This window comes from Primulina tabacum, chromosome 11 (assembly GCF_025594145.1).
Source record: "Primulina tabacum isolate GXHZ01 chromosome 11, ASM2559414v2, whole genome shotgun sequence".
Taxonomy (NCBI): Eukaryota; Viridiplantae; Streptophyta; class Magnoliopsida; order Lamiales; family Gesneriaceae; genus Primulina; species Primulina tabacum.
The window spans coordinates 9,519,613-9,591,701 of record NC_134560.1 but is presented as its reverse complement, the minus strand read 5'-3'; the positions used below and the strand labels follow the sequence as shown (position 1 = coordinate 9,591,701).

At 37.4% G+C, this 72,089-nt stretch overlaps 3 protein-coding genes, 1 long non-coding RNA gene and 1 other non-coding gene across 6 annotated transcripts; 2 read left to right on the top strand and 3 right to left on the bottom strand.

Annotated features, from left to right (window-relative positions):
• Window positions 1-11,965: 11,965 nt before the first annotated feature.
• Window positions 11,966-15,247, top strand: LOC142518391 (large ribosomal subunit protein uL3). 2 transcript variants are annotated; one of them, XM_075621177.1, is made up of 6 exons: window positions 11,966-12,031; window positions 12,404-12,505; window positions 12,722-12,832; window positions 13,326-13,630; window positions 14,037-14,446; window positions 14,795-15,247. In XM_075621177.1, exons 2-6 carry the CDS (start codon window positions 12,421-12,423, stop codon window positions 15,051-15,053), a joined length of 1,170 nt encoding a protein of 389 aa, XP_075477292.1. In that variant the 5' UTR covers window positions 11,966-12,031; window positions 12,404-12,420; the 3' UTR covers window positions 15,054-15,247. The 2 variants fall into 2 exon arrangements, with proteins under 2 accessions (XP_075477292.1, XP_075477293.1); XM_075621178.1 differs by having other exon boundaries at window positions 12,010-12,054.
• A 5,747-nt stretch (window positions 15,248-20,994) lies between these two features.
• LOC142519311 (uncharacterized) lies at window positions 20,995-23,054 on the bottom strand. Its single transcript, XM_075622282.1, has 2 exons — window positions 22,275-23,054; window positions 20,995-21,661 (listed from the first exon to the last, which is right to left on the bottom strand). The coding sequence occupies exons 1-2, from the start codon at window positions 22,857-22,859 to the stop codon at window positions 21,575-21,577; spliced, it is 672 nt and encodes a 223-aa protein (XP_075478397.1). The 5' UTR covers window positions 22,860-23,054; the 3' UTR covers window positions 20,995-21,574.
• An 8,976-nt stretch (window positions 23,055-32,030) lies between these two features.
• LOC142518914 (uncharacterized) lies at window positions 32,031-39,844 on the bottom strand. The gene is made up of 2 exons (XM_075621773.1): window positions 39,359-39,844; window positions 32,031-32,609 (listed from the first exon to the last, which is right to left on the bottom strand). The coding sequence occupies exons 1-2, from the start codon at window positions 39,832-39,834 to the stop codon at window positions 32,603-32,605; spliced, it is 483 nt and encodes a 160-aa protein (XP_075477888.1). The 5' UTR covers window positions 39,835-39,844; the 3' UTR covers window positions 32,031-32,602.
• Window positions 39,368-39,474, top strand: LOC142519945 (small nucleolar RNA R71). The gene has a single exon (XR_012813830.1). It is a non-coding gene; the product is annotated as a small nucleolar RNA R71 (small nucleolar RNA).
• A 12,919-nt stretch (window positions 39,845-52,763) lies between the features above and the next one.
• Window positions 52,764-54,422, bottom strand: LOC142518796 (uncharacterized). The gene is made up of 2 exons (XR_012813652.1): window positions 53,779-54,422; window positions 52,764-53,748 (listed from the first exon to the last, which is right to left on the bottom strand). It is a non-coding gene; the product is annotated as an uncharacterized LOC142518796 (long non-coding RNA).
• Between the last annotated feature and the right edge of the window lie 17,667 nt (window positions 54,423-72,089).

Genomic DNA, 72,089 nt, shown 5'->3' with positions numbered 1-72,089 from the left:
GTCGTTTTTGGGTCCGAGAAAGAGGTTTTGGGAACTTTGGATATTCTACCCGCTTCCATACGCCGTCCGGGGTTACTCTAGGAGGGACAACAAAACGGGGTTTCTTTTCGTATTTCCTATCAGGGTATAGAGGTGCTGGCCTCTGTATTATCTTCTAGAATACATGCGGGTCAATTTTTCTCTCGCCGTTTGCCAACCCAGAAAACGAGCTCTTTCTGAGGTACTAGTTCTCTGGCCTTTTGGCCATAGTCTCCCTATCATACCCCATATTCCTTCCACCATAATGCACACCAACCCCACTGTAATAGCGGTCTTTTTCATGAAAAATTTTTGTTTTCTTCTCCTTTACCTCAAATATCATTTTCTGAGGCACCCAACATTTTTTTAAAGTAAATCCCGGCTTACTGGACCTATCCTCACCTCCACTCCTTCTTCTTTCATTGATTAAGAAACACAAGTCAGTACTGCTCACATTCATATTGGCTACTAGGGGAAAATGATCTTCATCCACTATCATTGTTTCTTTTTTCTGGGGAAATTTTAGGACTCCCTTTTTGATTCTTTCATGCAAGACATTTTTGAAAGCCCAACAAACATTAGTACTATGGTTGAAGGAATTGTGATACTTATAGTAATATCTTCCTTTCATCTCCTCTCTGATGGGCATCTTATGATCTCGGGGGAACGTTATAAATTTTTCCTTCACCAAGTGATCAAATATTTCTTATGTCTTTGACGCATCGAAAGTATATGGTGTTTGCACTTGAGGAACATTTTTCTTGGAAAGTTCTTCGCTCTTGCGTCTCAAGAACCGGACGATGCGTGATCCGAAATTTGCCACTTCCGCCAAAGCGACTTCCTCAACTTCTTGGAAGTAAGAGCCCACTGTAGATTTTCTTTTATGACTATCCTCCCTCAGTAATTCTTCATATTCTGATACTTTGGCTGCAAGCTCATAAAAATCACGGAATTTCATCCCTTAGAACTACTTTCTAAGTTCAAAATCAAGCCCTCGTTGTGCCATCTTCACATACTCTGATTCAGGAACGAACACTCGGCATCTACTTCTCACTTTCTTGAATTTTCAAATGAAATCATTAGCGGATTCCCCCGGTTTTTGGAACACCCTCGACAATTCCACTATACTAATCTCAGGTACTGTTCGGAATAATTGTGTATGGAATTGATGTTCCATATCATGCCAAGTCATAATAGAATTTCGAGGCAGCGTCGCATACCACGTGAAAGCAGTGCTAGTCAAAGAATTGGGGAACAATCGTAACTTGTAATTAGAAAAAATTTTCAGATTTGTTAACTCCCCACATTGGATTGTAAATCTTGCCAAATATTCCACGCTAGATTGACCATCTTCCCAAGAGTATAAAGTGAAGTCTGGAATGCGGTATCCTCGTGGATAATGGTTGTCACGATCAACAATGTCGGGATATGGTTTGTGAAACTCTGGTAAGTTGATTGGCCTCACTCCTGGGCCATACAACTCTTGAATAACATCTCATACCGTGTCAAAATCCAACACTGGAGTTTCTCGTAACTGGTGTGGGGAATAGATTGCCCCCGGATGTTATTCCCCGAATTTGGTACTCCATACCCGCGCATTCCCCCATCACCATACATCCCTGGATGCAAGTTATGGGACGTCACAGAGAATATATTACCGATCACTTGTTTATTGTTACTGCAATTTTGGTATTTCAACATTAATTCCTCATCTCTTTTGTGCGGAGGAGTGTACCTTCCTTCCCCGGCAGATTCAGGAATCGGTGCTTCTCCCAAGCGACAATTTTCACCTGCTTGAGAAATCCCCGATCCTTGGCCTTGATATTTAAACAGTTTAGTGTCAGTTTATCATTTTCTAGTGTAATAATATCGCCTTTTCCAGACTTTCTCAATTCCTTTACTTGTGCCACAAATTCCATCATGACAGTAGTGAGAGCTTTGGTAATTTCTTTAAGATCACTGCGGATATTTCTCTCCATGGTCAACATGAAATTTGTTGAAGCCCCATCACCACCAGAAACTGCAACTCCTTCCTTCACAGCCTCTTCTTCGAACTGGTGTACGAGTCTTTCAACAGTTCTTCCATCTACATCAGTTTCTTCTTCCTTTGAGCGATGACATTTCCCCCGTGATGGAGGAATTCCTTCATTCTTCTCAGTAAGCTTTGGAGGCATTTTGTCCCACTGGGCGTGCCAATTTGTTTCTCACAAAAATTACGGGGCGTGTCAGGCACGTGATCGTACCAAAGTTGTGAAATGATCTGACTCCTTTAACCAAACGTTGTATGTCTCGATTCGGTCGTGCGTTCTAACTCCTTCGAAATGACTCAAAAACGCAAACACAAAATGAGGAATATGACAAAATTACAAGAGGAATCCATTAACAATATCAAATATAATTATGTTGTTATGAACTTGATCAACATTTTTACAAGAAACTTGAATGAATATGTAAAAAATTCAAATCCTTGACTGCTGGAAATTGAAATAAACATACATAAAATTGAGAAAATGCTGCAGAGCTTTGCTGTAGCTTTTGTTGGATGTGTTTCTTGTTTTCTTTTTCTGATTCTTCCTTCCTGTTTTTGTTCAACTCCACTGAGCAGTTTGACCATTTTCCACGTTTATTCATCGTGGATCGACTCATTCCATCGTGGTCCTTAACCGATCCTTTCATGGGCTTGTCTATTGGGTTCTTCATGTTTTTTAGGGTTTTCATTGTTAGTGGATTTCAAATGATTTGGTCTTTGCAAAATATGGGATCAACACTTAGTTATCAACCATGCACTCATTGTCAGGGATATAGGTGACAATACAAATTAACTAAGGTTTATTTCAAATGAAAGGATTTGAAATTCATGCATTTCGATTATATTTTTATCTTTAACAATGAAATAATAAACGATATCTTCAATCCATACTTTATTTGTTTACACATTAGTTACACAAAGCAAAATAAATTTCAAATGTCTCTATTTTTAGGTGAACTTGAAATCCATCATAATTAACATGGAACACTATATAAACATAGAATGTGTAAATTTGAAGTTTATGTTTGTGTTTATCTAAAACTATAAAAATATATTCAAATATATTTGAAATCTGAATTTTGAAGATGAGATTTTAGTAAAAACAAACAAACAAATAAGACGATAATCATTCGATTAAGATGATGCAGAATATAATGTATTAAATGATTGATAAAAGAAGAATGACATATAATACATAATAATTGTAAAATAATTAAAATGACTTAATAACTTATGACCTCTGAAGAAAATTGATCAATGTCACTACCAAGAAATAGAAGGGGTTGAATGCAAATAAAGAACACTTGAAGGTTCAATCTGCAGTTTTACCGCATGACACATCATGACTTGAGAAGAAATAAAATTTAAATATCAACTTCTTTTATTTATTTTTATATGTACGGAATATCAAATAAATCTTACTCCAAATCCTCACCCCGCCCGCGAGAAACAAAGCAGCGAAAACCCAGATGGAAACCGCCCTCAAGGAGCCCGAAGTGGATGCGGCCTTGCTGCTGATACAACTCAGCTGCGGATCGGATGAGAGCGGCGGAGATGCGGCCAAGGCAGTGGAGCAAAGCCGTGAAGCCGAAAGCATAGGGGATTCCAATGAAATATCCTCCGCCGGCATGCTTTCCATGATGAAAGAACTGCCGCACCGCCGGAAAAAGAAGTTCCGATCGATCGTTGATCTCTACCGTGTCACCAAATCAATTATCAAGAATCAAGATAAGAACTATGTTTAAGTTCTGCCTTAGAGTTTTGTGTATGAACTTAATTGTAAAAATTAATCAACAGGCTAGAAAACCCTATTTCACCTTGTTGATTTCAGAACTGTACTAGATACTTTTATTATTTATGCCCCTTTTTCGTTAATTTGCTTGACTCATGAATTTTTACTTCAGAATCTACGTAGTTATATGCTACATACATATATATATATATATATACTCGTATGTATGTATAATTTTGAGATTTTGAACACTGATCACTTGTATATTTATACGAGCACAAATTCAGTGATACTCATCTGTTAGATATAAAAAATTTTATGTTTCGTCACTTTCAATAGGTGACTCATTAGTACTCACGTAAGTGCACATATCAAAACTATATATATATATATATATATATATAAATCACGTGTAAATTGGCTGAAAAAAGATGAACAAGTTTAATGTAGCTATACATGTAGTTAATATATATATATATATATATATATATATATATAAATGATGCAAGATGTTTATAAACCTTAATAATTGTTTTTGTGATTATATTTAATATATATTCTTCTCGTCTAAACGTAGCGAACGACATGAAATTATGTATTTTATCCTGTAGTACTGCTAGTTAACATAAGAATAATTGAGTTAAAATTTGTGAGTTAGCTTCTAATAATTTCTAGCTTTTATAGAAAGAAATTAGCAATATAACGTTCCTTCCAAAAAAAGATATGTTAGGAAGGTACGGAAAAGGTTTGGTCGATTTACGACTAAACAAAATAAAATTAAAAAAAAAACTATAAATAAATGAGCATGCATGCTGCATTAACTGTGTCCACTTCAGACTACACAAATGTACTCATCTAGTGATGTACATGCATATATAGTTTGAAACGAGGGTAAGTCTCTTGTGATACGATCTCACGAATCTTTTTCTGTGAGTCGAGTTAACTTTATCGATATTCAAAATAAAAGTAATAATTTTTTATGGATGACCCAAATAAGAGATTTGTCTCACAAAATTCGTCTCACACAAGTTTTTGCCTTGAAGTGAATACAAAAGTTGACACGGTTGATATAAAACATATCAAAATTATATATATATATATATATATATAAACTGTCCATTTTACAAGCTATGTTATAGTTGAGATATACTTTGTTACTCACATAAAAAAGAGAGAGTCTATATATGCTCCTCTGCAGCTTTACCCCAATGTTTGGACCACTGATAGTGTATAATTTAAATAAATTTATTTTTTTAAAATTTTATACACGACATTCATCCAACACATGTAGTGTAAAGCTTGGGAAGGAACGTAGATTTAACTCGTTAAAAAAAAACATCATCAAAGTTTCTTTAACAAATTATTCTGTGTTGGTTAATTCCACAATAACGAGCATAATTTAAAATTAACTAAACATGTATATTGTTATATTAGCATTTGACAACCCAACTTACGTCTCTTTGAGATTATGATCATTTTTATAGTTAAATGTCAGTCTTATAATCTTATATCTTTCAATTTTGGTAGTTTTAGTCTTTTTTAATGAGAGTAATAATGTGATACTACACATGTTCGAGCTATATCAGCATCGAATCGATGCTTATCAGTGTCATGCTGAGAAAATGACTAAAATTGTAAAAATAAAAATAAAGATAGTGAACTACGATTGAAATTTGATAACACATTGTAATTAAATTGTATATATATATATATACCAAAAATATAATTTTCCCAAAATAATTTTTGAATGGTAAGTTGATGAAAAAGTATATCAATATTATATTTTATATTTTTTATATGTGGTATATATATACCGAAAAGTTGATGAAAAAGAATATCGATATTATATTTTATATGTGGTACTTTAAAAATGACTAACCTTGTATTTAATAATTAATGTGATATAACGCGTTATTTCTTCAAGAGAAATTCTCGTCTCCTTACTATTCCCTAAGAGATTCGGGAATATCGGGTCGGAGGGCAACAACAATAAGATCGTGAAGTCCCAAGTCTTCCTTCTCTTTTTACTTTATTTCACAGTTATTTTTCATAATTGAGTCTCGAATTCGAAATTTCGTTGATGTTTATTTTATTTTATACCATCTTTTGTGAAGCAAAACATTAATTTTATATGTTGGGTGTTTAAACCTACATGTTAAAAAAACTTTTTAGTGGCCCAATAATATTTTTATAACTAAATAATCGAAATACTTGTTACTGTTGAAAAATATATTTAAAATGTGTGTATTGAATATTTGAATGTTGAATATTTGAATGTTGAAAATAAGAGTTGTAAATATTGAAAATTAGTGTGTGATGATGTAGGTAATGATGTATTTTATTTTTGGATTATTTGTAAAGATTTCCTATAAATAGATCTCTCATTTGTGAAGAAAATCACAATTGAGTAGAGAGAAAAATATTATAAAGTGTGTAGTTTAGTAAATTTTGAGAGTTTGAGATTTTTACTTTTTACCATAAATTTTTACTTTTTCACAACACGTTATCAGCACGAAGCTCTAAAAGTCCTTCATATTTTTCCAAGCTCCAAACAGAAGAAAAAGGTAACAAAAGTAATAATATTTATTTTACTGTTATTTATTTATTGTGTATATATTTAATATATAATATAATATTATTATTAGAAATAATAAAAATAAATTTTTCAAAAACTTGTTATAAATCCTGGGAGGATGTTAAGACGACATCCCACACTCCCGGTAAGGGATACGACAAGTATAAAAGCCTATAAGGTTTTTAAACAAAATAACTTACGACACCTCATTATAATAATGTGATATGATATACATAATTATTTAAACATGATTAATATTATATTCACCATATTATTACCATAAAATTATACAAATACATACATTTATTTTTTTGTACACCAACGGTCATAAACGGTAACAAAACGGCTAGTTTTTACCCAATAAATATCATCTCACAAACACATTCAATCACTCCAACTTTCTCTTCTTCTCTAAAAATTATTCTTCATCAAATTTTTCGAAGAAAAAAGAAGATGACTTTCTCAAAGTTATTTTTAATTATTTTGGTTATCATACTCACGAGTCTTTTATTTATCGGAGAATATCCTCCTCGTGTGTTTTCTTTATTTTTACAAATACTTGTACTTGTTGTTTATCCATTACTTTGTATTGCAATATTCATTAACTAATAAAATGCATCGTAATTTTTTTTAGTACCACCATGTCAAACTTGGCAAAACTCGAATTCATTGCTCTTGATATCACGGAAAAAAATTATATGCCATGGACTCTCGATGTATAAATGCATCTTGAGTCATTGGGTCTAAATGAGACCATAAAAGAAAATGGCATATCGACATCCCAAGAAAAGACAAAAGCCATGATATTTTTGCGTTGGCATCCCATGGCTTTGTGGAAGGGATTAAAAGAAAGATTCGAACAAATGAATTTAGTGAGAAATCATCAGGCACGACCCACTGGTTCAACGGCATTTCCTGAAGTAAATGTCGTAAGCAAAAATGAATTTAAATCTGGAAACCAAAATCAAAGTTATAAACAAGATTTTGGTCGAGGACGAAATCGAGGTCGTGGTCGTGGATGTGGACGTGGAAGTGGTCGTGGTCGTGGTCGTGGACGCGGCCGTGGTTTTGAAAATAATCGAGATAGTTACTTTTATAACTCATCTCAAAAGAACGTCCCAAACCATCCACAGAAAAGGCATCATGAAAATATGAGTGTTAATGAGAATCACTCAAAAAGATATGAAAGTTCTTGTTTCAGATGTGGTACTCCAGGACATTGGTCCCGTATTTGTCGAGCCCCTGAGCATCTTTGTAAATTTTATAAAGAATCATTAAAGGGGAAAGAAAAGGAGATCAACTTCACTGAACAAAGTGAACCTTTGAGTGATTCAACTCATTTTGATGCTGGAGATTTTCTGATTGATTTCTCAGACAATGATCAATTTGCTGGTTGAATAAATATGTAAAATATTTTATGTACCCATATGATAATGTTTTATTGTGTGCTATATTTTTGCATTTTATTGTCAGTAATTTTATTTCATTGCATATATTTTTTGAAGTTGAAATATGGAAAATACTATGAGCAAAGCTGAAGTTTGCATACCCGATAGTGGTACAACGCACACTATCCTCCGAGATAAAAGATATTTCTTGGAACTAAAACCAACAAAAACAAGGGTGAATACAATATCAGGTCCTGTAGACTTGATTAAAGAATGTGGTAAAGCACAATTTTTGTTACCTAATGGTACAAAATTTTTTATCAATGATGCTTTATATTCACCACATTCGAAAAGAAATTTGTTGAGTTTTAATGATATATATTCTCATGGGTATGATACTCAAACAATGAATGAAGGGAATGAGAAATATATGTGTCTTATCACATATAAATCAGGAAAGAAATATGTGATTGAAAAACTATCAATGCTCCCTACTGGATTGCATTATACACACATAAGTCCCATTGAATCAAACATGGTAGTTGATAATTCTTCAATATTAACCAATTGGCATTATCGATTGAGACATCCTGGCTCAAAAATGATGCGAAGAATTATAGAAAATACACATGGTCATCCGCTGAAAGACCAGAAGATCTTTCAGAATAATAAGTTTCAATGTAAAGCATGGTCTCTTGGAAAACTTATTATAAGACCATCACCAGCCAAAATCCAAACTGAATCACCAATGTTTCTTGAATGTATTCAGGGTGATATTTGTGGACCAATCCATCCACCATGTGGACCATTCAGATACTTTATGGTATTGATTGATGCCTCCAGCAGATGGTCACATGTATGTTTATTGTCAACTCGAAATGTTGCATTTGCAAGATTACTTGCTCAAATAATAAAATTGAGGAATCAATTTCCGATTATACAATCAAGAAATTAGACTTGATAATGCTGGTGAATTTACTTCCCAAACTTTCAATGATTATTGTATGTCTATGGGAATCATTGTTGAGCATCCTGTTGCTCATGTACATACACAGAATGGATTGGCTGAATCATTGATTAAACGTCTGCAAATGATTGCTAGACCAATGATTATGAAAACAAAGCTCTCTATTTCTATATGGGGACATGCAATTTTACACGCTGCTTCATTAATTCGCATCAGACCAAGTGCATATCATAAATACTCCCCATTGCAGCTTGCATTTGGTAAAGAACAAGTCATTTATCATCTGAGAATTTTTGGATGTATGGTGTATGTGCCTATTGCACCACCGCAACGAAAGAAAATGGGACCTCAAAGAAAGGTTGGAATTTATATCGGTTATGATAGTCCATCAATCATTCGATATCTTGAACCTCAGACAGACGACGTGTTCACAGCACGTTTTGCTGATTGTCATTTTAGTGAGGAAATCTTCTCAATGTTAGGGGGAGAACAGAAACATACCGAAAAGGAAATTACATGGCATGTATCATCGTTGTTACATCTGGATCCAAGAACAAAACAATGTGAAAAAGATGTACAACAAATTGTACACTTGCAAAGAATAGCCAATCAAATACCAGATACATTTGCTGACACAAAAGGGGTAACTAAATCATATATACATGCTGCAAATGCCCCTGCTCGAATTGAAATTCCAAAGAAACAAATGGAAGATACTCATGATGTCATTAAACGCCTGAAGCGTGGAAGGCCAGTCGGTTCCAAGGATAAAAATCCTCGAAAAAGAAAATTTATAGAGAAACACGATGATCACAAAATAAAGAATTATGTTCTTGAATAAACACATGATGATCACAAAATAGAGAATGGTGTTCCTGAAAAAACACATGATGATGAAAATATTCTGTCAGAATCACAAACTGACGAGACTCATGAACTCTCTATCAATTACATTAATGCTGGAAAAATATGGAACCGAAAAGATATAGAAGAAATTGATGATATATTTTCTTATAATGTGGCAATCGACATCATAAATGATAATGAAGATCATGAACCAAAATCTTTTGGTGAATGTAAAAATCGGCAGGATTGGATAAAATGGAAAAAAGCCATCCAGGTTGAATTGGATTCGTTAAATAATCGTAATGTTTTTGGACCTATAGTCCTTACACCTGAAGATGTAAAACCTGTTGGATACAAATGAGTTTTTATTCGAAAGCGAAATGAGAAAAATGAAATAGTGAGATATAAAGCTCGACTTGTTGCACAAGGTTTTTCTCAAAGGCCTGGAGTTGATTATGAAGAAACGTATTCTCCTGTGATGGATGCAATTACGTTTCGGTATTTGATTAGCTTGGCGGTATCTAAAAATTTAGAAATGCGTCTTATGGATGTTGTTACAGCTTACTTATATGGATCACTTGATAGTAATATATATATGAAAATCTCTGAAGGATTTAAGGTGCCTCAAGCACAAAGTTCAAAACCCAGGGAATGTTATTCTGTGAAATTACAAAGATCATTATATGAGTTAAAGCAATCATGTCGAATGTGGTATAATCGACTAAGTGATCACTTGATGAAAAAGGGATATGTAAATAATTCAATATGCCCTTGTGTTTTCATTAAGAAAACAACATCCGGATGCGTAATTATTGCTGTATATGTTGATGATTTAAACATCATTGGAACGAATAAGGAAATTCAAGAAGTTGTGTCATACTTGAAGGAAGAATTTGAAATGAAGGATCTTGGAAAAACCAAGTATTGTCTGGGTTTACAAATTGAACAAAAAGAATGTGGAATGTTTGTTCACCAGACAAATTATACAGAAAAGATCCTTAAACGTTTTAATATGGATAAAGCAAATCCTTTAAGTACTCCAATGATTGTTAGATCATTAAACATAGAAAAGGATCCATTCCGACCATGTGAAGATGATGAAGCTGTTCTTGGTCCAGAAGTACCATATCTAAGTGCTATCGGTGCCCTTATGTATCTTACAAATTGTACGAGGCCCGATAAATCTTTTGCCGTAAATTTGTTGGCAAGATTTAGCACATATCCAACAAAGAGACACTGGAACGGAATTAAACATATATTCCGTTATCTACGAGGAACGACAGACTTGAGACTTTTATTTTCAAAAGATGCTAATCCAAGTATAATTGGTTATGCTGATGCTGGATACTTATCTGATCCACACAAGGCACGTTCCCAAACTGGATATGTATTTACTCGTGGAGGCACTGCAATTTCTTGGCGTTCACAGAAACAAACGCTCGTAACAACTTCATCAAATCATGCCGAGATTATTGCACTACATGAAGCAAGTCGTGAATGCGTGTGGTTAAAATCAATGACCCAACATATCCAAATCTCATGCGGATTATCATTCGACGAGAAGCCTGTGATACTATATGAAGATAATGCTGCATGTGTTGCTCAAATGAAAGAAGGATACATAAAATGCGACAGAACTAAACATATTCCTCCTAAGTTCTTCGCATTCACCAAGAAGCTTGAGAAGAATAAATGTATTGATGTTCGTCACATTCAATCAAGTGAAAATTCATCAGATCTCTTCACAAAGGCGCTTCCTACGTCAATATTCAGAAAGCATATATATAATATTGGGATGCGCAATCTACGAAATTTGTGAAGAATTGTCGTGTCAACATGAGGGGAAGTTTACGTGACTGCACTCTTTTTCCCTTGCTATGGTTTTTATCCCAATGAGTTTTTCCTAGTAAGGTTTTTAACGAGGCAGTATAAAAACACGTAATGAAGACAATCATTATGATCATCATCACAAGAGGGAGTGTTGAAAAATATATTTAAAATGTGTGTATTGAATATTTGAATGTTGAATATTTGAATGTTGAAAATAAGAGTTGTAAATATTGAAAATTAGTGTGTGATGATGTAGGTAATGATGTATTTTATTTTTGGATTATTTGTAAAGATTTCCTATAAATAGATCTCTCATTTGTGAAGAAAATCACAATTGAGTAAAGAGAAAAATATTATAAAGTGTGTAGTTTAGTAAATTTTGAGAGTTTGAGATTTTTACTTTTTACCATAAATTTTTACTTTTTCACAACAGTTACTCCTCCTAGTGACCCAATAATATTTTTTACAATCAAATCATTGAAAATAAAAACATCAATTTGTTAAACGGGCCATGAGATTATAGGCCCGGAAAGACCCACTGACTAAACCCAACATAGTTTTCGGCCCAACTATTTTTGCTTCCAGCTTATTAGGGAATTAGGGTTTTTCACTTAGCGGAAGTCTCGTCTTCAAGCGCAGTTAACAGGTACACGCCGTTGGTTATTGCTTGTCATTCCGACATGGTTTGATACTTTGATTTCAATTTGTTACTAGACTCAGGTTTCAGCAACTTTAGGAGTATCTTTTATAATCTAGTTATGGTTTTTTTGTGTGGAAATGATCCATTTTACCGATTTGTAAATGATTGGATAATGGAGTAGAAGTCTTGTTTAATTGATATTGAAGTGTAGAATTAGTTTGTTGTGAATCATTCTGCGTTAATTTATGCTTGTGTGTGTGTGTGTGGAAGTGATGGTGATCGAGTAGATGCAACTGTCAAATACTTTTGTTAGAACGGTATTAGTTTGTCGTGTTTTGTGGTATCGATGGTTTAGAAAGTATGGGTGTTGTTGCGCAGGTGCAGGAGGCGAAAATATGTCGCACAGGAAGTTTGAGCACCCAAGGCACGGGTCACTCGGTTTCCTCCCGAGGAAGCGGGCTGCTCGCCACAGGGGAAAGGGTAACCATCGTTTTTTAGATTAGGCTAAGCAATAATGCGACTCCTTTCTAACTAATATAAATTTGAATGTTACTCAGACAATCTTGGAAATATTACTAAATTATGGGTCTGGAGTTTGTGATGTAATTTATCCTTGTTAAATTGACATTTATTGCATGTATAATTTCTTGGTAGCTTATCATTCATTACTCTTGCTTCTTGCCATGAATCACGCAGTGAAGGCTTTTCCCAAGGATGACCCTAGCAAGCCCTGCAAGCTGACAGCCTTCTTAGGTTACAAGGCTGGGATGACACACATTGTCAGAGAAGTTGAGAAACCCGGATCAAGTAATGTTTGTGTCTGAAATTTCTACTGAATGTCTATTCTGTTACTGAGCAGTTCTATAAATAGCATGCTGTTATATCTTACTTATGTAATTTTAGACTTGTTATTTCTCCTAGTTAGTCTCTTCTATAAAACTTTCTTGTAATGTGAATAGTAAAACTTTTTCCTGGTGTAGTATACCATATTATATGATATGTAATTCTTGTTTTCATTTATGGTTAAATTAGCGTTGATCATTTCTATATAAGGTATTTTCCAGTGATGTGTTATACAAATTTTTTTCTTTTTGTTATTTTTGACAAAATTGGGATATTTACTTTCTTGGTGGACTTGTACATTTTTGTGCATCTGGTTTTACTCTTTTCATTTTTGTGCTATTGTTTCCATCTGACAGAAAACATATCTAATTTTGTGTCTGACTGTTATTTTATTAAATAGTGGTGAATCAGCTAAATATTTTTAGCTGAAATAAATCTCACTTTGAACTATTTGTAGAGCTGCACAAGAAAGAGACCTGTGAAGCTGTCACTATCATTGAAACACCACCTATGGTGGTTGTTGGAGTGGTTGGGTATGTGAAGACTCCTCGTGGCCTTCGCTGCCTTAACACTGTTTGGGCTCAGCATCTTAGCGAGGAGGTTAAGAGGAGGTTTTACAAGAACTGGTGCAAATCCAAAAAGAAGGCCTTTACAAAGTATTCCAAGAAACTGGAGACTGATGAGGGCAAAAAGGATCTCCAGTCACAGCTGGAGAAACTGAAAAAATATTCTTCTGTTGTTCGTGTACTTGCTCACACTCAGGTATCAACTCGATCTTATTCTTGTTTTATGGTTTTATGTCTTGATTCTTTAACATCACATAGGTTTTGAATCATTGTTTCATTCACAATATGTTGATGGCTTGAGAAAACCACTGAGAGCCACATACTTTAGTGCATTGTCAAATGGCATATAGGAATGTCAATTTGGTTACATTGTATTAAACTCTATTTTATTTGTCTACAAAATATTAAAGTAGGGATGTTCATCAATTGATTTAGATGATACTGAGAATCTGGAGGCAAGTCTACTCCAGGGTTAGATTTGGCTTTGCCTTCTGATTGTTTTCTTTTTCTCATTCCATGGAACAGTTGACTATTGTACGTGAAAGCATTGGTTCTCTACACTTTCCAGGTTACTCTAATAAATTCATGTATTAATTATGCAGATAAGGAAAATGAAAGGGCTGAAGCAAAAGAAGGCACATTTGATGGAGATTCAAGTGAATGGTGGAACCATTGCCCAAAAGGTTGACTATGCATATGGTTTCTTTGAGAAGCAGATCCCTGTTGATGCTGTTTTCCAGAAAGACGAAATGATAGACATTATTGGTGTCACAAAGGGTAAAGGTTATGAAGGTGTTGTTACCCGATGGGGTGTTACTCGTCTCCCCCGCAAAACTCACAGGGGTCTTCGCAAGGTTGCTTGTATTGGAGCTTGGCACCCTGCCAGAGTTTCATTCACTGTTGCCAGGGCTGGTCAGAATGGATATCATCACCGTACTGAAATGAACAAGAAGGTCTACAAGCTTGGAAAGGTGGGGAAAGAAGATCACTCTGCCAGTACCGAGTTTGACAGGTTAATAATATCCACACCCCCCCCCCCCCCCCCAAAAAAAAAAAAAAAAAGTGGATATCTATATTCTTTGCTTCTTAAAATAATGTTACTTTCTATGGTATTCTCGTAATTGTAATTTCTCACTCTTTTGCCGTTTTAATGATGTGAATATTTTTCTAATAAAAAATGTTTTGGCTAAATGAACTATATGCTGTCGTGCTAACTTCTGAGCTGCACTGAATTCATGAAATTTTCTACATTTATCTCTGCACTATATCGAACAACCGTAATCCATTTGTATCTGCTGCTCTAACAAGTTACTCTCTATATATGACTAATTTTTATTGTATTAAAATGAAACTATGGCAGGACGGAGAAAGATGTTACACCGATGGGTGGATTTCCTCACTACGGTGTGGTTAAAGATGATTACCTGATGATCAAAGGTTGCTGTGTTGGCCCTAAGAAAAGGGTTGTTACTCTTCGTCAATCTCTCCTCACCCAGACTTCACGTGTTGCCCTTGAAGAGATTAAGCTCAAGTTCATTGATACCTCGTCCAAATTTGGACACGGACGCTTCCAGACAACACAGGAGAAACAAAAGTTTTATGGTCGAATCAAGGCTTAGATATCTGAAGCCATTGTTGCTTGTGGGATTCTAAAACGTTCAAGTTTATTTTTCAAGATTTCATGGTTTCCCAAGTGTCAAACTTGTAAGCTAGTTTCCTTTGCCATTCTGTCGGAGAGTCATTTACCTGTTTCTGTTTGAACATCTGCAAAAAATTTTGTCTCTATTACTATGAAAATTCAGTTCATGTTTCATGTCTTGACTAGGTTTTTGATTTTCTAATTTCGGAATTATATTTATGTGTTGTTTTTTTTATAAATTTATTAAAATTGCAACATTGACAATGCATTAATCCTTAATATCAAATATATATGTAAAAGTAATATCAATGTAAAGTTTGTGTGCTATCACACATTCAAATCCGAAACATGAAATCACCCTTAATTTTAAAACATAAAATATATTCAAACAAAGCATGAGATTGCATGATATATAATGTTATAATATCTAAATGTTTTATATGTTTCAGAGATTGATAACTTTTAAAATCTAAAAGATGTCATAATATCTGATACATGTATGATGAGTAGGTCTATTGTGAGACGGTTTCACGAATATTTATCTGTGAGACGGGTCAATCTTACCGATATTCACAATAAAAAATAATACTTATAGCACAAAAAATAATAATTTTTCATGGATGACCCAAATAAGAGATCCGTCTCACAAAATATGACCAATGAGATCGTCTCACATAAATTTTTGTCATGCATGATTTGGTCATAAGTGACTTGGAAAGTTAAAATTTGGTCGTTGATCTGATTCTCATTTTTATGATGCATATTTAAATTGAAGCTTATAATCTGCCAGATATCAGAAAATAAAAACAAGAGCAGCTGCGTTCATGTCATTGAAAATTCACATACATAAATAATTTATGTTATATTCAAGTGTAAATTAATATTTTAATTATTTTTAGAATTTGAAAAAAATATAAAAATATTTTCATTCATATATTAAAAAGATAATTTGCATTCACCTCTTCGAAATTTTGTGTATTTCACACTCATCTTCCTCAATATATTATAATTTTTATATTTGATAAGAAAAATAAATATCAAATATATAAAATATATAAAAGATGAATGCGATTAACCTTCTATTAAAAATACACTTTCAAAGTAATCTCAAACTCAATTGTATCAATCGAAAGTAATATTTTTGTCCGGTAAAGTAATTGAAACATGAAGTTTGAGATAATGTACGATTTAAAATATTTGAATTACAACATTACAATCCGTGATAAGTTTTGGTAAAGCGGCAAACAATCAATCATACAATTGATATAAGATTCAAAGTCACGAGTTTGATTCTCATTTATTGCAAATAATGTAATTATTGGAAGGATATTTTTTTGGTGCAAATCATGATTGTCTCAGCTATATAAGATTATAAGAGCAATCAAAACGTAATATTTCAGATAATTTAAAAGTTTTTAATTACACCATTACCATCAACTATAACTTTTGATAAATATATAAATATATAGTTATTAATAATTATTCAGATTTCTTTTTTCATTTGATATTTCTTATTCTAAACATGAATGAATCTAATAAAAATTAGATTATTCATTTCAAAATTAAAATACAAATGTCCGCCTTAACTTTGAGAACAATCAATCTCTTACGGATTATTAAGGGTAAACTTGTATTTACTCCCCATTCACATTCTCAACTTTCTCCTCCCTCTTCATCCCCTTATTTCTTTGTTTAAACTCCCCAATTTTCTAAAATCTTTCAAAAACATCCCCAATTCTTTGATTTTTGGTTCGTGTCATTGTTATACCTATCGAGCATGTTCTGAAAGACATATAGCCTCAAGACATACGGCTACGCAAGGTTTTTAGCCTATATACCATGCTCAAATAATCGATTTTTTTAAAGGCTTCCGTATAATAAATTAAATCTTTTACCTCTTTGACCGGAGTGTCATCGGGTTGTATCCACCGTATTTTACAGACTGCTCTTCACGGTCTAACCACTCAGTCCCAACAGATGGTTACCGTCACAGATTCCTTCAACAGCACTTGACACAGCCCTAATTCGTTTCCTACCTTAGGGTGTACAATAAAAGATAAAATTTTGAAAATACATGAGAGGGACTAGAGCAAAAGATTCCTTTATTCAAACAGAAACATTTATTATTACATAGTAATCTCCTGTAGAGGAGGAGAAACTTGTTTAACTACTGATAGTAGCTGAACTTACAAAACACATAACTTAGAAAGAGAAATATTACAATTTATTTCTGAAAGAAATTGAGGAAATGTTCGATGATTTCAACTTCCTTCTTCCTGCCTATTTATAGAAGGCTCCTCCGGATTTGAAACGCGGACTTCAACTCTTGATGAACCTTTACAGCTTGCATGTGGACCACTTTCTATAGTGGTTTAATGGTCCCTCTTCTTAGATCATTAATCTAGAAATGACTTGTTCTTCTGCTTTTATCTCTTGGCATAACCAGTAGATATGCGTCTGGATTATATCGGCTGAAATCTCTTTTCCTTATTCTTTTAGATATTTATGTATATATCTAAGAGGTTTCAGCTTCTTTCTTATTGCTTTAATCCTTCGTTTGGAGACTTTAAGATATGTTGCATACATTTCTTTTGTTTCCAAATTTCGGTTTATTTCTTGTGTGTTTCTTTTAACCCATTTTTAACTTCTTTTATAGATGATTTTTTGGGTTAAAGTTCCTTGTCTGTTTATTGGATTTTCTTTATCTTTAAAGATAGGGAATCCAATGTTCTTCGTCCTTTACCACCGATTATTGGTGGTCCTTGTATTCCACTTACATAGTGGTCCTTTCCTTGTTAGTGGGATGGTCACATGTCCACTTTAGCTTTGTCGGAGAATCTTTGGCTTTCTGTGTGCCCGAGAAAATTGTGCTTGCGGTCCTTCCCCACTTGTACTGGTGTCGGTAAAGTGTTTCCGATCGGATCTCGGCTTGAATCCTTTACCAAACTCTGGTTTTTTTTGGTTCTGGCATTCTGGACAGATGTTCTCCCACCATCTTCCCACATGTGCCATATTATAGAATTTTCGGTGGGTTTCCTTACTTGCCGACAGCTTGCTATTCCACAAAAAATTTCTTTTCTTTTCGAACAGATCTTCTGCAAAACTCGTTGTTTTTCTTGTCCTTGTATTCAACAGGAAAGATCCATTTACAGAATTCTGATAAAGCTTAAATAGATACTTGACTTTGTCCATCTCTGTTAAATAGACCCAAACTCCCCATGCTCTTCTGGTAGATATGGCATTTTCATTAAATGAAGAAACTAGGGGTGTTTCATTTGTAGGAGGACCCTTGATGAATTTCTGGATATTCATGTTTGGCCTCCTTAGCTTAATAAAATGAAAGGCTTCGTGTGAGCCTTTCTCTGGTGGTTCTGGTGCTGCACTGAAAAATACAGCTTCAAAATATCTCCCATGGACAAATGATCATTGTTAGTCCAAGTTTCATGCACCACTTCCTGTATCCACTTTGGTAATGCTGAAATCTCCGAGAAGTTGGGTGAAGTAGTATAAACTGAGGCAAGAGCTCCAAATTCATACCAAGCTTTGACCTCCTTTGGATATGAATTTTGTTTCATCCATACCCTAGGATATTTCTCTGCAACATCAACTCGAACCATAGCTGGGTTGATGCCAATTCTTGTGTTTAATTTCTCCCAAGTCTGTTGGTAAACCTAGAATGGAGAAATTGCAGTTTCATTAGTACCAACCTTAGATTTGCCCTTGTCAGTATTGGGTCTAAGGTTGATCTCTCCCTCTTCAATCCTCGAGGTAAAGGGTTGACTTGAAGACTCGAGATTGGAATCTGGAGTTTCAATTTTTGTTTTGGCCGACTCATTAGAAAATGATCCCGGCTTAACACTTGTGCTAGGGGTATTTGAATCCCCTGCTCCAGGTATAGAGTCCTGTACTCGAAAACTCTCCATTCGGGAAACCAATGGCTTCTCAATGCCTTGGAGGATAAGCCTTTGCGTTACAGACCATAACTGAGTATATGCATGTAAACATCATGTGATTCGATCAGAGACAATTCTCTTATCCGCTTGTTGAAGTCTTCCCATAATTTCTGCGTTCAGTGCTAACTTGTTAAATTCGGTTTTAATCATTTCAAGGTATTCACTCAAGTGCCTCTGCATCTTGATAATAACATCAATATCAATGATGTCCATCTTTTGTTAAAAAATTTGCAAGAATATTTTCGTGAGATTTAATAATAATTATATCAAAAATATAATTTTGATTCAATTCTATTTCTCAGAAAAGCTTTCACCTGTGTATTATCAACTTTCAAAGTAAATTTCTTTGTAAGTAAAAATAATGGTCATTTTTCTAAAGCCTTTTTTACTGCATAAAATTTCATCTCGTTGATATGCCATCTTATGACTTCTGCATCTGAGAATAAACCACTACAATATCTGCATGGTTGTTCTCCGTCGGGCGTGAGCTTAGTAATAACTGCCGCCCACCAATGATCACTGACATCTGTATATAATACCAGATCATCTTCATTATGAGGAATAGCCATTTTCGGAAGATTCTTACAAATTTCCTTTAGTTGACTAAGTCCTTGTGTGTGTTATTTTGTCCATATAAATTTTGCATCTTTTTTCAGTAATGGACTGAACACTTTCCTGTGTTTTGCTAGGTTTTTTATGAACATCATAGCAAAATTAATAACTCATAGAAAACTTTGAAGTTGTTTCTTTTCTTTCAACTCGTTTGGAAAATTTTGCACTTTCTCTACTATATGATCTTGCAAAATTATTCCTGACTCATCAATTTTTATTCCGAGGAATTCAATCTTTTTTGTGGCAATGACTGCTTTCTTTTATGATAGAACTAGTTCTTCCTTTTTACAAACATTAGAGAAAATCTCTAGATGCATAATATGTTCTTCCATATTTTTGAATGCGATTAAAACATCATCAATATAGACAAACATGAACTTAAAATAATTTTTAAATAGATTATCCATTTTTTTTTGAAATATCTGGGGTGAAATAGCCAATCGCATTTGTTATACTTCTCAAATATAGTGTCCTTGCGGAGTGGAGAAAGCTGTGAATTTCTTACTTTCCTCCTGCATCCCAATTTGATAAAATCCGGACTTACGGTCAAACTTATAGAATATCTTGGCTTTACATGTGCAACTAATCAAGTGTTCTCTACTAGGTATAAAAAACCTCATACCATTTTTCCCAGGAAAATCGATCATTAAAATATGTAAGGGTGTTTTTGTCAATTTTAAACTATTTAGAGAGTTTGGACAAATTTTTTGAGGTGCAGGGAGTTAGGATAAAAATAAGTTTGAGTTTGGGGATTTAAAACCAATTTTCTCAATTATTAACCAAATCTTATTATAATTTTTTTTTTTTTTTTGGAAAATCTGATTATAAATTAAATTTCAATGAAGTAGTCTTTTGCTTACAAGTGTCAACAAAGCAAGCATTTTGATCGGGCATCGCCACTATATAAACCCACCTGCAATCACACAAATTTCACAAGCATTGCAAACCTGACCAACGGAATAAAATGGAACCCAAATCTCTGTCGTTGTTTCTTGTTATCTGCTAGATTCTTCTCCCTTCTGCTTCAACGGAAGTCATCAGTTGGCAGACGGTCAGTAACTTGACGGACCCAGAGATGGTTGAATTTGCGGAGTTCGCAATAAAAGACACAACAAACAGGCCAATCTCACATTAGAGCTTGTCTCGATGGTAAAAAGAGAAACCCAAATTTGATATTGATAATTAATCAACGTGGTACTATATAGCCATCAATTCTGGCATGAGCACAAATTTTGATAATCTGAAATGATTTGAAATGGGCTATAAGATCTGTGATCATATTTTAAAAATATGAAATTTTTTGACAGATATAATTTTGGATTATCGCATACCCCTTATGGTAACAAGAACTTATCTATTCAAACCAAATGATTCCAAAAATACCATACTGACATTCCATCAGGACTTGGTGGAGAGTGGGAATACAATAAAGTAAAAAGGGCGTGGGAATGAGTTTGTTTCAACCTACCCGTGCATGCCTGCACGGGCAATGAACGGCCCGGATCACTCCACATGAGTGATCCGGGCCCACCTCCATGTAAAAAAAAAAAAAAAAATTGGCTCGAAAAAATCCGAGTCGTTGGATCGACCTCTGCAGGCAGTGCCCGCAGGGGTAGGGTCGACCGAACCGTCAATGACCCAAAGAACAAAACAAGAATCAGTAAAGAGTCCAAAACTTTATAGCAGAGGAGCTAAACTTGCAAACCCTCTTCCTTGTACATACATATATATCCATATCCATCCATGGCTCATCTGTTATGGTAGAAAACCCATTATTTTCTCCATCTTCTTGGTCAGAATTGGGTTCTTCATAAACAGCTGAGAATTCACTTTGTAAAATCTCATCCCTCAACATAACCTTATGTCATTTGAGACAGAAAGTGCGAGTTGGAGTAAGTGATATTTAATCAAAGGAATACCAATGGGATCTAATCATTCATACACTAAGACCATCAAATCCACACTGCTTCGATATCAAGGTCTGCTTTCTTGGACTGATGGCTAAGCTGCAATCCACAGATACCTGCCCAGTTACGAATTATTTCACTAACTCAGTTCATTTCTTGTCCAACACAATGGATAATTATAACATGAAAACATGTATTAGTATAAATTTTATACCATCAAGGCATTTTCGTGCTTTCAAGTTGGGAGAGTGATTGGTTACAATAGTTTATGCCAACAGGGAGTGGAGTGTGTGTGATTACGATGGGAGTGGACCACAGGATTACTCCCTCGTATTCTTTCTTCGTGGAACTCACGCCAAACAAAAACATTCCACTATTTTCATATTTCCCCGTATCTTTTGCTTATACCACAAAATTTAAAGCCCAAAAAAGAAATCAAATAATATGAATGTAAAATAATTTAGAATTGTTTATTTAATTTTGAAAAGTGCCAAACCCAAAAGTATTCATACTAATCAAGAAAATTAATAAAATGGCAAAAAACTCCACTGCTGGAGGACGAAGGTAAGCAATCGTGCATTATAGCAAACAGTGTGACAGAGATCACATCTCGGAGGTGAACAAAGATCTTCGCTCTCAATTTTCGATTATATATATTTTACCAATATAAACTAAATTTACGCTAAATAATAATAAATGGGAAAAGCAATTTCAGCAGCAAGAGTTTACCTGCACCTCGGGAGAATTGAAACCAAGAATCCGAATCTTGGCTCCGACATCACCGACGACCCGTAGCTCGACCCGGTCGTTCAACGAAGCATCCCTCACCAAATCTGCAGCATCTGCTTGCAATAAATTGACCCGGTCGACGGAAATGGTGGTCTCCACCCGTCTTACGCTGTGGGCGGGTTGGAAGAACGCGGGGATCGTCCCCCGTCCAAGGGGTATGCCGCGGTACATGATGGTGAACCTGGACTCGCCGTACTTGATCCCAACCTTGTTGTCGTTTGCGGCCGAGAAGAGCATGCGGATGTTGAGGGACACCACGGCGGAGGAGGAGGTGGTAGGGTTGATCCCCACGTACTGAACGGCTACTTGCTGGAGGTCGAATTCGGGCTTCTTGGGCTTGACGGCGAGGACGATGACGAGGATGATGGCGAGAATGAGGAGGGCGAGGAAGGAGAAGAGGAGGAATAGGCAGCAGCAGCAGCCGCGGAAGGAGGCGGATGTAGAAGAGGAACTGGTGGTGGGTGGGTAGTAGTGGCGGTGGTGACCGTTGGTGGTGGGAACCGGGGCGGCGGGTCTGGAAGTCATATTTAGAGGAGATCCCAGCTGGGTTTCCGTTAGGAAAGTGAAAAAAAGTTGGCCCCGCCACCCGGTGTACACGGCGGCGGAACCGTCGTGCTTTGGCTAGCTTTACAGAGAGTGCGCTGAGAGAGCTCTGGATTGCTTGCAAATCACAAAAGTGGAAAGGAAAAGTTTGCGTGAAGTGATTATTGTATTTATGTCTAAATATTGAACTCTCTTCACTTTTATAAATATATATATATATCATTACATTTGAAATAAATGTTCCTCATGAATATTCAAGCGATCAAATTTATTATTGTAATTTTCCAAAATAAAAATCGCTATTCACAATAAAAATTAATATTCTTAGTATAAAAAATAATATTTTTTCATAAATAACTCAAATAAGAGATTTGTATCACAAAATACGACTCGTAAGACTGTCTCACATGAATTTTTTCTTTTGTCTAAATATTCAATGTTTTAAAGGGAATGAAGTGTTTCGTTCTATTTAAATAATAGATCAAATGGATTTGTGTATCCAAGAGTATCATGTTACATGAACCATTAGTTTGCTTCATGATATAATTTTTTTTAGTAAATTGCTCATTCTTGAAACTTCATAAATAATAGCTTGTGGGTATAGTATTAATTAGATCAATCATAAATAATTTCGAGTAAATAAAATGAAGATGTCAATAAAATATTAAAAAGGAAAAGAATCAAGAGAATGAAGATGTAATCTCCAATTTCAGTGTCCTGAGAGCAACAGCAAACTCCAGAGCTTCATTCATGGCGTCTTTAGCACCGATCAATGATTCTTCGAGATAATGATTTATCATGTAATAAGAGCAAATCTGATTAAGAATTCGATCATGTCTTTCTGCATAGATCCACACTCTTTCCTCTGCTTCTGCTAATGCTTCATCTACCATCGTCAATTTCTCTCTCATTGTTCTTCTTTTATCATTTCTTTTCTGGATTTCTGGGATTTGAAGTACGAAATGTGCCGCGATTCCTATTATCGTGAATATAATGCAGCTTCTTTCCATTGGGTTTGTAATGAAATGAAAGAAAAATTAAATCTTTTTAACAAAGTGTGCTTGTTTATTCTTTGCTTCGTTCAGAGGGAATTCGTGTGCTTTCCTGTCGTTTTCCATGCTCTTCTCTCAATATTTCAATAACGTATCATACTACCAAGTCTTACACTACAACCAAATAACCATAGAGATTACGGATTCAGACCAAAGTTGCGGGGAACTCGGACGCTAATTCATTTCTTAATCAGTCTGTGGGAATAATTAAATCAATTATTATAAACAGGGTCTAAATTTTTTTTTTAACATACAAGTGTCAAATACGAAATGTAATGGAATTCATTCGAATATATACATCGAAAACAAAGTACAAGTCTTGTACCATATACAGTCATTTAAAACTAAGGTTTAACGACTACATATCAAGTGTTCAAACCCTATCTAAAATCCAAGTCCGTAGTCTCCACTCTAATCATGATCTCTCTTCATCTCCTCGACCCTGATCCTGTCCCACCTGTTGCCATGCACACATACAAACACGACAACAGCCGGATAACTCCGGTGAGAAATACATCCCAGTATAAATCAACGACACATGCAATCATATAATCAATATAAAGCATGAGACATATATCAGTAATATGTATCAAATCTGAAAACATAATTCAATATAAATCTGTTAATCAACTCCTGACTCCATATCTCAGACTAGACTCATTCCTAGTCTAGGGATCCCGGTTTCCAGACTTTGGCATACTATATCGAATCTCAGTAATAGAAGTAAATCCACCCCTAATCAAACATCGATATAAACCAAACATCCAGTGTCTTGACCTATCCGTCAAAGACTTTGGCACCTCCGCCAATCACTATCCTGTGACAATGTGCAATGGGCCAGTGACGATTCCATCACCATTTGACCCTTCTGTCACAAGACCAATCATCTAATACATGCTTCCTATAAATCAATAGAACAAGTATATTAATCCAAATCAATGTACACAATAACAATCAGTATGTGGTTTAGGGGAACTCAAGTATTTCACACTCGAGTCATTCTCCCGGATCGACATTGACTTATACCTTTCTTTAATAGCAGTTCTGACAACGTTCAAGTCTGGAATTCGAAGTCTGTCAATACTCAATCTGGCAATGACAATATCAAGAAATACAATATCAATATGCTGCTCAAATCAATACCGAATCTGATCAATCTGAATCTAACTCAAAATCAACGGCATAACGGAACAATTTAAATATCCCCGTCAATACAATATCAACAGATATCAATTACCACAACTCATAATCGATACAACACAAATCTGATATCAATCTCAATCAAATCAACTCTGAAAATAATAACAATTCCATATTGTATCTATTCTTCAATCCGGTTTCGATTATACAATGTCTAACATGTCGAGAACACCATATATGAATCATATCCAATTCTGGAAATATCATAATTTCAAGACATATCAAAACTTAATAAAACTTACGTCCAATCGTAGCCTACGTCGATAGAATCACAGTACTGAAGTCGGATTGAAGTTTAGACGGTTGGATCGTTCCCAAATCAAATTTCAATGTCAAAAACTCACTTTCCCTCAAAGCTCTCGGTTTCTTCGTTCTAGGAATTCTAAAATGAAGGAGAGGAAAGAATTTCACACATTATATTGCATGGTGAGGGCAAGTGGCTTAATCTATGCACTGCACGTCTCGCGCATATGCGCGACATCAACCGGCGCATATGCGCGAGACCTACTGGTCTCGGCAATGATCTTCTTGGCAGCTCGCGCATATGCGCGCACCTCTTCCGCGCAGTATGCACGAGGTACTTCACAACTCTCGGACACCCTCGCGCACATGCGCGGATACACGTCGCGCATATGCGCGAGGTTCTCTGCCAGCCTCGCGCATATGCGCCCTGTCCGGTCGCGCATATGCGCGAGGTGTTCTGTCTTCGCACATATTTCGATCTTCTTTTCAGCTATCCCGGTCTGATCCGTTCCGTTTATAACCACATCAATTTGTCAACAAATCATATCAGATTACAGAAATCAAAATCTCGGGCATTACATTTCTCCCCCCCTAAGATATGATTTCGTCCCCGAAATCACAAGCAATTCAAATCATATTAATAAGAAGGTATAACAGAAACTGAATAGAAAACTCACATCAATGAAATAACTCTGGGAATCATCTGTCTCATGTCTGACTCAGTTTCCCAAGTAACTTCTTCGACGCCATGACGACTCCACTGCACTTTCACAAGCGGAATTGTCTTTGTTCTAAGCTGTTTTTCCTTTCGATCGAGAATCTGAATTAGGCTTTTGAAAATAGCTCAATGTCTCGTCTAGTTTGGCCTCGGCTGGCTGAATAACATGTGAAGCATCAGAAAGATATTTCCTCAATAACGATACATGAAAGACATCATGTATCCCAGATAGAGAAGGCGGTAAGGCGAGTCGATAGGCACGTTCTCCTATCTTCTCTAGAATCTCGTACGGCCCAATATATCGTGGAGACAGTTTCCCTTTCTTGCCAAATCTGACAACTCATCTGAAAGGTGAAATCTTCAAGAACACTCGGTCTCTTGTCTAAAATACCAATGGTTTACGTCGAACATTGGCATATTTGGCATGTCTGTCTTGAGCTTCCTTCATCTTTTTCTGAATCAGCTTCACTTTTTCGGTCATATCTCTGATCATGTCAGGTCCAATCTCAGGCACCTAAGAGATATCATCCAAATAAAGAGGGGATCTGCATTTCTTACCGTACAACGCCTCAAAAGGAGTCATCTCAATACTCGTCTGATAGCTATTGTTGTACGAAAACTCACAAAGTGGCAATGAATCCTGCCAACTAGTGCTAAAATCAAGCACTACGGCTCTCAGCATATCCTCCAATGTCTGGGTAGTCCGTTCTGACTGTCCGTCAGTCTGTGGATGATATGCGGTACTCAAATGTAATTTCTTACCTAGAGCCTGCTGTAAACTCTGCTAGAAGTGCGAAGTAAACCGAGGATCACGGTCTGAAACAATCGAATTCGGCACTCCGTGCAATCTGACCACTTCTCTGACATAGATATCGGCCATCTGGTCATGTCTGTACGTCATCTTGTACGGAATAAAGCATGCAGATTTGGTCAATCTGTCAATCACAACCCAAATCGCATCGCAACCTCGGGAGGATCTCGGTAGCTTCGTTACAAAATCCATGGAAATGTAATCTCATTTCCATTCAGGAATAGATAAACTCTGTAATAATCCTCCTGGTTTTTTTCTCTCGGCTTTCACCTGTTGGTAATTCAGACATTTTGATACAAACTCAGCAATATCATCTTTCATCTGTTTCCACCAAAACTGTCTTTTCAAATCATTGTACATTTTTCTGCCACCGAGATGAAAACTGAATCGACTGTTGTGTGCTTCTGACAATATCTGTCGTTTCAAATCGGAAACATTCGGCACAACAAGACAATTATTCACATACAGTACACTATCCCGTACCTGATACTCAGATCGATGCCCTGCTCTGACCATTGCTATAGAGTTCTGAACATTCTGATCAACTTTCTGAGCCGCTTTAATTCTTAAAATCAGTTCTGGTTCGACTTGAACAGCATAAAGTCTCAGCGGTCTATAATCTGTCTCAAATACCAATCCAGACAAACAACAATCTTCTATCAAATTCGAAACACCAATCGTCGATAAGGATAAAGAACATATCTTTCGACTCAGAGCATCCGCTGCTGCATTGGACTTTCCCAGATAGTACTTGATTTCACAATCAAAGTCTTTAAGCAAATCAAGCCATATTCGTTGTCTCATATTCAACTCTGACTGTGAAAACAGATATTTCAGTCTTTTATGATCAAAATAAATCTCGAACTTCTCACCGTAAAGATAATGTCGCCATATTTTCAAAGCAAATACAATAGCAGCCAATTCAAGACAATGAATTGGGTAACGAGTCTCATGTGGCTTCAGCTGTCTCGAGGCATAAGCAATAACATGTCCTCGCTGCATCAGAACACAACCCAATCCTCGGTGAGATGCATCGCAATAAACCACAAAATCACCAGTACCTGATGGAATAGTCAATATCGGTGCACTAGTCAGTATTTTCTTCAGTTCAAGAAAACTGGACTCACAGTCTTTAGACCATACAAACGGAGCATTCTTCTGAGTCAACTGAGTAATAGGCTTGGCAATACTCGAGAAATCTTTAACAAATCGACGATGATATCCTGCCAAACCCATAAAACTACGAATCTCGGGTACTGATGTCGGTCTCGGCCAAGAAATCACGGCTTCAACCTTGCTGGGATCAACTGATATACCATCTCCGGATATGATGTGACCCAGAAATACAACATGTCTCAACCAAAACTAGTATTATGAGAGTTTAGCATATAATTTTTCAGCCCTCAGAATTTTTAATACAGTTCTCAGATGCTCAGCATGCTCAATCATATTCTTCGAATAAATCAAAATGTCATAAATGAATATAATAACAAAATCATCAAGATATCTCTGGAATATGCGGTTCATCAGACCCATAAACACAGCTGGAGCATTAGTCAAACCGAACGGCATGACAATAAATTCATAATGTCCATACCTGGTTTTGAATGCTGTCTTCGAGATATCAGAATCCCTGACTCTCAGCTGATGATATCCAGATCTCAGATCGATCTTGGAATATACTGAAGAACCCTGCAACTGATCAAACAAATCATCAATGCGAGGCAAGGGATATTTATTCTTTACCGTTGCTTTGTTCAGTTGTCGGTAGTCGATACAGAGTCTCATAGAACCGTATTTCTTTCGAACAAACAATACTGGAGCACCCCAAGGAGACACGCTCGGTCTGATATACCCCTTGGCCAGTAAATCCTCTAACTGTTCTTTTAACTCTTTCAACTCAATCGGTGCCATTTGTATGGAGCCCTCGAAATCGGAACTGTACCTGGCATCAACTCAATACTGAAGTCTATCTCTCGAATCGGAGGCAAACCTGAAATCTCATCTGGGAAGACATCAGCAAACTCACACACCACTGGCAAATCCGCCAATGATGGACTCGATTTCTGTAAATCAACTGAATAGACAAGGAATCCCTCCGCTCCTTTCTGCAACAATCGAGTCATAGACAATACGGATATCAAAGCAATTCTAGATCGAGAACCCTTACTGTAAAATTTCCACTCGTCAGCCATATCCGGTCTGAATCTCACAATCTTGTGGAAACAATCAACAGTAGCTCTGTACTTGGTCAACATATCGATACCGATAATACAGTCAAAATCAGACAACCCAAGCACAATACAGTCTAACTCAATATCATGTCCATCATACTGTAGCATACAATGTTTCACAGACTTCACTGATATCAAACATGTCCCCAAAGGAGAAGAGACAGACATTACAGCAGATAATGACTCAATAGGCAAAGAATGCATCAATGCAAATCGTTCAGATATGAATGTATGCGATGCACCAGTATCTATCAATACATATGTAGGATAACCAGAAATGAAACAGTTACCTGCAACAACATCATCTGGTGCGTCCTGATCTTGTTCTTCAGTCAAGGCGAACACTCTGGCTTGCTGTCTGGGAGGCTGGCTCACTGTCTGGCTACTTCCTGGCCTCTGCTGTGACTGAGCTGGTGCTGGCTGGAATGAATGAACAGCAGCTGATCGTCTATCAGTCTGTGCCGCTGATCCAGATGATTCGGCACCCTGTGATATCTGAGAATCTCTCTGGGGACAAACTCTAGCAAAATGTCCCTGCTGTCTACAGAGACGGCAACTGCCAAACACTCCTCGGCACTGCTCTGTGGCATGTTTCCCTCCACAAGTGCTGCAGTAGGCTCCTGTATAACTCTGGCCCTGACCGGTCTGTTTCGAGCCACTAGAACTGGATGAACTGCTTCCAGATCTCTTAAACTGCTTCCCTTTGGCTTTCAGGAAATCTTTCTTTCCACCACTGCTGCTGCCACTCTCAAACCAAGGAGGTGGTTGCTATGGTCTCGGTGCTGGAGGCACAAACGAATCTCTCTTATGTCTCATCAGACCGGCTTTAGCTCCTTTAGCTCTATTTAAGGCATCAGTAAAATTGTTCGGTCGCCCCGTATTCACCAATGTAAATATTTCAGGATTTAGGCCTTTAATGAACTGATCCGCAACAGCTTCGTCGTTTTCAGCCACATGTGGAGCAAATCTCAACAAGGTAGAGAACTTGGCCACATACTCTTCGATGTTCAGCTGACCATGTCTCAAATTTGCAAACTTTGCTCCCTTGTCCTTTCTATACGACATTGGAAAGAATCTCTGATAAAATTCGGTTCTAAAGACATTCCAGGTAATAGTCGTACCTCGATGCTCCAATGCTCTCTTCGTCGTAATCCACCAGTTCTTTGCGACGTCATGCAATTGGTGCCCAATCAGTTTCACTCTCCGCTCATCGGTGTAATCCAAGGACTCAAACAGCATCTCAATGTCTTCTAGCCAACTCTCACAATCCACTGAAGTCTCAGTACCCTTCAGAGTCAGTGGATGGAACGACTGAAATCTCTTCAGTAATGTTTCCGTCGGTGTTGGTGTCACATCCATTGGAGGATTCGAAGTGCTACCCTGGTCTGGTATTCTTCAAGGAGGCATATCTGATTACCAAAAGAGTTAGCAACCAAATAAAACAAATCTGTTTCAGTCCTCCTCCGATCATCTTACTGCTGATCAAGAATCGGTTCTGATTCATTCTCAATAACACATGTTTCCAAATCAAGTCAGATAAATAGATAAACATGCATTATAAAGCAATAGAACATGCTAGCAATCAAAAGCAGGAAAGAAAACTCAATCTACCCTGCTCCCTAGCTTCTATCTCAATCTAAAGGATCTATCGCTCTGATACCACCTGTTGTGGGGACCCGGACGCTAATTCATTTCTTAATCGTCTGTGGGAATAATTAAATCAATTATAATAAACAGGGTGTAAATTTTTTTTTTTTAACATACAAGTGTCAAATGCGGAACGTAATTGAATTCATTCGAATATATACATCGAAAACAAAGTACAAGTCTTGTACCATATACAGTCATTTAAAACTAAGGTTTAACGACTACATATCAAGTGTTCAAACCCTATCTAAAATCCAAGTCCGTAGTCTCCACTCTAATCATGACCTCTCTTTATCTCCTCGACCATGATCCTGTCCCACCTGTTGTCATGCACACATACAAACACGACAACAGCCGGATAACTCCGGTGAGAAATACATCACAGTATAAATCAACGACACATGCAATCATATAATCAATATAAAGCATGAGACATATATCAGTAATATGTATCAAATCTGAAAACATAATTCAATATAAATCTGTTAATCAACTCCTGACTCCATATCTCAGACTAGACTCACTCCTAGTCTAGGGATCTCGGTTTCCAGACGTTGGCATATGATCGAGCAAAACTTGCACAGTGAATAATCCCAAAATTTATTTTATAAATGAAAGCTCGATTTAAATATCGCAAGTGCACGATAGTCAAGTTATAATAAACGTAAGTGAATACGAGTATCGTTCCACAAGGACTGCGTTACAATATTTTTATTTTCAAGTAAAATTTCTTTAGCAACGATAAAATGAGTTGATGATTAAACTAATGTAAATTAAACAACTAAAATAATTAAAATGCAAAGAAAACGTACTCAAGAACGCAATGATTAATTTGGATTAAATCAAATGAGAAATGAATTTGTTGGGAATTAGCAGTTCACCTACCACTCGTGTTTAAATAATCACACTCGACTTTTACTCGTGCGTTCGACGGAATTCCCTAGACTAATTAATATACTCTGTCGAGCTATATTAATACTAATAAAAAACATGCAGTACTCAAGTGTCCTCAAATATTTAACAGTTCAAGATTGCATTACATTCTATGGAATCCACTAGCTTTCATTCGGGTGAACTATCACTATCGACACGTACCCAATTTCGTATATCTACTAAAATTGTAAATCCGTGGTTTATACTATTTGATCGTATTGTTAACTATTCTATCGAACTCATCAACAACATGAAATAATCAAAGGAAGTTAGCTAGGCTTTGATTGAAACAAAAAATAACAATAGCATAAACAAATCACTAATAAAAACGTCGAGAAATAATGTTAAACACCGAGTACGGGGTAGGATCCCCTCAAATCCCAACAAATCTAGAGTTTAGCTACTGAAATTCATGATAAAAACCAACAATCAATGTAAGAAATAAAATACTGAATAATGAAAATACTAAAGATGACGATGGATGACGGCCACGACGCGTGAAAATCTCGAGGTCTTCGAAATATCCTTTGCTCCTAGCCTCCTCTCCAAGAAAAATGATGAAAAGTCTGATAAAGTGTGTCAAAAACGGCTGATCTCGTGTGTTAGGTCTTGGTGTAGGATAGAGTCCCTCAAAATTTGGAAACAAATCTTTCTCAATCTCGCTTCTCGCTAGGGCGGTATATTTTGACCGCCCTAGCGAGAGGTCCTCGAATAAGCTTCCTCGAGCATGTCCCTGGTTTCGCTGGGCGGTCACTTTTGACCGCCCTAGCGAGACACTTGCGCAAAACAATCCTCGGCCAGACCACAATGCTCGCTGGGGCGGTCACTTTTGACCGCCCTAGCGAGACCTCTTCGATATTATGCCAAATTTTCTCCCACTTTTTGGTTCAATTCCTACAAAATAACCACAGAATACACGAGATTAGTCAAATGCTCAATAATGCTAAAAAAAATGCAAAATTCAACTAAAACAACCTAATATGATGCATGAACGCGACTCAAAACCAACACTAAAAACACGTAAAAACGAGTCCTATCAACCCCCTTATACTAACCTTTTGCTCGCCCTCGAGCAAAATAGGTTAAAGCACGAGATTCTAAACAAACAAAACAAACACAAAATACTCAAACAGGAAATAACCAACACAAGTAAATGTCAATGGTGAGTTAACAACTGTTATGCTCATGCCTCAGTGAACTTTCCCACATACAAATTATAATCAAGTCAAATCACAAACGAATACTCATTCTCATCTACACATAAATCTCGACACTAATTTGAACGTGTGTGTGTGTCATGATGGGTCTAGTCATTCGTACTTCAAATAGATCAATCATCCGATCATGCGAGTCACTCAATTAGCACTTCAATACAAGTCTCACTAGCATGCACCCCCGTGTCCATTTATCACTAACCATAATTTGAACTTTATTCGATTCTTAAGTGCAGAGAAGGGTGTCGAAAAGAAGGAAAATAAGCTCAAGTGACTAACAGTCGGGAGTACACCGATCATTTTCATTGTGCAATCGTCAAGACTTTTCGTCTGACTTTCCTCGTCTCCTTACATCTCCACTTTTTAGCCTAGGAATAGAATTTCATTCCTTTTATTTCGGCTCCCCCTCACCTTACATCTCCACCATTTTTTTTCTCTTTTTTTTTTGAATGCACAATTTTCACACATGTACTCCCTAGGCTAAGAATATATAACTTTGGATTACAGCTGGTTAGGGGTATGATATTTTTATTCAGTGCATTGAAAAAGGGGTATATGTAAAGTTCAAGGCAAATCACATGTTCTCATTCAAGGTCCCAATTAGTGACTTATTTTCACGTGTTTACATGCTAAATCAACTCATAAATGATGCCTTTCAAGTTAACCACACAAAACCTTCAGATTTCACCATTATTCCTACAAAATTCTAGTCCCCACACATATGTGCTCAAAAAGTTCAACTTTGTGCCAAAATTCATGCTTTAACAATCAAGAGTACCATTCATGAGGTGACCCAATCAATACTTTTGTATACTATCAATTCAACATCATCATTGGCTCATACACTATGTCTTCTCACCATAAACGACACCAAATAAAAGAAATGCAACAATTTAAAACCAATTAACTAAGCAAACATAACAATCTACCCCCCTCATACTAGAGTTGTGCAATGCCCTCAGTGCACAAAACGAAACAAACACTAAAAACATAAAAAAAACTCATGAATTTAAATGCAAAGATAGAATATGCAAAATAAAAAGAAAGGGGAAACAGTAAACTCCCCTAATCAGAAATCGTCCTCCTCCTCATTCTCAGGCGGTGGGACTCCCTCTTCAGCCGCTGGGGGCATAGCATAATGGTATTGAAACTGGAAAGGTGGCGGGTATGCTGGTGTAGGTGGCCGTCCGGAGAAGAAAATCTTGTAGCCTAAGTGCTTCCTTGTGGAGGGTATGGACCAAGATGGAGTCTTTACCCTGAAAAATCACCAAATAAAACGGATTTAGCACAAAAGATGGAGGGGGCGCCGAAATTTGGAGAGGAAAAGAGAAGAGGAATGTTTTTATAATCTGAGCGACTCGCTAGGGCGGTCAATTGTGTCCGCCCTAGCGAGGGGTTCTCGCCGACAAAATTTTTATGATCTGCGCGACTCGCTAGGGCGGTCAAAACTGACCGCCCGAGCGAGAAGTTTTCGGAAAAAATTTTTTTGTTAATCTGTGCGACTCGCTAGGGCGGTCAAAGTTGACCGCCCGAGCGAGAAGTTTTCGGGGAGAAAAATTTATAATCTGCGCGACTCGCTAGGGCGGTATATTTTGCAAAAGAAGTGTTCGGGAAAAAAATTTGAATGCAATGCCATGCAACTACCTAAATGCAAATGATGCGATTAATAACTAAAAAAAAAACTATAATCAAAATCGAAATAAGGAGTAGAAGTAGTTCTCAATTTATAGTCTAGAGCTCGACTCTTCACCCATGTCCTCAATGACTGTCATGGAGCCGAGTGACTCCAATTTGTGGCTCAATTGTGCCACCGATATAGTGCTTCAACCTTTGAGCGTTCACAGTAAATGTCCCTTCCTTGCCATCATACAACACCACTGCACCCGATGGGAACACCTTGGCTATAGCGAATGGTCCTGACCACCTTGACTTTAGCTTGCCCGGAAAGAGTCGTAAGCGAGAATTGTATACCAACACCGCTTCACCCACTTTGAATTCCCTTCTTATAATGTGTTTGTCATGGGCTCGTTTGGTGCGTTCCTTGTAAGATAGTGCAAGATCATAGGCTCTTCCCCGAAACTCATCTAACTGATTCAACTGCAGCAATCGTTTTTCACCTGCAAGAGCAAAATCAAAGTTTAGTGCTTTGGTCGCCCAATATGCTCTATGCTCTAATTCGACTGGTAGATGACATGCTTTACCAAAAAGCAAACTATATGGTGTAGTGCCTATAGGTGTTTTAAAAGCAGTACGATACGCCCACAAAGCATCATCTAACCGAATGGACCAGTCCTTCCTATTCACATTAACCGTCTTCTCTAAAATCCTCTTAATTTCTCGATTGGATACTTCAACTTGTCCACTAGTTTGGGGATGGTATGGAGTGGAAACCTTGTGGGTGACACCATATTTGCCCAACAGTTTATCAAAAATTTTGTTGCAAAAGTGGGTGCCACCATCACTTATGATTGCACGTAGTGCACCAAATCGATTAAAAATATGTTTCTTCAAAAATTTTAACACCACTTGTGCATCATTATTGGCACAAGCCTCTGCCTCCACCCATTTAGATACATACTCCACTGCCACCAGAATAAATTTCTTTGCAAAAGACGCAGGAAAAGGACCCATAAAATCAATCCCCCACACATCAAATATTTCACACTCAATAATGTTATTTAAAGGCATCTCATGACGGTTGGAAATATTACCTGTGCGTTGGCATCTATCACAATTGAGAACATACAAACGAGCATCCTTAAAAAGAGTTGGCCAATAGAAGCCACATTCAAGTACCTTAGATGCCGTCCGTATGGGTCCAAAGTGACCACCTACCTCACGGTCATGACAATGGTTCAGAATTTGATTGGTTTCCTCCTCCGCCACACATCTTCTTATCATGGAGTCTGCAAACATCTTAAACAAGAACGGTTCCTCCCAAAAATAATATTTCACGTCTGAAAAGAATTTCTTTCTTTGGTGAAACAATAAATTAGGGGGAGGTGTGCCAGTGACAAGAAAATTTGCAAAATCGGCATACCAAGGGTACGCATTTACCTCAAGCAATTGTTCATCAGGAAACCAGTCATCTATATCATCGTCATTGCCCTTAATTCTAACATGCTCAAGCCTAGACATGTAGTCAGCAACTACATTTTCCACACCCTTTTTATCTCGAATTTCGAGATCAAATTCTTGCAATAATAAAATCCACCTAATTAACCTAGGTTTCGCATCTTTCTTAGCAAGCAAGTATTTTAGGGCAGAATGATCTGTATACACAGTTGCTTTAGACAGAACAAGGTATGAATGAAATTTGTCGAAAGCAAATACTATAGCAAGCAATTCCTTTTCAGTAGTAGCGTAATTCAATTGAGCATCATTTAAAGTCTTACTTGCATAGTAGATGGTATGAAATACCTTGTTCTTCCTTTGACCCAGCACCGCACCAATAGCTGTATCACTAGCATCGCACATCACCTCAAACGGTAGCTCCCAATCAGGGGCAGTCAGAACAGGTGCTGTCACCAAGCTTTCCTTGAGTATCTCGAATGCATGCAGACAAGTAGAATCAAAATTAAATTCAGAATCTTTCATCAACAAATAGGATAAAGGTTTAGCAATTTTGGAAAAATCTTTAATGAAACGCCTATAAAAACCAGCATGCCCTAGGAAACTTCTAACTCCTTTTATTGATGAAGGTGGGGGTAAGTTTTTGATTACTTCTACCTTGGCTTTTTCAACCTCAATTCCATTCTCCGAAACCTTGTGTCCTAACACAATCCCCTCTTGAACCATAAAATGACACTTCTCCCAATTCAACACCAAATTGCTCTCCTCACATCTAACTAACACCAAGTTCAAATTCTCTAAACATTCATTAAATGAGGAGCCAAAAATAGAGAGAAGTCATCCATAAAGATTTCAAGGAAATTTTCAGTCATGTCATGAAAGATAGCGGTCATGCATCTTTGAAATGTTGCAGGTGCATTGCATAAACCAAATGGCATACGCCTAAACGCAAAAGTACCATAAGGGCAAGTGAAAGTAGTTTTCTCTTGGTCCTCAGGTGCAATTGTGATTTGATTGTATCCCGAGTATCCATCTAAAAAGCAATAAAATTCATGACCTGCTAATCGTTCAATCATTTGATCGATAAATGGCAAGGGAAAGTGATCTTTACGGGTTGCATCATTCAATTTCCTATAATCTATGCATACACGCCAACCCGTAACAGTTCTAGTGGGAATCAACTCATTTTTTTCATTAGTAATAACAGTAATCCCACCCTTTTTAGGCACACATTGTACAGGACTTACCCACGCACTATCAGAGATAGGATAGATAATACCTGCATCCAGAAGTTTAATTGTTTCAGCTTTTACTACCTCTTGCATCTTTGGATTGAGTCTCCTTTGTGGTTGTGCTAGAGGTGAGTATTTATCTTCTATCAGAATTTTGTGCATGCAGATCGAAGGACTTATCCCTTTTATGTCCGAAACCTTCCAAGCGAACGCTCCTTTATGCTCCTTGAGGACTCCCAAGAGCTTACTCTCCATATCATCTGTCAAAGAAGAGGAAATAATAACAGGCAATTTATTATTTTCTCCTAGATATACGTACTTGAGATGTGGAGGTAATGGTTTGAGCTCCAAAGTAGGTGGCTCCTCTAGGCTTGACTTTTGAGGCATTAAATCTTTTCTGTCTCCCAATTCCTCTAGTCTAAGCCTCACTTGCTTTCTCCAAGGTGGAATGGCATTCAAATGAGCTACCATCTCCATCTTTTCCTCGTCTAGCTCGTCCTCCTGCTTTTCAGTAGTGAGAGTGGCCTCCAATGGTTCTTTCAATCCATCCTGCACAAAATCACAAACAAGCGAATCCAAGACATCAATACGAAAGCAACTATCATTGTGCATTGTGTGCTTGAGAGTATTGAAAACATCAAAAATAATTTCTTCTTCTCCAACTCTCAGTCTCAATTTCCCTTCCTCAACATCAATCAGTGCTTTCCCTGTAGCCAGAAACGGTCTCCCTAGGATTAAAGGCATCTCTAAATCTTCCTCCATGTCAAGTACCACAAAGTCTGCAGGAAAAATAAACTTATCCACTTTCACCAGAACATCTTCGATAATCCCACGTGGATACTTGAAAGATCTGTCAGCCAGCTGCAACGACATCCTAGTTGGCTTGGGTTCACCTAATCCCAGTCTCCTAAACACAGAAAAAGGCATCAGATTAATACTCGCACCAAGATCACATAGAGCTTTATGAAAATTAATGTCACCAATAATGCAAGGTATCGAGAAACTCCCTGGATCTTTTTGCTTCGGAGGCATCTTGTTTTGAACTAAAGCGGAGCAATTTTCGGTCAAATTCACCGTCATATGATCTTCTAGCTTCTGCTTATTTGCTAAGATATCTTTCAAGAATTTTGCATAACTTGGCATATTCAATAAAGCATCAGCAAAAGGAATGTTAATATGCAATTTTTTAAATATCTCAAGAAATTTACCAAATTGTGCATCTAATTTAGCTTTCTTCATTGCTGCAGGAAAAGGTGGAGGGATAACAATTTTATTCTGTGCAATAGGTGTAGATGTAGAGTTAGAAGACTTACCTCCTCGATTTTTCACCTCATCCTCACCGTGCTTGGTCTTCTCCTCATTAGACCCGAGTGTTTTTCCACTACGCAATTCCACTGCCTTCACATGTTCTCTTGGGTTAGTTTCCGTGTTGCTTGGTAAAGTTCCTTGCTCCCTATTAGCAATCAACTTAGCCAATTGTCCAATTTGATTCTCTAACCCCTTTATGGATGCATCTTGGTTCTGAAATCTCGTCTCTGTTGCAGAAATAAATTTAGTCATCATTTGCTCTAAATCGGACTTCTCCTCCCGAGACGGTTCTGGCTTGAATCCTTGGTGCATCACATATGGTGGACCTCTTTGTTGGCGATGTTGGTTGTTTTGACCTCCCCATGAAAAGTTTGGGTGATTCCTCCATCCCGGATTATATGTGTTCGAGTAAGGGTCATTTATAGGACGGTTCTGGAATCCCACTTGTTTTACCGGTGCTCCCTCAGGCACATAGAATGGATTGCCATCTTGGCAATCCTGCACATCATGCTCACCCCCACACTTATCAACGAAAATTTCTTGCAGACGCATAGCCGACCCACTCATGCTCATCCCATCAATCTTTCTATTCAAAGCCTCTAACTGTGCTGAAACCGCCGACAAATCATTAACTTGATTAACTCCAGCACCTCGTCTCTGCCTATCAGACTGAGGATGATAGCTACTAGCAGCCATCTTCTCCAATAACTCATATCCTTCCTCCGCCGTCTTTCTCAGTAAGTTACCACAGGCAGCAGCATCTATCATAGTACGGTTAGGAGTAAGCAGACCGTAGTAGAAAGTTTGAACAACTAACCCAAGAGGCAGCTCATGGTGTGGACATCTCCTCAACAAGTCCTTGTAGCGCTCCCATGCCTCGTAAAGTGACTCTTGCTCATATTGAGCAAAATTAGTAATGTCGGCTCTGAGCTTCATAGTCTTCGACGGAGGAAAGTACTTGATCAGGAACGCCTTTGCCATATCTTCCCATGTAGTAATAGACCCTACATGCAAACAGTTTAACCACGACTTAGCTTTATCTCTCAGTGAAAATGGAAATAAACGCAAACGAACAGCGTCATCAGACACGCCATTAAACTTAAAAGTATCACAAATTTCAAGAAAGTCAGCTATATGAGAATTAGGGTCGTCAAGTGCACTTCCCCCAAATTGGACAGTGTTCTGAATCATCTGAATGATAGCTGGCTTGATCTCAAACTGATTAGCTCGGATGACTGGTCTTACGATGCTTGGACGTGCTCCATCAAGAGACGGCTGTGCATAATCCAACATCGGTATACGCCTTGGCTCCTCTCTTTGTTGATCGCCTTCCATTCTTTCCTTCGCTCTTTGCTGCTGTAGTCAACGTCTAGCTGTGCGTTCGATCTCGGGGTCAAAAGGCTCAAGCTTAAACTCGAGTGATCTTCGCATGCACCACAAGAAAAATCTGCAAACAATGAGAGTATCAAATAACAATAAAATAAATAATACTAAAGAATTTAAATGAAAAATAAAAAATTGTGAATCAACAGTCCAAGGCAACGGCGCCAAAAACTTGATCGAGCAAAACTTGCACAGTGAATAATCCTAAAATTTATTTATAAATGAAAGCTCGATTTAAATATCGCAAGTGCACGATAGTCAAGTTATAATAAACGTAAGTGAATACGAGTATCGTTCCACAAGGACTGCGTTACACTATTTTTATTTTCAAGTAAAATTTCTTTAGCAACGATAAAATGAGTTGATGATTAAACTAAAGTAAATTAAACAACTAAAATAATTAAAATGCAAAGAAAACGTACTCAAGAACGCAATGATTAATTTGGATTAAATCAAATGAGAAATGAATTTGTTGGGAATTAGCAGTTCACCTACCACTCGTGTTTAAATAATCACACTCGATTTTTACTCGTGCGTTCGACGGAATTCCCTAGACTAATTAATATACTCTGTCGAGCTATATTAATACTAATAAAAAACATGCAGTACTCAAGTGTCCTCAAATATTTAACAGTTCAAGATTGCATTACATTCTATGGAATCCACTAGCTTTCATTCGGGTGAACTATCACTATCGACACGTACCCAATTCCGTATATCTACTAAAATTGTAAATCCGTGGTTTATACTATTTGATCGTATTGTTAACTATTCTATCGAACTCATCAACAACATGAAATAATCAAAGGAAGTTAGCTAGGCTTCGATTGAAACAAGAAATAACAATAGCATAAACAAATCACTAATAAAAACGTCGAGAAATAATGTTAAACACCGAGTACGGGGTAGGATCCCCTCAAATCCCAACAAATCTAGAGTTTAGCTACTGAAATTCATGATAAAAACCAACAATCAATGTAAGAAATAAAATACTGAATAATGAAAATACTAAAGATGACGATGGATGACGGCCACGACGCGTGGAAATCTCGAGGTCTTCGAAATCTCCTTTGCTCCTAGCCTCCTCTCCAAGAAAAATGATGAAAAATCTGATAAAGTGTGTCAAAAACGGCTGATCTCGTGTGTTAGGTCTTGGTGTAGGATAGAGTCCCTCAAAATTTGGAAACAAATCTTTCTCAATCTCGCTTCTCGCTAGGGCGGTATATTTTGACCGCCCTAGCGAGAGGTCCTCGAATAAGCTTCCTCGAGCATGTCCCTGGTTTCGCTGGGGCGGTCACTTTTGACCGCCCTAGCGAGACCTCTTCGATATTATGCCAAAGTTTCTCCCACTTTTTGGTTCAATTCCTACAAAATAACCAAAGAATACACGAGATTAGTCAAATGCTCAATAATGCTAAAAAAATGCAAAATTCAACTAAAACAACCTAATATGATGCATGAACGCGACTCAAAACCAACACTAAAAACACGTAAAAACGAGTCCTATCAGCATACTATATCGAATCTCAGTAATAGAAGTAAATCCACCTCTAATCAAACATCGATATAAACCAAACATCCAGTGTCTTGACCTATCCGTCAAAGACTTTGGCACCTCCGCCAATCACTATCCTGTGACAATGTGCAATGGGCCAGTGACGATTCCATCACCATTTGACCCTTCTGTCACAAGACCAATCATCTAATACATGCTTCCTATAAATCAATAGAACAAGCATATTAATCCAAATCAATGTACACAATAACAATCAGTATGTGGTTTAGGGAAACTCAAGTATTTCACACTCAAGTCATTCTCCCGGATCGACATTGACTTATACCTTTCTTTAATAGCAGTTCTGACAACGTTCAAGTCTGGAATTCGAAGTCTGTCAATACTCAATCTGGCAATGAAAATATCAAGGAATACAATATCAATATACTGCTCAAATCAATACCGAATCTGATCAATCTAAATCTAACTCAAAATCAACGGCATAACGGAACAATTTAAATATCCCCGTCAATACAATATCAACAGATATCAATTACCACAACTCATAATCGATACAACACAAATCTGATATCAATCTCAATCAAATCAACTCTGAAAATAATAACAATTCCATATTGTATCTGTTCTTCAATCCGGTTTCGATTATACGATGTCTAACATGTCGAGAACACCATATATGAATCATATCCAATTCTGGCAATATCATAATTTCAAGACATATCAAAACTTTGTAAAACTTACATTCAGTCGTAGCCTACGTCGATAGGAACACAGTACTGAAGTCGGATTGAAGTTTAGACGGTTGGATCGTTCCCAAATCAAATTTCAATGTCAAAAACTAACTTTCCCTCAAAGCTCTCGGTTTCTTCGTTCTGGAATTCTAAAATGAAGGAGAGGAAAGAATTTCACACATTATATTGCATGGTGAGGGCAAGTGGCTTAATCTATGCACTGCACGTCTCGCGTATATGCGCGACATCAACCGGCGCATATGCGCGAGACCTACTGGTCTCGGCAATGATCTTCTCGGCAGTTCGCGCATATGCGCGCACCTCTTCCGCGCATATGCGCGAGGTACTTCACAACTCTTGGGCACCCTCGCGCACATGCGCGGATACACGTCGCGCATATGCGCGAGGTTCTCTGCCAGCCTCGCGCATATGCGCCCTGTCCGGTCGTGCATATGCGCGAGGTGTTCTGTCCTCGCACATATTTCGATCTTTTTTTCGGCTATCCCGGTCTGATCTGTTCCGTCTATAACCACATCAATTTGTCAACAAATCATATCAGATTACAGAAATCAAAATCTCGGGCATTACAAAAATACACAAAAACACAAGCATGACATGATTTTAGCTAATCAGAGTTTACCCCGAAGAACCAGATTCACACAAGACAGATTGTGATTGGAAACAGGTCTTCGAATAAACTGATTGGGATTTCAAACTACATTTATAAGGTTAGATGGGAATGGGATTTAAGCTTAGACATGGGAGCTAGGAACCAAACACAGACTTTGGAGTCGATTGCAGAGCATCTTTATCGAAGATCAATAGCTCTGATCAAACACTTCTGGATGAAATCTTGATCCCATAGTCGGCTTATCCTATCAGCGGTGAAATAACGAAGTGAAAAGATGATAGTAATGTAATGCAAGCAACAACGTAAATTAAAGAGGTCATTTCTCCAAGTTGTGATACCTGTCTCGGTAATAGTTCGGGCGCACGAGAAGCCTCAGCAGGTTAATCATCTGCGCTATCTTTCATGCCAATTTGATTCGTTATATGAGCTTATAAGTGAATTATAATGTGATGTGAGTTGTATGTTAAGATGAAACTCAAAATTATCAGTTAAGGTTTTGGTTAATGAACTTTAATGTATCTGATAAGTTGTGGGCTTTTATGTGTAGAGACGAAAGTATAACTTCTGTTTTTTAGATTGGTTAATACATAAATAACATAAATTAATGATTGACATTACTTATATAACGGTCATAATCCCTGGATCGCGTGGTATATTCTTAACACTTGATGTGATTCGTGTGAATTGGGTGAGCTGGGTCGGGGCAATTCACTAAATCGGATAAGAGTTTTATTTCGGGAAAATGAGCAAGAGATATATCTTGATGACTATGGCTTCAACCGTAACCTGCAAACAAACAAGAAAATGAACTCGTGAATGGGCGTCGAAGGGGTTTCCGGCAGTAGCCACTCCGATACTTAAGTCATCAGATGAAGATAAAGGGATAAAATGTCTATATGAGTGAATATACGTGAGTGCCAAAAGCTTAGAATCAATGAAAAATGCCTCCCCTCTTATGTAAAACATACATGCTATTTATAGGAAGAAGATCTCATAATTACCTTGTTTTCAGTGCCCACTTACTAATTATGACAAGATGGCTGCTCATACCCTATTTCTGACAACTTTTCTGACATGCCATACCTCTGTAAGATAGAGTATCACATATTTACGCACTTGAGTGCAGTGCTATTTTCGAGGTGACAGGGGTAAAAAGCCTCCCGGGAACTTGTACGAGAGCCCGGGCTTCTGGCAACTCGAGGAGAATATATCCTCGGCATTCACCTGTCTGGCCTCTGATGAACTCTTCCTGCAGATTTCCCCTGATTTGGACTATTAATTTAATATCTCGGGTCATCCATTACTCGGGCTCTCATGGGGGTATCACCACCCTTCGCTTAAATAGTCAGGCTAGAGTCTTATTCGCTGTCCCGATCAGCCAGGCTTGGACTTCTACTAGAGAGATATTTAATTCTGGATTATAAAAGCATCGGAGATTCATGCCTCTCAGACATGAGATAAGGTGTCGGGGCTTCATATCTCCCAAACTTTAGAATAAGATGATGGGGCCTCATGTCTACCGAGCTCTAGAATAAGATGTCGGGGCCTCATGTCTCCCGGACTTGAGAATAAGATGTCGGGGCCTCATGTCTCCCGGGCTCTAGAATAAGATGTTGGGGCCTCATGTCTCCCGAACTTTAGAATATTTTTGTCGTTTAGTATTCTCGGGTAGTAGGGTGATGTTATGATGACGTGTGCCCTGAAATTTGAACGATCTGAAACGTTTCGAATTCCGAGAATGTGAACAGTCTGATACACCTCGATTTTCGTGTATGTCTTTTCATCTACCCGCACAATTTTCAAGATGCATCCTTGTCATCCGATTCGTCTTTAGATCAACGGTTGAGATCATTCTCCTTCACCTACATAAAACAACACACCCTCTCTATTTGTCAATTTTAAAAATTCAAAATTTCTCCCCAACCTTCCTTCAATTCTCCGATGTGCTGCGCTCCTACGTGTTAGAGCAGGTGCCCGCCAAGCCAACTTGTGGCTCGAGCTTCATTGACTCTAATGTAAAACAATCTTTATTTTAATAATATTTTATGATTTTATTCAATTATGGCGTTATACTTTATCTGTATATCCATGCAAGCTGCATAGATAAAGTCCTTGAATATACAATAGCTACCATGAGGTCTGTGTCGCAATGTAAGATCATGAAACTCATTAGGAAGTGTACCGTATATTCTAAACAGGTTCCTAGTCGATTCAGCCGCCTAAAACGAGGATAAAGATCGCTCGAGCTCGAGACTAGCATCTGTGATGTAAACGCCATGTTTCATTGGCAAGGGCATGGAGATGTCCATTCACACAGATGGGTGATCATGTGATGATGCACTGAACAACCCTATCCTCGGACTGTTCAAGTGGTTCTCACTTATCGAGTAGAATAGTTCGCAGTTATGGTTGTACACCATTAGTCCTTTGACCCGGGATAATGTAGGGGCTATACGTACTAGCATGAACTTTGATCCGTTTACCGACTCCATTGAGGGTCATCAGGTGGCGAGGTTGGGTGTAGTTTCGAAATACGTAGGAACAAATGCATTGTAGTCGGGGATTCATCGTTCGGATACGGGTGAAGATATCATATGTGATCTGATGAGTTAATAGTGCAAGGAGTCTCTGGCCAGAGCAAGAACTGTGCTTTAGGGAAAGATGTTTTCTTAGTTGCACATACCATGCAACTATTAGTACTCAAATATAAATCGCATCGTTATCGAATTCATATGCAATTCTCGATATACTAATGGTTGCAGATTCGATTGGGATATATGTGTTGAAGGGACCGTACTATATGCTAACCATGACTAAAGGTTCTTGCATGCATTATCGGTGATACCTAGGGGATCATGGGGCGATGCTACTAGACGCTCTTACCATGATCCGATGGGTGCAATCAGAAATGAGTTCTGACATTCTTGATCAAAGAGTTGATGAAAAGAATAGGGCTAACTAGGGTAAGCCTGAATAAGAATAAATGTTATTCAGAATCACTTGGAGATGTGAACCCACGGCTAGCTGTATCCCTGAACCATTGAGGGTCACACAAGTATCGGATTCTGTGTTCCCATCGAGATAGTCAAATTTCAAGGAGTTGGAATTTGGCGACTATGGTTTGATGGAGATCAAACAGGAAGCTTATAAAGGAATTTATAAACTAATTTCATACGATGGAAGAAATGGAAGTTAGCACGATTGCTAAATAAGGAAGAAGAGTGGAACCGCCTGTTTTGTGAAGGAGTTCACTAAAACTGGTAGCTGCCTAATATGTTAAGTTAAAATTTTGATCTTCGAAATTTTCAATTTTCATTATATGAACAAGATTTGTATCCTTGATACATCGGGGCTCTCGGATCGTCGATCGAGGTTATAATGAGTTCGAAAGCATTTTTTTTAGTGAATTTGGAATTTACTAATTAAATGATTGTGCTAGTAGTTGTGACTACTAACATACACAAATTCCCATGAATATTCTAGAGGAGTCTAGAATTAAATTAACTAAGTAGTTAGTTTATAAATTAAATAATAGTTATTTAATTTAATATACATATACATGTATATATTTTATATGGTGATATAAAATATGTGTATATGATATTATTATGTCATGTATTATTAATTGTTAATAAATACATTATATATTAATTATATGAGAGTTTAAATATAATGAAATTAACAAGTCCTTGTGGGAGAGGGACTCTTAATTAGATTAGGAGTCTCACTCTATAAATACACCATTAGGGTTTATTGTTAGATGATGAAAAATTTTTCACACAAAACACATGAAAAATTCCTTCTTTTCTCTCTTGAAACCCACGGCCAACCTCTTGAAATTTGGTGGAAAATTTTGGCCACAAAAGCAAATGGGATTTGCTTAATTGTTGATTAAAAAGCAATAATTAATTGTTAATTATTGGTTAATAATCAATTCATGACTTAGAATCATGGAAGTCTCGGCCACTTGCAAATTTACAAGGAAAATATTCGGCCTTTTGGTTTCTTCGCCGTTTCACCGTTTCGTCCCCGGATTTTGAAAATTCGGAGGCTACAGTCTCAATACACAAATCGCTTGTGATTTCTTGTACAATCCAAGCGAGGAACAAAGTTTCGATCGTGGACCTAATTAGGCGATCAAATTTGAAGAGTCGTTCGTAGGGATTTACAAGAAGGGCTATATCCGTTTAAAAATCGGAATAGTTTAGAGTCCAAGCGTTAAGAACGCAAATGTATAATTATAAACAACTTATCAATGGTTTTAAACACACGACACCCAAGAACAAAATTTTTAAACTTCCCCTGCGTCTTGGGTGCGAGAAGTCGATGTCCCAACACTACGTTCCGGTTATTTACAATCAGCAAATTCTTCGTTCAATAAATCTTCGTAAGTTCTCCTTCCCCCTTTATTTTCCAGAAATGTCGAATTCTACATCTTCCACCTCAGAAGCAAATGCGCGAGGCCCGTCTAGCTACGAGTCTACCGCGATGCGCTTGGACTCTCCCCTTTCTCCTCTCCCACAACACTTTTCCACACAATCTTCTTTAAAACCCAAAACTCTGAAACAAAAACCTTCTTTTTCTGGCCCTTCCTGAGCTCTGAAAAAGGGCAAGGGTAAGGCCAAAGCATGGGCTTCGGGCCCTCCTCCTTCTGAGACTCTGGGAGTTCCTTGGTTTGCTTCAATGAGCAGCACGACGAGGAACTTAGGTCTCTTGGCTCTATCCCCTCTTCTTTTCCCATCTTAATTCTCGGTCTTTCTGATAGGGCTGACCACCCTCCGCCTGGTTTCATTACTTTCTTTTGGGATCAAGTTATGAATGGATTTAGACTCCCCATTCCTTCTTTTTATATCGAGGTCGCCAAATTCTTTGGTGTACCGATTAACCAACTTCATCCCAACTCTTTCCGGATTATGGTCTCGGCCTATATCCTTTACAAAATGCACGACCTTCTCATTAATCCTCTTGTTCTTCACTATTTTTTCATTTGTCGGCTGGGAGATAATGCTTTCTCCCTATCTGCCCAGCTCAAATCTCGATTTTTTGATGATATCTCTTCTTCCCAGAATGGATGAAAAGGACGCTTTTTCTTTATACAACTCTCGGCTCCCCTTCCTTATCAGACCGGGTTTCTTCCATCTCTTCCTTCACAACCCTCTCTCCCTAAATCTTATAAATTCGAGGAACCTTATACCCGAAGCCAAGAGCTGGTGGAAGATCAAAAAATTTCTTCTTCTACCCTCATTTTTGAGGATAATTTGATAACTTAAGGGTTGAGTGCCTGGGTAGAAGACCCAATTTACCGGGTGATAGAAGAAGTTGCTGCTCAACCCGGTAAATTTTTATTCTTGAACTTTTTTCTTTTTTATTATATACTTGATTTTCAATAACTCTACTTTTTTCTTCCTTTGTTTCCGATAGATAAATCCAAAATGCAAGAGGCATTCGCCAAGAAATGGGCGGCTGAGAAGGCAGTCAAGGAAAAGAAGCTTGCAGCCCGGAGAGCGGCTGCCGAGAAAAAAAAAATGGCCGAGGACGGGGCGGCCAGACTGATGAGCTCCACCCGGACAGAAGATCCGAAGGATGGGGAAATGGTTCGGGCTGAATCCACGGAGGATTCAGCGGACCACGTTCCTCTTATCCACGGGAAAAGAAAAACGGTGGAAAACACAGAGATGATTACCCTTGAGGGTAATAAAAGTGGAAACCAAGGCACTTCCCGGACTACTCAATCCACTCCTCCTCCCCGGAACCAACCTCTCACCGGGCCCCAAAATTCTGGCTCATCAGGAGCCCGCAACAGCATTTTCCTGGAAAGTGCTCTTCCCATGGGCCTCAAACTTTTAAAAGATATGCTCTTTCAAGACGAAGAGGCTTATCTGAAAGGCCCCCGCACTTCCCCCAAACTCTTTGAGGGTTCTAAACAGATTATTTCCGTAAGTCTACTTCCCGAGCTCCTTTTCTCTTTTTTCTTTTTTCTTTTTACTAACCTTTTGCTGAACAGGGTGTTCAAATGCTGATATCGAATTTTGAAGAAGTAGCTGTGGTGGCTACAAGAGAAAGTGGTCGAGCTCGAGCCACAAGATTCACGGGCAACTCCAAGGAGAGCTATCCCGGGTTCGATCCATTCACGAAGAAGAAGTGGCCAGTCTTCGCAGTGCTTTGGATAAAGCCAATCAGCCACTTAAAACAATTCAAGCGGATCTAGCTAAGGCCCAAGATGATGCTGCCAAGGGCCTTGTTCGGGTGGAAACACTCCAAAGGCGTATCTCTTCTATAGAGTCAGAGAATCATTATTTGTGCGAGGAGAAAAGAGAGACAACACTCCCGGACGATGGCTACTGTGGGGCCCCGTGCTCTTGATTAACGTTAAATGACCAAACAACAGGATTCATTAATGTAAACAGTGAAAGCGATTAAAAATTTTTCTTTTGGGCCAATAGAAATTTCGGCATGACCTCGAGTGTCTGAATGGTCCTCTCTGACTGACCATCTGTCTGTGGGTCATATGTAGTGCTCATTGCCAACTTTGAACCCAATGTTGATTGCAAACTGCCCCAAAACTTCGAAGCAAACCTGGGATCACGATCCGATACTATGGTTACAAGCACACCATGCAATCTCACTACATGATCAATGAACATTTTTGCCATTTTCTTATAAGTACAAGTACGATCATAAGGAATAAAACGGGTTAATTTAGACAATCTATACACAATCACCCAATTCGCATCATAGCCACGATTAGAACGAGGTAGTCGTGTCACAAAATTCATAGCAATGTGCTCCCAATTCCACTGTGGGACTTCAAGACTATGTAACATACCACCAGGTCTCATTCTCTTAGCCTTAACCTGTTGGCAAGTCAAAAATTTAGCCACAAAGTCAAAAATCTCTTTCTTCATACCTTCCCACCATTAATGGGATTTCAAGATATGATACATATTTTTGACTCTAGGATGAACACTATGTCAACTACAATGAGCTTCTCGAAGTATAACTTCTTTTAAGTCCATCAAATTTGGAACCACAAGTCTACCATTATAGCGCAGACATCCATCTGAAGCAACACTGAACTTGTCTGATTGACCTGTCTGAGTCAATTCTTTCAACCTATGAACATTAGATCAGTTATCTATGCTGGTTTGATTTTAGAAACAATATGTGGTTCAACTCGAATAGCTGAAACTATAAACTAATCGCCCCTAGACTGGTAAGTCCATCCTGAAGTTCCCAAATGCTCATGAACTTTTGAATTAGTCAAAGATGCCAACATTTTAGGCTGAACATTTCTGCTCAGAGCATCTGCAACTTGATTCATTCGCCTTGGTTGGTACTGAATCTCATAATCAAAGTTTTTAAGTAATTCCAACCACCAACGTTGTCTCATATTCAAGTCGGACTGTGTGAAGAGATACTTCAGACTCTTGTGATAAGAATAAATCACAAATTGTTCTCCGTACAGATAATGACGCCATATTTTCAATGCAAACACAATGACAGCTAACTTCAAATCATGAACTGAATATTGAGTCTCATGTGGCTTCAACTGACGAGATGCATACGCAATCATCGCCCATTTTGCATCAAAACACAACCCATTCCATTTAGAGAAGCATCTGTACAGACAAAAAATCCACTTGAGCCTGAAGGCAAAGCTAGCACCGGAGCTGTGGTCAACTTTTCTTTCAAACTCCGGAAGTTAGACTCACATTCCGCAGTCCACAAAAAACATCTTCTTTCTGTGTCAATTGGGTCATAGGCCTAGCTATTCTAGAAAATCCCTCATTGAAACACCTATAATACACAGCTAATCCCAAAAAGCTTTGAATTTCAGACACATTTGTTGGTTTAGGACAGTTGATAACAGCTTTAACTTTACTATGATCAACAGATTCTCCTTGTGAAGATATAACATAGCCTAAAAATAAATCAATATCCAACCAGAACTCGCACTTAGAAAATTTGGCATACAATTATGCTTCTCAGAATGTTTGGAAAACTAATTTCAAATGTTTTTCGTGCTCTTTCTTTGACTTGGAATAAATCAAGATGTCATCAATAAAGACGATAACAAATTTATCTATGAATTTTCGGAATACACGATTCATTAAATCCATAAAAACTGCTGGAGCATTAGTCAAACCAAACGGCACGACTAGGAATTCATATTTTCAATAACGTGTCCGAAATTCTGTCTTAGGAACATCTTCCTCTCGGACTCTAAGCTGATGGTATTCGGAACAAAGATCAATCTTGAAATACACAGAAGTACCCTGCAACTGATCAAACAAGTCATCAATATGCGGCAGATGATACTTATTCTTCACAGTAGCCCGGTTCAACTGTCGATAATCGACGCACATTCTCATCATTCCGTCTTTCTTCTTTGCAAACAATACTGAAGCTCCCCAAGGTGACATATTGGGTCTGATATAGCCTTTTTCCAGTAAATCCTGAAGCTGTTCTTTGATTTCTTTCAACTCTGTCGGAGCTAAACGATATGGTGCTCTAGAAATAGGATTTGTCTCTGGCATCAATTCAGTGCTAAGATCTATTTTCCTTCGAGACGGAAAGCCTGGAATCTCATCAGGAAATACATCAGGAAAATCCTTGACAATAGGAATGTCGGAAACTTTCAATCGTTCTTCTTGTGTCGCGTCGAGAGCATAAATCATAAATCATTCATTACCTATTGACAACAATCTGAACATTTCCATTGCCGATACTAACAGAATGCGAGACTGTAAATCATAACTGTAGAAGTTCCATTTAGTGTCATAATACGGTCTAAATCTGACAATTCCATGGAAACAATCCACAGTAGCTCGATAATTCGTCAATATATCCATACTGAGGATACAATCGAAATCAGACATAGCTAACTTGATTCAAATCTAATCCCACAATTTAGGACTATTTCACGAGACATCAAGTATACACCGGCAGGAATAGCCACAGACACATTATCCAACAACGGAATAGTAGCAATCTCATGCTCATCAACAAATGCAGCAGATAAAAATGAATGAGATGCTCTAGTGTCTATCAATATACGTGCATGAAAATCAAAAACATATGAAATACTTGCAATTACTCCTCTTGGTGCATCCTGAGCCTGATCCTAAGTCAATGCATGTACTCGAGCCTGCTGCGGCACTGAAAATTGTTGCTGAGGAGGACCTCTAGGTGGTGGATAACCGGACTGCTGAAATGACTGTGCATGAGCATATGGCCTGAAAGCTGATCCGCGGAGAATCTGTCCAGACTGTTGTGGCTGAAATTGCAGTATTTATGCATTGGGGCATACTTTGGCATAATGTCCAACTTGACCACAAACATAACAAGACCCCTGAACTCGTACATACTATGTACTGAAATGTCTTCCATCACATCAGTCACAGTACACAACATTCGATGACCCAGATGTACTGCCCTCTCTAGTACTACCTGAACTGGAGGAGCTAGATTGTGATTTCTTCTTAAATTGTTTGCCTCTTGCCTTGAATCTTTGTTGTTTCGGTTGCTGGGATGACTTTAGAGGCTGATAAGGAGGTAAACCCTTTGGAATCGGTAGATTACTTCCAGTTCCTGAGAAATAGAGGCTATAACTGTAACTGGCTGTGGTTCTCCCATGAGCAAACTAACCTCTATCTTTGCCATCTCTACTACTTGAACATAGGTATTAGGCGATCCAGTCATCACCAAAGTATGACTAGTCCTTTGTAGTCCATGCAAGAAACGTGAAATTTTGGACTGATCAATTTTTGCAACATATGGAACATATGGCAAAAAAGTAGAAAACTGAGAAGCATATTCAACCACTGTTTTATTGCCCTGCACCAACTGGTTAAACTCTTCCTCCTTGGCATAATAATACGAAGATGGTGCATATTCCTGTGTAAACTGAGCACGGAATACTTCCCAAGTAATGATTTTTCCAAATGCTTTAAGTGCTTCCTCTGCAGCTTCCCACAAAAGTTGTGTTCGGTCTTTTAATTGATAGGTGGTCAGCTTCAGTCTGACACTTTGAGAATATTCGAGCAAATTGAATAGATGGTTTATACTTTTCAACCATCCTGCTGCTTTTTCGCCACTTTCATTGCCAAAGAATTTTGGAGGACGTAATTCTTGGAATTGAGATATTATTAACTGCATCCCTCCAACTTTCTGAGTCAACTGTTCTACCTCTTGGTTCACTTCTTCTTCCACATTTCTAGCGACCTGGGCTGCAGAACGACCACGTCTACTCCTGACAATATCCTCAAGTCCTCTGACATTTTGTGCTTCTGACTCCTGTACAATTTCTTTTTCCTTTTTGCCTTTGCCTCCAGGTGCCATTCTATAACACACAAGGATTTAATACCAAGACAAAATAAGTTAATAAGTACGAAATAATTACTGAAAATCTGAAACTTAGTCTAGTAGATATTTTTTAAACTAAGTTCAAAGTCTAGTCAACTAGTAGTGCTAACTCAGGAAATTTTAAATAATCATAGCACATAATTCAAACAAGATCAAATAGTCAAACACATATGCAATCATTTTATTTGTGTCTAGACTCAAATGCCCTAGACTCTAATTCGAGCATATTCCAGTTACGCTCTAATACCAACTGTGGGGACCTGCGCTCCTGATTAACATTTAATGACCAAACAATAGGATTCGTTAATGTAAACAGCGAAAGCTATTAAAAAAATTTTCTTTTGGGTCAATAGAAATTTCGGCATGACCTCCCCATAAGTAGGACATCCCAAAAATTTTCAAACAACACAAACAATATTTATACACTCGAAATAAAGTCATAACATAAATTCACCAACCTACAGTCGCGCTGGCCAGGATTATACATGCAGAGCCGACAAGGCTCGAGCACACAAAAACAATCCAAAATATCGTAAAAGTAACACTACAACTACACAGGGCATCCCCTGGCAAATATATAACTCGATAAGATAATACATACATATATTTACGTATATAGCTGGGAACTTTCAACAATAATCCAACTACTGGGCACCGCTACCTGACACTCCACCAGACGCGTCAAATCCTCCTGGATAATCTGCTATGGCATAAAAAACAACCACAGCATAAACAGAAAATAAGGGTCAGGCCCCAGTACGACGAACTAGTAAAATTATGAAAAATATAACTGAAATGAAATAAAATCAAGTAAAATGCAATGAAATGTAATGCAATGTGTGTCGGTAACAACGAAATAACGGATACCAAAACGGAGTCCAAATGAAATTCATCAGCAACATGAACAGTGGCCACCTGTGCCAGGAATGCAGCAACGAAACGTCAAGTTGCCGCTTATCCATACACGTAGCATCGAGGGTCCGGTAGCGACCCAGTCAGTCCTCGTGTAGTCATCAGGAGTGTGCTAATCATATCACTCTCTCCATCGATGAGATGTCAAGAGTGATCTAATCTTATCACTCACTCCATAGATGATGACTCAACAGCTCAACAGATCAATAATGATAGCAATCAACGGAGTCAAGGCTCGAAATATTATGCTCTAATAGTATCAATTCAAATAAATGAATGAATGCAATCATGTTATTCACATAAGCACATAAAGCACGCCACAACTTATTACAAAATATTTCACATCATTATAAACGCCATAATAAAACAGTTCATGCATACTTCAACTAAACACCTAATTTGCCACTGAAAAATCTTAAGGATTTCTCGAAGAAGCCGATCATGTGGCAAATAATGAATTTCATATCAAGTTCCATTTATTTTTCCAATATTTTACAATTTAGCCTAAAATTCCAAATCCTTAATTTAGGCTTTAAAATTTCTAAAACTCATCGCAAAGTCAAATATATCGATTTATTTAACTTAAATATCTCAATATTGGACAATTTGGAATTTTGAAAATTCAATCATATCGAATCTGAAATTTTCGATATTTGCTAGGAATTCCCAAAAATTATCATTTTCTATTTTTAATGTTATAAACCATCCCAATACGATTTAACAATTCAAAAATCATAAATTCCCAAATAATTAAATCTGAATTTTCGAATTTAATTCAACTACATTCCGAAAATCTTATAGATACCTCTATTCGTCTCAATCTTGTACCTACAATCAACAATATAATAAATATCAATTTTTGGAATTCAAATGAATCAAAATACCCAAATTCGAAACCCTAAAATCTGAATTTTTACCTCAAACACTTCAAATTTCGAGTACAACTATACAATCAGTTGTCCAAGATCTAAAGAACACAAAATCGAGGCGAAGAGCAAAAATTCGAGCGAACCACGACCGAAGGGTTCGAATAGGGTTGTGGAAAAACCTTGCAAAATGGGTATCAATTGATAGCCCTTGTCGAGAGCTTTCCAAATATGTATTTACTTTAATTTTTGGGCACGCGTAGCAGCCACAATCGATGAACGAAGCTTCGAAATTTTCTTGAAGCTTTTGGAAGGAAATTACAGTCGGATACGGATGATGAAGATAACATTATTGTTATTATTTTATTTTTATTTTTAACTTAATTATTAAAACTGGGCTGGGCTTGGGGAATTTGTTTGGGCTTTTGAGAAATGGGCTCTCACAGCTGTTGAAGCTGCCCTGTCTGCTGTTGAGTATAATAAGAGCAAGTGGCATGCCTCCTTCCTCCAGTCTCCGGAATTCAAGAAGGCCGTTGAATATAGGGTCTATTCTTTCTTCCGGATCAGCTTCGATAAGTGCCAAGAGCAGTTCGAAGAAGCCGAGCTGATTTAAAGATATAAGGAAGAGTTTCCTGATTTTGAACGAGCCATAGCATCCCTTCCCAAGGATGCCGAAGAGGAGAAGGAGGATCCCCAAGAGAAAGAGCAGTCGGGGTTAAGCCCAATGATGTAGAATAAGATTGTAATTTTTTATCTTTCCTTCAATTTCCTTGATTGTAATTTTGGCCTTTGGACTTTGTTATTAATAAAATTTGCTTATATGAAATAATCTTGCCCCTTAACAGCCTTGATTTTTATAAACTGAAAATGTTTGCAATATGTCCGGCCTTAGAAATAATTAAATCCTTCTTATTCATAAACTGCTTTTGAATGTGGAATTTTTGAATTTTTCTAAGTGTTGAAAAATAACGGGTATTTCCAACATGTGATCGAGGACTCATACCTTCGAGTTAATGTATGAGTCCATGTACGTAGTAAATGATCGAGGTACGGAGCCCCGAGCCAGGGTACAGAGCTCGGGACTTAATGACTAACCAGGGTACGGAGCCCTGGGCCCAGATTGATCGAGGTGTGGAGCCTTGAACAGGTGTACGGAGCCCTGAGCTTAATGAATAACCAGGATACAGAGCCTTGGGCCAGAGTAGGGGTCCCTTGACTTATATTGGTCGAGGTGCGGAGCCCCGAGCCAGGGTGCAAAGCCCTGGGCTTAATGAATAACCAGGGTACGAAGTCCTCCGCCAGGGTATAGTTCCCTGGACTTATATTGGTCGAGGTGCTGAGCCCCGAGCCAAGGTACGGAGCCCTGGGCTTCAATTGGTCGAGGTATGGAGCCCCGAGCCAGGGTATGGATCTCTAGGCTTAGAGATTAATCGGGCGTTGTTCCTCCCGAGTTGAGATATAATATTTCATGCAATTTCTGAGAAGAAAATAACTTCATTATCACTTCAAACAATAAGTATATTTCAAGCGTAATACTTTTTCAAATGAAAAATATTCTAGGGTCGTTTGAGAGAGCGTCCTTGAGCATCCTCCAGATAAAAAGTTCCCTAGCTGACCTCTGGATTATCTTAAAGGGTCCTTCCCACCGGGCCTCCAATTTATTAACATCTCCAGCTGGATTGACTTTTTTCATCACTAGATTGCGTATCTAAAAGTCTCGGATCCGGACTCGCTTGTTGTATGATTTCATAATCCGGCCTCGGTAAGCTTATATTTGAATCATAGCATGTTCTCTCTTTTCCTCCACCAGATCCAATTCCATCGCCCGGCTCTGATAATTGTTATTCGGGTAAGATTATAGCCGAGCAAAAGATTCTTCAATCTGAAAAGGAAGAACTGCTTCAGAACCATACACCAGATTGAAAGGAGTTTCTTGAGTAGGTGCTCGGGAGGTAGTCCTGTATGCCCAAAGAACGCTTGGTAACTTCTCCACCCAGTCTTTTCCTTTGCCCTGCAGCATAGTTTTTAGGGCTTGCACGATAATTATATTTATTACCTCTGTCTGCCCGTTTGCTCAAGGGTAAGCAAAAGAGGTGAAAGACTGAGTGATCTTCATTTTTTGGCACAAGGACGTTGTCTCCTTCCCTTGAAACTGTCTTCCGTTATCTGAAATTAATCTCCTGGGAACTCCAAATCAGCATACAATGCTCTTCCACATAAACTTCAACACCTCTTTCTCAGTGATTCTAGATAGATGTTCAGCCTCAACCCTCTCGGAGAAATAATCTACTGTCACCAAGAGAAATTTCTTTTGAGCTCGGGAAACTGGGAAAGGTCTCACAATATCCATATCCCATTGATCGAAAGGAAAGATGCCCAAAATAGGTCTCATAAGAGTGGCCGGCCTGTGCTGAAATTTGGAATGATATTTACACCCTTTACAAGCCCGGACAACTCGAAAAGAGTCTTGGCTTATACTCGGCCACCAGAATCCAGCAAGCATTGTTTTTCGGGCCAACGATGTCCCTCCTAGATGCTCTCTGCAACATCCTTCATGTATTTTCCGGAGGATATACTCCACCTCTCCCATAGCCAAGCATTTCAACAAGGGTCTCTGGTATGATTTCCTGTACAAGATGTTATTTAAAAGGACAAACCTGGGAGCTTGTTTTTTAATCTTCTGAACCTGAACTTGGTCTTCAGGTAATTCATTATGGGCAATGAATTTGATCAGAGGTGTCATCCAGGAATCCTCTTGAGTTGGCAGCACTTCCTCATCAATAGAAAGAATCAGCCGAGTAATATGCAATAATTCTCGAGTACTGACTTCTGATAAGGAGGCAACCGTTTTGGCAAAAGCATATGCTTCCTCATTCTCATCCCGGGGGATCTGCTCAATACTTCAATCCACAAAAGATTATGTCTGGGCTTTAATGACTTTAGATATTTAAGCATCATGTCATCCTTAGCCTCATAAACGCCCTTTATTTGCTGAGTAATTAGTTGTGAATTGGAATATAAAATGATCCGGGAAGCTCCTATTTCCTGGGCATATCGTATACCAGCTAGAATAGCCTCATACTCTGTTTCATTGTTGGTCACCTGGGAGTCAATTCTCAATGTCAATTTAACATTTTCTCCCGGGGGGATATTATTACCACTCATACTCCACATCCGGCTAGACTCGACGTTTCATCCACAAATACTCTCCAGACCTCTTCCTCATTAGAATGAATAATTTCAGAAAGAAAATCTGGCAGGGCATGTATTTTGATGGCCATCCGGGGCTTATATTCAATATCATACTCTCCCAGCTCCACTGTCCACGGTGACAGACTTAGAACCAGCACTAGACTCTCTCTCCTCCATTATCGCCTCCTCATCTCTTGTCTCCTGATCTCGCTCCTGCTCCCCTTCGGGCGGAGTAGCATGATGATAAGGGGCCTTTCTTGCTACGGCCTTTTCAACGGCGTCGGAGATAATTCTAGCCAACTCCTAAGGTGACAAAGTAATAATAGGTGTAGGTTCTGTGAGTGGAGGACCACCTTGACAAGAGATAAGTGGATTTTCTCTAGGGGCCCGAGAATTATCTTGATTAGTCCTTCTGGTAGGAGCCATATCTTCTTCTTAACTCAATTTCCCATAGACGGCGTCAATGATGTGATCTGTGTGAATTGGGTGAGTTGGGTCGAGGCAATCCACCGAATCGGATAAGAGTTTTATTTGGGAAAATGAACCATGGATATATCTTGATGACTATGGCTTCAACCGTAACTTGCAAACAAATAAGAAAATGAACTCGTAAATGAGCGTCGGAGGGGTATCCGGCATAGCCACTCTGATGCTTAAGTCAGCAGGTGAAGATAAAAAGATAAAATGGTTGTATATGGGTGAATATACGTGAGTGCCAAAAGCTTAGAATCAATGAAAAATGCCTATCCTCTTATGTAAAACATATCTGCTATTTATAGGAATAAGATCTATAATTACCTTGTTTTCAGTGTCCACTTACTAATTATGACAAGATGGCTGCCTATGCCCTATTTCTGACAGCTTTTCTGACACGCCATACCTCTGTAAGATAGAGTATCTCAGACTTACACACTTGATTACAGTGCTATTTTCGAGGTAACCCGGGTAAAAAGCCTCCCGGGAACTTGTAAGAGAGCCCGGGCTTCTGGCAACCTAGGGAGAAGATATCCCGGGCATTCACCTGCCCGGCCTTTGACGAACTCTTCCTGCAGATTTTCCCTGATTTGGGCTATCCATTTAATATCCCGGGTCATCCATGACCCGGGCTCTCATGGGTATCATATACCTCAATCTATGTGATTGCATCAAACCGAGCATATCCGGCCTCTCATAATATAGAGCATGCTTAACTCTCTCGATTATGTATTTATGCTTGTGACCATTTCAAGAGCAAATCTCTAGTCGATCAGCCTATTTATGAGCCATACAACACAAAGATGTGTTACCATCTTAGTTTTTCTCCGTTCACTTAATGCTAATTAGTTTGAACTTCACTTTCCTAGACATGTTCCGACATACCAAATCAATCGATCAAGCTTACACACCTCATGACATGATCCATAGTCTCAAAGGGACTAAAAATAACATATACACAAACCAGACCAGTCAGCAATAACTTTGATGTCATGTTATCGGAAGAAAAATATGGGTAAAATATCTATAATGAAATTATTCAGATGATGAAACTAAGGTTTCATTTAGTAAAATGAATTTAAAATCTATGAATTTCGATTATAATTTTATGGTTACTTATGAAACAAAAGTTCAAATCTTAAATTCATATCTTACTTATTTAAAGATTAGTTACACAAAGTAGAATGAATTTCAAATAACTTCCTTATTGGGTGGATTTGAAATCAATCCTAACTAACATGCAGTACTATATAAATAAGCAAAATGTGTATTTGAAGTTATGACCATGCTTCTTTAAAATAATAAAAATACATTTGAAAAACGACCTATTGCGAAATAAAATAGCAACCTAACACAGTGTTTTTTTATAATTATTATAAGAAACTGCTTTGAGCAGTTGGAGGACGTGTATACTAATGGAGAGAACATGATGAAAAAAATTAGGACATCACCTTGGTCGATGTAGTGAGGTACGCAAGGATGACGCCAATTTGATGTGAAATTGAGCTCAATGGTTAGATTAGAAAGGAAATATGCTAATTATTTTTTCAATATTTGTGAGACGAATCACCGGAATCTTTATGTAGACGTGAAAATTCTTCAATAAATTTGGACTGTTGATTTTGAAAATAAAATTAGATGTACACTCGTGAAATATATAAAGTAAAAGGTGGGCAGTTGACAAGATTTTGTGGAGTTAATAGGACTATAAGAGAGGTTGCAGAAGCGAACCACCTTGTTTTTATCGGTTTCCCACATTTCACGAAGATTAATTTCGGAATTATTTAAAAGGGGTCTCTCATTTTTATGTAAATACTAGCACACTCATGGCCAAATACATTGGAAAGCCATGTGAAAATAAATAAAATGACTAAATTGGATATTATTTTTATTATGTGAAGGTTAATTTAGGAAGAGCATTTAAATATATTTAAAAAATAGTTATTATTGTTGTGAAAAAGTAAAAATTTATGTTAAAAAGTAAAAATCTCAAACTCTCAAAATTATCAAACTACACATTTTATAATATTTTTCTCTCAACTCAATTGTGATTTTCTTCACAAATGAGAAATCTATTTATAGAAAATCTTTATAAATAATCCAAAAATAAATTCATCATTATCTACATCATCACACACTAACTTTCAATATTTACAACTCTTATTTTCAACATCCAAATATTCAACATTCAAATATTCAATACACGCATTTTAAATATTATTTTTCAACACTCCCCCTTGTGATGATGATCATAATGATTGTCTTCATTACGTGTTTTTATACTGCCTCGTTAAAAACCTTACTAGGAAAAACCCATTGGGATAAAAACCATAGTGAGGGAAAAAGAGTGCAGTCACGTAAACTCCCCCTCATGTTGATACGAACAATTCTTCACAAATTTTGTAAGGACCATGTATCGTATTATCGTAAATCCTATGTTGATTATCGATAATTTATGAAATTGTCATGTGATTATGTATATGAGGTATATCATGACAATGGGAAATGAGAAAATAAATGTTAATAATGAAATATCGTACAATATATTGATTAATTAACAGAATTGAAGTTGTAATAACGATTAGGAGCTAAGGGCCCCACATTGTGGTATCAGAGCATAGCTGAGAATGCTCAATTGAGTCTTGTGTACACGTAAATAGGCACAAATGAATTGTGCGTATGTGTGTGATTTATTTGTATTACTTGCTCCTACTTGATTTAGTTTGAGTAAGTTATTGATGAGATTGATGATATGAGATGATGATGATGTGAAATTGATATTGATTTGTGATATTCATCATTGTTTTGTAGATGGATCACACAAATGAAACTGTGATTAGCAGTACTGAGAGGATAGTTGGACAGTTCGAAGGATTGTCCATGGATATAGTGATGGCTCGATTCCAGGATTTGAAACCACCGAGGTTCTTTGGCACTGAGAGTGCAGAAAGAGCAGAGGCCTGGTTGAAAGATATCGAGCACTTGTTTAATATTGTTGAATATTCCAAGGCTCGGCGAATGAAACTTGCTCTTTATCAATTGAAAGACCGAGCAAAATCTTGGTGGAAAGCCGCTGAGATTGGACTGAAAGAGGCCGGGATTGAAGTCACATGGGATGTCTTCAAGGCCCAGTTTTTGGAGCAGTATTCCCCTCCTTCTTATTATACTGCCCAAGAGAATGAATTTAATAGTCTGCAGCAGGGAACGATGACTATTGCAGAATATGCTTCGAAGTTTTCGACTATGTTGAAATATGCACCTCACATAGCGGCAAATGCAAAAGCGAAATATAACAGGTTTGTGAATGGATTGAATCCTGCTTTATATATTTTTGTTGTTTCTGGTTTGCCTACCAGCTACGCAGAGGCTGTTGAACGAGCCAAGGCAGCAGAGGCTGGACTTAGGCGAGGAGGTCCACAGTATACTCCTCCACCTCCAGTGTCAGCTCAGCAGCCTACCTTATGTCCGAGAGGTAAAAAGTTCAAGAAGACTGGTTCTGCTTCTTCGTCTTCTTCGAGTTATAGTAGATCCCAGAGAGGGAATCCCGTGATTGCTCCTTATTGTAGTCATTGTGGGGGTAAAAATACTATCGAGCAGTGTCGAGGTATGTTTGGTACTTGTTATCAGTGTGGGCAGGAAGGCCATTTCTCTCGAGTATGTCCGAATAGGGGTACGACTTCTTCTCAACCCCAGCCAGGATTTAGAGGTGGACCCAGTATGATGAGACCTGCTGTTCATGTTCCCTCTTTCCAGCAGTCGAGTGTCCCACGATATCGAGGACCAGGTGGTCAAGACCGCTCAAGTTCCTCCTCAAGTTCGAGTGTATGCTATGACGGAGGATCAGGCGAAGGAAGCTCCTGGTGGTGTGATTGCAGGTATTTGCATACTTTGCGATTATCCTGCACGTATTTTATTTGATACAGGTGCATCTCATTCATTCATATCTCATGCATTTGTTACATCTCACGGTATTGAGTGTACCCCATTGTATGATACATTATCGATAGCCACGCCAGCAAGAAAGATTATTTTGTCTGAGCAAGTTGTGCATAATTGTGTATTGATATATGAGGATAATGTGATATTCTTGAATTTGATTGTCCTTCCAATGCACGACTTTGATTGTATTGTTGGCATGGATATCTTGACGACAAATCGAGCTACTGTTGATGTTTTCCTGGAGTGGTTCGATTTCGACCGATTGATGGACCCAAGTGGAATTTTTATGGCAAGGGTTCTCAAGCCAAAATTCCATTGGTATCCTCTTTGGAAATGTCTCGACTTTTGACTAGCGAAGATGAGGGTTATCTTATCTACGCTATTGATGTCTCTAAGAAAGAGCCTTCTTTATCTGAGATTCCTGTTGCGAAAAAGTTTTCAGATGTATTTCCCGATGAGATTCCTGATTTTCCTCCTCATCGAGAAGTTGAATTTAGTATTGATCTTATGCCGGGAACTGCGCCTATTTCTAAAGCTCCTTATCGCATGGCACCATTGGAATTGAAAGAACAATTACTGGATCTTCTCGATAAGGGATATATTCGACCTAGTGTATCATCTTGGGGAGCTCCAGTTTTATCTGTTCGAAAGAAAGATGTTACTATGCGAATGTGTATTGATTATAGGCAATTGAATCGGGCTACTGTGAAAAACAAGTACCCACTTCCTCGTATTGATGATTTATTTGATCAGTTTTAGGGTACTTCTGTTTACTCTAAGATTGATCTTCGTTCTGGATATCATCAAGTACGAGTTCGAGATGAAGATGTGCCCAAAACTGCTTTTTGTACGAGGTATGGCCACTATGAGTTTTTGTTTATGCCTTTTGGTCTCACGAATGCTCCTGCTGTCTTTATGGATCTAATGAATCGTGTCTTTCGAGATTATCTTGACCGATTCGTTATCGTCTTTATTGATGATATTCTTGTATATTCGAAATCGAAAAAGGAGCATGCTGAACACTTGAGACTGGTACTTCAAACTCTTCGTACTAGTCATTTATATGCTAAATTGTCCAAATGTGAATTCTGGATGGACAAAGTGATATTTTTAGGCCACGTCATTTCGAGACATGGCATATCTGTTGATCCTACTAAGGTCGAAGCTGTATTGAATTGGCCGAGACCTACGAATGTTCCTGATATCCGTAGCTTCATGGGTTTAGCTGGATATTATCGTCACTTTATTGAAGGGTTTTCGAAGATAGCTAAACCTATTACTCAACTGACATAGAAGAATCAGCGATTCATTTGGTCAGATGAATGTGAAGCTAGTTTTCTTGAATTGAAGACGAGATTGACCACAGCACCTGTGCTTACTATTCCCTCAGGTACCGGAGGATTTGTTGTGTGCACAGATGCGTTGGTAAAGGTTTGGGCTGTGTTCTGATGCAACATGGCGAAGTGATTGCGTATGCGTCTCGTCAATTGAAATCTCATGAAACTCGTTATCCTGTTCATGATCTTGAATTGGCTGCCATTGTGTTTGCTTTGAAGATCTGGCGTCATTATTTGTACGGAGAAAAGTTTGTTATCTATTCAGATCATAAGAGTTTGAAATATCTCTTTTCTCAATCTGATTTGAATATGAGGCAACGCAGGTGGATGGATCTCATGAAGGATTTTGATTGTGAGATTCAATATCACCCTGGATCGGTGAATGTTACTGCGGATGCCCTTAGTCGTAAAGTGCATGATTCTGTGTTAGCATCTGTTTGTGTCGCCAAGGTACATGAGGATATATGTACTTCTGGTTGGACTTTTCACTCGAATTGGAATTCTGTCACTGTCTCTGCATTGCAAATTGAGCCGAATTTGATATCGAAAATACGAAAGGCCCAACGAAGCGATGCTCAGATCCAAAAGTCGAAAGAACTTGTATCTGTAGGACATCAGTCTGGATTCCAGATTTCTTCTGATGGTTCTTTACGACTTAATGATCGGCTGGTAGTTCCTGATGATTCTGATTTGAAGTCTGCCCTTCTTCGAGAAGCACATTGTAGCAAATACACTATTCACCATGGAGGTCGAAAGATGTATTTGACATTGAGACCTCAATTCTGGTGGAAACGTATGAAGAAGGACATTGGTGAGTTTATTTCAAAATGTCTTGTCTGCCAGCAAGTGAAAGCCGAGATAATGAAACCTGGAGGATTGCTCCATAGTCTCGAAATCCCGAAATGGAATTGGGAACATATTGCTATGGATTTTGTGACTCATTTACCTCGTTCACCCAAGGGCTGTGATGCTATTTGGGTTATTATTGATCGGCTTTCGAAATCTGCACATTTTATTCCGTATGAGCGGACTTATCCTTATAAGAGAATGACCCGTTTATACATCGAGAATGTTGTGAGACTGCACGGTGTGCCAGTCTCGATTGTATCAGATCGTGATCCCATGTTTGCTTCTAAATTTTGGGGTAGTTTCCAAGAAGCGATGGGTACGCGTTTGGCTATGAGTACTGCCTATCATCCTCAAACCGATGGCCAGACTGAGCGTACAATTCAAACGTTAGAAGATATGTTACGTGCTATTGTGATGGATTTCAGAATGGGATGGCAAGATGCCTTACCATTGGTAGAATTTTTTTATAATAATAGCTTTCAAACGACTATTGGTATGGCACTGTTTGAAGCTTTATATGGGAGACGATGTAGATCACCATTATTCTGGGATGAAATTGGTGAAAGACAATTGACTGGACATGAAATGATACAAGAAATGAATGATAAGGTTCAGTTGATTCTACAGCGAATGAAAGCTGCTCAAGATCGTCAAACGAGTTATGCGAATAAACGAAGACAACCCTTGGAATTCCAGAAAGGTGACAAAGTGTTTTTGAAAATATCTCCCTTTAGAGGCACTGTTCGATTTGACATGCGAGGGAAATTATCTCCTCGATATGTTGGTCCATATGAGATCCTTGATCGAGTTGGGGATCTTGCTTATCGATTGGCATTACCACCAGCTTTATCTGCTATTCATGATATATTTCATGTTTCTATGTTAAGAAAATATGAACCAGATCCATCACATGTACTTGCACCTGATGAGGTTGAACTTGATCCTTCTCTTTCCTACGTTGAACAACCTGTTCGCATTATGGATCGAAAGGAAAAGATATTGCGAAATAAATCGATTCCGCTAGTTCGAGTGCAATGGACACGACATGGTGTGGAAGAGTCGACGTGGGAATTGGAGAGCAAGATGCGAGATTCATATCCGCATTTGTTTGATTCTCTTCCATCTGTTCCATTGTATTCAATGTATATTGATCCGTTTACTGATTTTAGTTTTGATATGTACTATAACTTGTGACATAAATATGTTTACCAATGTTATGTATATAGAGACATTTGAGATTTCGAGGACGAAATCTTTTAAGTGGGGGAGAAATGTAAGGACCGTGTATCGTATTATCGTAAATCCTATGTTGATTACCGATAATTTATGAAATTGTCATGTGATTATGTATATGAGGTATATCATGACAATGGGAAATGAGAAAATAAGTCTTAATAATGAAATATCGTACAAGATATTGATTAATTAACAGAATTTAAGTTGTAATAACGATTAGGAGATAAGGGCCCCACAAATTTCGTAGATTGTGCATCCCAATATTATATATGTGCTTTCTGAATATTGTCGTAGGAAGTGCCTTTGCGAAGAGATCTGATGAGTTTTCACTTGATTGAATGTGACGAACATCAATATATTTATTCTTCTCAAGCTCCTTGGTGAATGCGAAGAACTTAGGGGGAATATGTTTAGTTCTGTCGCTTTCTATGTATCCTTCTTTTATTTGAGCAACACATGCATCATTATCTTCGTATAGTATCACAGGTTTCTCGTCAAATGATAATCCGTATGAGATTTGGATATGTTGGGTCATTGATTTTAGCCACACACATTCACGACTTGCTTCATGTAGTGCAATAATATCGGCATGATTTGATTAAGTTGTTACGAGCGTTTGTTTCTGTGAACGCCAAGAAATTGCAGTGCCTCCACGAGTAAATACATATCCAGTTTGGGAACGTGCCTTGTGTGGATCAGATAAGTATCCAGCATCGGCATAACCAATTATACTTGGATTAGCATCTTTTGAATACAAAAGTCTCAAGTCTGTCGTTCCTCGTAGATAACGGAATATATGTTTAATTCCGTTCCAGTGTCTCTTTATTGGATATGTGCTAAATCTTGCCAATAAATTTACTGCAAAAGATATATCGGGCCTTGTACAATTTGTAAGATACATAAGGGCACCGATAGCACTTAGATATGGTACTTCTGGACCAAGAATATCTTCATCATCTTCACGTGGACAGAATGGATCATTTTCTATATTTAATGATCTAACAACCATTGGAGTACTTAAAGGATTTGATTTATCCATATTAAAACGTTTAAGGATCTTTTCTGTATAATTTGTCTGGTGAACAAATATTCCACATTCTTTTTGTTCAATTTGTAAACCCAAACAATACTTGGTTTTTCCAAGATCCTTTATTTCAAATTCTTCCTTCAAGTATGACACAACTTCATGAATTTCCTTATTCGTTCCAATGATGTATAAATCATCAACATATAAAGCAATAATTACGCATCCGGATGTTGTTTTCTTAATGAATTATTTACATATCCCTTTTTCATCAAGTGATCACTTAGCCGATTATACCACATTCGGCCGGATTGCTTTAACCCATATAATGATCTTTGTAATTTCACAGAATAACATTCTCTGGGTTTTGAACTTTGTGCTTCAGGCATCTTAAATCCTTCAGGGATTTTCATATATATATTACTATCAAGTGATCCATATAAGTAAGTTGTAACAACATCCATAAGACGTATTTCTAAATTTTCAGATACCGCCAAGCTAATCAAATACCGAAACGTAATTGCATCCATAACGGGAGAATACGTTTCTTCATAATCAATTCCAGGCCTTTGAGAAAAACCTTGTGCAACAAGTCGAGCTTTATATCTTACTATTTCATTTTTCTCATTTCGCTTTCGAATAAAAACCCATTTGTATCCAACAGGTTTTACACCTTCAGGTATAAGGACTATAGGTCCAAAAACATTACGTTTATTTAGCGAATCCAATTCAACCTGGATGGCTTCTTTCCATTTTATCCAATCCTGCCAATTTTTACATTCACCAAAAGATTTTGGTTCATGATCTTCATTATCATTTATGATGTCGATTGCCACATTATAAGAAAATATATCATCAATTTCTTCTATATCTTTTCAGTTCCATATTTTTCCAGTATTAATGTAATTGATAGATATTTCATGATTCTCGTCAGTTTGTGTTTCTGACATAACATTTTCATCATCATGTGTTTCTTCAGGAACATCATTCTCTATTTTGTGATTATCATGTGTTTCTTCAGGAACATCATTTTCTCTTTTGTGATCATCGTGTTTCTCAATGAATTTTCTTTTTCGAGCATTTTTATCCTTGGAACCGACTGGCCTTCCACGCTTCAGGCGTTTAATGACATCATGAGTATCTTCAATTTGTTTCTTCGGAATTTCAATTCGAGCAGCGGCATTTGCAGCATGTATATATGATTTAGTTACCCCTTTTGTGTCTGCAAATGCATCTGGTATTTGATTTGCTATTCTTTGCAAGTGCACAATTTGATGTACATCTTTTTCACATTGTTTTGTTCTTGGATCCAGATGTAACAATGATGATACATATCATGTAATTTCCTTTTCGATATGTTTCTGTTCTCCCCCTAACATTGGGAAAATATCCTCATTAAAATGACAATCAGCAAAACGTGCTGTGAACACGTCGCATGTCTGAGGTTCAAGATATCGAATGATTGATGAACTATCATAACCGATATAAATTCCAACATTTCTTTGAGGTCCCATTTTATTTCATTGCGGTGGTGCAATAGGCACATACACCATACATCCAAAAATTCTCAGATGAGAAATGTCTGGTTCTTTACCAAATGCAAGCTGCAATGGGGAGTATTTGTGATATGCACTTGGTCTAATACGAATTAATGCAGCAGCATGTAAAATTGCATGTCCCCATATAGAAACAGAGAGCTTTGTTTTCATAATAATTGGTCTAGCAATCATTTGCAGACGTTTAATCAATGATTCAGCAAATTCATTCTGTGTATGTACATGAGCAACAAGATGCTCAACAATGATTCCCATAGACATACAATAATCATTGAAAGTCTGGGAAGTAAATTCACCAGCATTATCAAGTCTAATTTTCTTGATTGTATAATCTGGAAATTGATTCCTCAATTTTATTATTTGAGCAAGTAATCTTGCAAATGCAACATTTCGAGTTGAAAATAAACATACATGTGACCATCTGCTGGATGCATCAATCAATACCATAAAGTATCTGAATGGTCCACATGGTGGATGGATTGGTCCACAAATATCACCCTGAATACGTTCAAGAAACATTGGTGATTCAGTTTGGATTTTGGCTGGTGATGGTCTTATAATAAGTTTTCCAAGAGAACATGTTTTACATTGAAACTTATTATTCTGAAAGATCTTCTGGTCTTTCAACGGATGACCATGTGTATTTTCTATAATTCTTCGCATCATTGTTGAACCAGGATGTCCTAATCGATCATGCCAATTGATCAGCATTGAAGAATTATCAACTACCATGTTTGATTCAATTGGACTTATATATGTATAATGCAATCCAGTAGGTAGCATTGGTAGTTTTTCAACTACATATTTCTTTCCTGATTTGTATGTGGTAAGACACATATATTTCTCATTTCCTTCATTCATTGTTTGAGTATCATACCCATTGGAATATATATCATTAAAACTCAACAAATTTCTTTTAGATTGTGGTGAATACAAAGCATCATTGATCAAAAATTGTACCATTAGGTAACAAAAATTGTGCTTTACAACATTCTTTAATCAAGTCTACAGGACATGATATTGTATTCACCATTGTTTTTGTTGGTTTTAGTTCCAAGAAATATCTTTTATCTCGAAGGATAGTGTGCATTGTACCACTATCAGGTATGCAAGCTTCAGCTTTGTTCGTAGCATTTTTCATATTTGAACTTCAAAAAAATATACAATGAAAAAAAAAATTATTGACAATACATATGCAATAAATTGAAAAATACAACACATATCATACTTGTACAATGAAACATTATCATATGAGTACATGAAAAATAAATTATTTTACAATTATATTCTACCAATATATTGTTCATTTTCAGAAAAATCATTGAGAAAATCTCCGGCGTTAATTTTTTTCATTTTTATTCCATCAGCATATTGATCATTTACAGAGAAATCATTCAGGAAATCTGCAGCATCAAAATGAGTTGAATCACTCAAACGGCCACTGTGTTCAGTGAAGTTGGTCTCTTTTTATTTCTCCTTTATCGATTCTTTATAAAGCTTGCAAAGGTGCTCGGGGACTCGACAAATACGAGACCAATGTCCTGGAGTGCCGCATCTAAAACAAGAACTTTCAAATCTTTTTGAGTGATTTTCATTTACAATCATGTTCTCATGATGTCTTTTTGGTGGGTTGTTCGTGACGCCCTTTTGAGATAAGTTATAATAATAACTATCTCGATTGTTTTCAAAACCACGGCCGCAACCACGACCACTTCCACGTCCACGTCCACGACCACGACCTCGACCTCGACCAAAACCTTGTCTCTGGATTTGATTTTGGTTTCCAGGTTTAAATTCATTTTTACTCACAGCATTTACTTCTGGAAATGCTGTTGATCCAGTGGGTCGGGACTGATGATTTCTCATTAATAGCTCGTTGTTCTTTTCCGCCACAAGAAGACAGGCGAGAAGTTCAGAATATCTCGCAAATCCACGCACTCTATATTGTTGCTGTAAAGTTATATTTGATGCGTGAAACGTGGAAAATGTTTTTTCAAGCATTTCTGATTCCGTAACCTCATGTATACAAAATTTTAATTGCGAGATTATTCGATACATCGCCGAATTGTAATCACTAACTTTCTTGAAATCTTGGAATCTTAACATATTTCATTCATCACGGGCGGTCGGAAGTATAACTTCCCTTATATGTTCGAATCTTTCTTTCAATCCTTTCCACAGAGCCATGGGATCTTTTTCGATGAGATATTCACATTTTAAATCTTCATCGAGATGTCGACGCAAAAATATTATAACTTTTGCTTTTTCTTGTGATGAAGATATACCATTTTCTTTAATGGTCTCGCTTAGACCCAATGACTCAAGATGCATTTCTACATCGAGAGTCCATGGTATATAATTTTTTCCCGTGATGTCGAGCGCAACAAATTCGAGCTTTGTCAAATTTGACATGGTGGTACTAAAAAAATTACGATGCATTTTATTAGTTAATGAATATTGCAATACAAAGTAATGGATAAACAACAAGTGCAAGCATTCGTAAAAATAAAGAAAGCACACGAGGAGGATATTCTCCAATAAATACAAGACTCGTGAGTATGATAACCAAAATAATTAAAAATAATCTTGAGAAAGCCATCTTCTTTTTTCTTCGAAAAATTTGATGAATAATAATTTTTAGAGAAGAAGAGAAAGTTGGAGTGATTGAATGTGTTTATGAGATCATATTTATATGGTAAAAACTAGCCATTTTGTTACCGTTTATTACCGTTGGTATACAAAAAATAAATGTATGTATTTGTACAATTTTATGGTAATAATATGATGTATATAATATTAGTCATGTTTAAATAATTATGTATATCATATCACATTATTATAATGAGGTGTCATAAGTTATTTTGTTTAAAAACCTTATAGGCTTTTATACTTGTTGTATCCCTTACCGAGAGTGTGAGATATCGTCTTTACATCCTCCTAGGATTTATAACAAGTTTTTGAAAAATTATTATTATTATTTCTAATTTTTATTATATAATAACATTATATTATATATTAAATATATACATAATAAATAAATAAAAGTAAAATAAATATTATTATTTTTGTTACCTTTTTCTTCTGTTTGGAGCTTGGAAAAGCATGGAGTACTTTTAGAGCTTCGTGCTGATAACGTGTTGTGAAAAAGTAAAAATTTATGGTAAAAAGTAAAAATCTCAAACTCTCAAAATTATCAAACTACACACTTTATAATATTTTTCTGTTAACTCAATTGTGATTTTCTTCACAAATGAGATATCTATTTATTGAAAATCTTTACAAATAATCCAAAAATAAATTCATCATTACCTACATCATCACACACTAATTTTCAATATTTACAACTCTTATTTTCAATATTCAAATATTCAACATTCAAATATTCAATACACACATTTTAAATATTATTTTTCAACAATTATAACATTCTCTTACTTTATAATAATTACCCACGTGTCAATGGCATGTCTAATAATTGCAACGATTTGTGACACTTGTCAACATGTATTTACATAACATCAATAAATTAAAATAAAA

What these genes read in the sequence shown, in the direction of transcription:
- LOC142518391 (XM_075621177.1), top strand. Translation starts at nt 12,421, where the DNA reads ATGTCGCACAGGAAGTTTGAGCACCCAAGGCACGGGTCACTCGGTTTC. An exon ending in AGTTGAGAAACCCGGATCAA is followed by an intron (nt 12,833 to 13,325) that starts GTAATGTTTGTG and finishes AACTATTTGTAG; the next exon opens with AGCTGCACAAGAAAGAGACC. An exon ending in GCCAGTACCGAGTTTGACAG is followed by an intron (nt 14,447 to 14,794) that starts GTTAATAATATC and finishes AAACTATGGCAG; the next exon opens with GACGGAGAAAGATGTTACAC.
- LOC142519311 (XM_075622282.1), bottom strand. Translation starts at nt 22,859, where the DNA reads ATGACTTCCAGACCCGCCGCCCCGGTTCCCACCACCAACGGTCACCAC. An exon ending in TCAATTCTCCCGAGGTGCAG is followed by an intron (nt 21,662 to 22,274) that starts GTAAACTCTTGC and finishes GTAACTGGGCAG; the next exon opens with GTATCTGTGGATTGCAGCTT.
- LOC142518914 (XM_075621773.1), bottom strand. Translation starts at nt 39,834, where the DNA reads ATGTTGGATTATGCACAGCCGTCTCTTGATGGAGCACGTCCAAGCATC.